This window comes from Pocillopora verrucosa, chromosome 7 (assembly GCF_036669915.1).
Source record: "Pocillopora verrucosa isolate sample1 chromosome 7, ASM3666991v2, whole genome shotgun sequence".
NCBI lineage: Eukaryota > Metazoa > Cnidaria > Anthozoa > Scleractinia > Pocilloporidae > Pocillopora > Pocillopora verrucosa.
In genome coordinates, this window is record NC_089318.1 from 7,412,758 (window position 1) to 7,479,282 (window position 66,525).

General features: G+C 37.7%; 4 protein-coding genes and 2 pseudogenes across 4 annotated transcripts; 4 read left to right on the forward strand and 2 right to left on the reverse strand.

Moving 5' to 3' along the window:
• The first annotated feature begins 8,748 nt into the window (after positions 1-8,748).
• LOC136282712 (protocadherin-like wing polarity protein stan) lies at positions 8,749-10,890 on the forward strand. The gene is made up of 2 exons (XM_066170441.1): positions 8,749-9,099; positions 10,069-10,890. The coding sequence occupies exons 1-2, from the start codon at positions 8,749-8,751 to the stop codon at positions 10,888-10,890; spliced, it is 1,173 nt and encodes a 390-aa protein (XP_066026538.1).
• Positions 10,891-19,380: 8,490 nt separating this feature from the next.
• On the forward strand, positions 19,381-20,121 carry LOC131792928 (uncharacterized; annotated as a pseudogene).
• Positions 20,122-20,242: 121 nt separating this feature from the next.
• Positions 20,243-21,217, reverse strand: LOC136282450 (uncharacterized; annotated as a pseudogene).
• A 2,164-nt stretch (positions 21,218-23,381) lies between these two features.
• Positions 23,382-29,553, forward strand: LOC131792927 (uncharacterized). Its single transcript, XM_059110334.2, has 3 exons — positions 23,382-23,699; positions 27,151-27,183; positions 28,732-29,553. The coding sequence occupies exons 1-3, from the start codon at positions 23,382-23,384 to the stop codon at positions 29,551-29,553; spliced, it is 1,173 nt and encodes a 390-aa protein (XP_058966317.2).
• A 5,986-nt stretch (positions 29,554-35,539) lies between these two features.
• Positions 35,540-39,120, reverse strand: LOC131792926 (uncharacterized). The gene is made up of 3 exons (XM_059110333.2): positions 39,036-39,120; positions 36,941-37,301; positions 35,540-36,361 (listed from the first exon to the last, which is right to left on the reverse strand). The coding sequence occupies exons 2-3, from the start codon at positions 37,289-37,291 to the stop codon at positions 35,540-35,542; spliced, it is 1,173 nt and encodes a 390-aa protein (XP_058966316.1). The 5' UTR covers positions 37,292-37,301; positions 39,036-39,120.
• A 10,269-nt stretch (positions 39,121-49,389) lies between these two features.
• LOC136282730 (uncharacterized) lies at positions 49,390-58,010 on the forward strand. Its single transcript, XM_066170509.1, has 3 exons — positions 49,390-49,400; positions 56,236-56,599; positions 57,186-58,010. The coding sequence occupies exons 2-3, from the start codon at positions 56,249-56,251 to the stop codon at positions 58,008-58,010; spliced, it is 1,176 nt and encodes a 391-aa protein (XP_066026606.1). The 5' UTR covers positions 49,390-49,400; positions 56,236-56,248.
• Positions 58,011-66,525: the final 8,515 nt, after the last annotated feature.

The following is a 66,525-nucleotide window of genomic DNA, read 5'->3' on the forward strand; positions in this document are numbered from 1 at the left end:
ACAGCATGATGAAGGCCCATGACATGAAGATGAGGCGCTTTTTGAGAAACGACACTGTGCCAACCAGGGACACTAGTTTTGTGTTTCTGTACCGTTTCCTTAAATTGTTTTTCTATTTTTTCTCTTTGCATACTAATACTGCTTAGAAAAGTCATTCCAAAAATTCAGCTCCTTTAATGTACAAATAACTTAAAAGAAACCCAGTTGAAATATCATCAAAGGTGGCGGATGCAAAAGTAAGGATAAGTGAGGTAATTTCCAATTGGACATAGCATAATATATCTGGATCGCCATGTACACTGTACTTTAGATTCTCATTTTAATCTCGGTCAATTTATTTATATCAGATATTTAACCTGTCATCGAGATATTCGACCCCGGAGAACGATGGCCCCTTTGTCAATAAGTATTACGTAATCGCTTTCGCGTCAAAAGAAGAGAACACTTTAAGGCGCTGGTTAAGATCTTGCCGAATGTCTTAAGCGCCGTTTATACCGCGATCCACCATAGTACGATCACGTACCTATTCATGATTTTTTGCCTTTTCCCTACGTGTACTCTGATTGCTACGAACTCATTTTTAAATGTCTTAGTATAATTATTAAGATATCCAACTAATTTGTAGGTTTTTAAGGTCCACCATGAGTGTTCTTCGCTATCTACGCGCGATGTTGTTGGTATCTCAGCTCACTCAGACCAATAAGGCGCAGCCAACAGTAAATTGTCAAAACTCATAATCACATTCTTGAGGGTCACATGTTTCAAAGATTGACAGTCCACAGCGCCACCCAGTGTCACGTGAAGTGCTAAGATGACTGCCTGTGGGTATCCATGAATTATTTCCCTCTGTTCAAAGAAAATAACTGTGAGCTCAACGACGCTAACAAAGACGCAGAAAAAGCCGCAATGATATGGAGGAAATTATTATGATTTGGTGAGAAGCTAGACGGTGAAGGAGAGAGATAGAATCGTTTGCTATTGATAGAATTGCCTTATTTATTTATTTTTTTGGTTACTTACATTTTTATCACAACATAGCGCGCGCGCAAGGCCTAACTATATCCTAAGGGAGCTACCATGATAAAAATCATTATTTATCATATAAACTACGATGTTATACAAGGATCTGCAGCTCTGACAAAAGCCGTAACAACACACGTGAAAGAATACGATATTTTTTCACGTGTGTTTGATAACGCCAATCAGCTGCTGACACATCACTCGCCTTTCGCGTCACTCGGCCAGGTTGATAAATGAACGGCAAAGCCCTGAACATTCTCAATACAAGGTAGTTTGTCCGCGGAACTTTCTCGGATTATGGCGGCTAAAACATTTAATAATTTCGTACCGCTGACAGGGAGTGACGTTCAAACTTTGCTAGAAGGGAAAGAAAAACAATATATGAAAAGAAAAACCCAAAGTTACGTATTCAGTGACTTTGGTAATGGCCTTTGTCGTGGCTGAGAACGGAAATCGACAACTGGAAGATTTGTCACAGGCCGATTTTGGCTGTTTACTTGAAAGACTTCTTCTGTCGGTAAGTAAAAAATTCAAGAAATGAGAATTTTGTAAATTTAAAATTCCGCCCATTGTTGTTTTTGTAATCATGATTCAAAGCATTTTTCCATCTTGAGCCTTAGCGCCAACGCACTGTACGATTGTCGATGCTTCAATTTATTTTCTTTCATTGTTGATGTCAGCTTTTCTCGTCACTAATGCGCTATTGTGTTTATATGATAAACAAAATAATACAAGGTCGCTTTTTGAGTGTTCAACTCGACATTTCATATCTACGCGCGCCCATGCATTATTCTCTAAAAATAGTGCACGTCTGTGCATTCATAACATGACTTGTGCAGTATCACTTCGGCTAAAAGTCCTGTCGAGTTTAGCGGCGAGAATTCAAAACTATCAGTTAAGACTATCTTTCCGTTCTATCCCAATTTAGAAAGACCTTTGTAGATCAAAATGAAAACAAAATATGCTGAATAAGACTGGTTTCGAGAAACAATGAGCATTTCTTTTTCCCTTCAAGCGACGAAATTAGTTTCGGAGTTGACAATACTTTATTCACAAACGCGATGGGAATTATGGCTGAAAACAGAACTGAGTATTCTGACTTCAACTGAGGCTTTGCGACGCTGGGGACTCTTCATTACAACGGAAAATATTATTTTGAAGCGTTGTTATGTACCCAAAGTTTTGTTCAACAGAAGACTTTGTTTTGAAATCGTACAATTTTCAGAATTTTTAACTCAAAGTTAAACAATATTCAGGTTGCAAATTTTGGTAAACAACAATTCAAGCAGCGTAAATCTATCACAAGTGTCTCGTAGATGCAAGAGATTTGTAAGTTTTTGCTCAGCTTTTTGAATAGTTGATATCAGTTTTGAGGGTTCATATATATCCTAAAAGTATTGTTAAATAGCGGATTTTAATTTTAAAAACCTTACAATTATTTCAGAATTTTCAAAATCTTCAACATAAACCTACGCAATTTCTGGCCTTGAATTCTAGTAAACAACGATTCAAGCACATTGAATCTACTACGCGCTCTCCTAAATGCAAGAAATTCGTTCATTTTTTGCCTCTGAGCAGAAAATGTTCAATTCTTTGACTAAAGATTTGGTCTGGAAATATTTCTTGGTCGTTTTTACCTTTTCATTTATTCATAGTTTTCGGTTAGAACATGATTACCTGGTAAATCGGACAAAGTTGTAATAAACTCTATTTTAGTAAAGTAAATGGTTTGAACCCAGGAGTATAAGAAAACCGACGCATACCGACAGACTTCTTGACGAATCATCCTACAACCCGACTTCCCACAAAGCTACGACTATCAAGACATTGACAAGACGAGCGCAACTTGTTTGCAACACACCGGACAGTTTATCTGACGAAAACAAGTACCTTGACCGTGTTTTTGACAAAAACAACTACAACACTGACTTCATTAGACGAAACACTCACAGAGTGACCGACACTACAGAAACTAACAGGGACTCCACATCTATCACTACTACAGCTGCTATACCCTACATCAAAGGCACTTCTGAGGCTATCGCGCGGATCCTACAACCTACAAAAGACAAAGACGAACCCAACAACAGACAGGGAGCGATTTATAAGATCGAATGCTCTGGAAAGCTGGTTCACTAACTTAGAACAGACGCCTCTCAACAGATGTCAACAATTACCAGCACCTTACAAACGACTCATTAACGACGTGAACAAACCGACAAACAGACCGACAAACAACAGACGGATCGAAACCGACCAATTACTGTTAACAAACTCTACACGAGTCTTCCAGCCAATCACATCACGGCTAAACAGACCAATCACGTTCAACAGACTAGACTTTATAACATCATCGACTGACAACTACTCCTCACTTGACTCTGAAGATGACTATCGCACAGATAGTCGAAACGTCAGTCACCAACAACAGTTCTTTTCACAACTACACTCACCCGGACGATCACACTACACGAACTAAACTCTATTTTATCGAGCACAACTTGTGTCTGCATGCTATGTTATATGGAAATTTTTTCAGTTCATACTTTAGCTGTGCGTGTATCGAGTTATGAATCCACTTGGGAAGTTTGAAGAGCACTCAGGCAACTCTTACGCTTCTCTCGTGCTCTTAAAACTTACATCCTGCGGGCATCTTTAACTTGAAATACTCACCTTAAGCATGTAGCAATTCTTTATTGTACGTCCCCCGGCCCCCCCCCCCCCCTCCCCCCTCAAATTCACTTATGGATATCTGCACCGCTGGACTTTACTTTAATCAAAAAATAGTTTAAGAAAAATGTTCATTTTCAATTAGGGTGAGGAAGCTACATTCCAGAGAACATCGCGGCGTTAATAGATGTTGCAGTCAGAATCCCTGCCTCAATGGGGGAGTATGTTAGGAGATTTGTGACAATCACAGCCCCAGGTTTAACTGTACCTGTTCTTACAAATACACTGGTAAGCGTTGTGGTCAGATTACACATCCAAGAAGCTGCACAGCTAACAACGGGGCCTCGCAATCAGGAAAATACGATGTTTTTGATTCAGCCAATAAACCGTTTTCTGTTTACTATGACTTGCAGTCAGAACCTGGCTTTGTATGGGCATTGATACAGTCGTTATCCTTTGCCAATGAGGCCACATATAAGGATAAGGGGTTTGGCACGGATTTCCCCGTGAATGACAATAGCAATGAACCGGACTGGAACTGTTACCGCTTTTCCTTATCACTCATGCAGTCTCTCTCAAACCACTTCAGACATCTGAGAGTAACATGCACGCGCTGTTCTGGCAGGTCATTACATATTCGGTGACTGAGGTGGAGGTTGCAAACTGTTTAAGTATATTAACATCCGTCGTATTAACTGTTCTGATTGCACCGCCTACACAAGAATGAATCTTAATGGTGCTTAGTTCGTTAACAGTTTGAAAAGCAAGGAGAAAGAATGCGACTTTGATGGATCTGTAGGAGCCGTTGACAACGCAAATAATTTTGGACGGTATCATTCCGGAGTGATAAATAGGAATCACCGCTGCTCCTCTTCGGATTCTTCTTCAACGCAATACTGGTTTGGGGTTAGACATAAATAGTTTATTCTAAGTTCCAATAATCTACTAAAGCTAGAATGAGTTGTGAGTATTAGATAAGGTTTTTGTTTTCTTTAAGGATTCTGACCTTTTCTGGTTGTGGTTGCTTTTTGTTTTGCTTTGTTTTGTTTCTTTTTTTCACAAAAGGCATTTGGTTTCTCGAAAATTGTCTGTTTTGAAATCGAAGAAATTGATTTGAATCTCGTTACCGTTCCACTTCCGTTACCGTTACCGTCAAACCGAAACAATAAAGACAGCCAATCAGAACAAAATATGATATCACGGGAACATTCAGAATTCAAAGACTAACAAGCAAACCGTTGTAATATGTGATTTTTTTTAGCTTTGCATTGCTTAGGTAGAAGATTAGCCCGAGCTTTGTATACCAAAAATGCAAAGCTAATTCAATCCTGGCTCCCTTTTGAAGCATAAAAACAAGAACAAAATTGCGCTGTGATAGTAGTTTAAAAATAATTCATGGCTAGTATACGTAAGCTAAAATACGAATATGTTCAAATACGCCCTAGGAACCTTAAAAAAAACTTATATCTGTAACATACACAATATAATATAACATAACATTAAAAAGCCTAAAAAAATTTAAATATGTTATCTTCTGGAGTTAGAACAACCAAGGGTAAAGACCAACTAGGGTCTTAGTTGCTATTCAACTAAGTTGCATAGCTTAAGACGAGGACTGAATTGCATAGTTGCATTAAGTTTGTTTGTATAGGATTTGATATCTATAGGAAGGGGCATCATCACATTTTATTTAATCGCCTGAATGCTGTTTCATCAATTTACATACCCTCAGGTATTACTTTGTTATTTTTATTTAGAGAGAAAGAGACATTTGTTGTAAAATAACTCGAAAACCGATCTCTTCTGCAGCCTTGTAGATACATCTCAGGAGTCAGCAGGATGATAGAAGTCCACTGTCATAAATTTGCACAAAGAAATCTTTACATCTTTGAAGTCGAAAACGACTCACTTTGTATCTGTTGTCAAGAGGAAGAGTTTACCATGTACCTGGTCGAAGGATTTGGAAAGTGGTTTAATGGCTTCAGTCAAAATTTTCATTTAGGAAAGCCCCTTTTGAGACTGATCTAATTACAAAAACTTCGAATTTCTCCTTCTTCTTTGGCTAATTACTATCAAGCCTAGCTTGACCGTCCAGTTTTGTGTAACATTAGTGTACAGGTTTGCTTGTGAATATTATGAAAATAAAGGAAACTTCATATAACGAAACTATAAAGGATTACTCAGTTATTAGATGATTTCGAAATTTTTACTTTGTTATTGTGAGTTTGTTTGTTTTGTTTTTGTTAAAGCTTGAAGTTATAGGAAGTTATTTTATTATTTCTTTTGTATTTTTAGGACAAAATAAGTTGCCATCCGCAACCGAGTGTAAAATGGTAGCTTATCTAAGATAATTATAATTTTTATTGGGGAAACCAGAAGGCCCCCTTAAAGCTAAAAAAAATAATGACACAATCTCTATCGTTTTCTGTTAATGAAGCGGCTACATCCCTCACCGACAAAACATTGATCTAATTCGACTATTTACGATTATTTCTGGCTTCTAAATCAAGCATACTTACTTGATAAGTTAGAGAGAAGCAAGGAAAACTAAAAATTTAACGACGTAACATTTGTGAAGGTTTTTCATTGCAAAATGATCTCATTACACTAATTTCCATAACAAATTACGATGTTTGATTTACAGTACTCGTGTTTATTTTGAATTTCTGCCATATACAGATTCTTTTTCATGAAGTTTTTCAAACGAGTAAGTACTGTTTATTATCGGTTTGGCACGGACGATCATTTTACGGCCTGGGTGCGTGTCTTTCGTCTGGGGTGGATGACTGCAGAAAAAACAAAAAGACATCAACAATAATGCCTGGAGAAACAGTAAAATTGCTTCGGGTTGTATTCTATTTCAGCGTTATTATTATTATTACTTCTAGTTTTGATCCCTAGTAGACTCCTCAATGGTGAAGTCTGACCTTAATCTCTCCTTCTCTAGTTGACGCTTTTAAACTGTGAATGGATGGCATGCGTTCTTGGATAATTCATATCATTCGGCTCTTATTCAAAATTTACATAATGTGAAGAAGTATCAATGATAACAAGTGTCTAATATTATCATCTATGTTCCTTATTTGCACATCTTTCTAGAGAAGGGTCAGCGTTTGAGAAAGATTTTGTGATATTTTATCATTTTTTCATGCAAATTTTTAAATTCATGAGTGAAACTTTGCACATCGTTGGGCCATTGAAACTTCGAATGAAATATCACTGGCAAAGTGTGTTGATCAAAACAAGTTGGACAAATAACAACCGGGTCAATTATTCGTTCTTGCCTGAAAATATAGATAAGTTGTGTGTGTAACGAACGTAAAACTTTCCATCACTTATCAATTACAACGTGGAAAAATAGCCTCGGGGGCCCATTTCCACATGCAAGCTTACGTTCAGGGCGTTAACTCATCTTAGGTTTTTCTAAGCAGCAGTTAACTGATGCAACAATCATGTTAGTGTAGTCACCTCGGGTTAACTCGAACAGGCACCTCAATGACTTCAACAGCTTTCCCTCGTTCATCTCTGATTCATGGCCAAGAGATAATTGTGTAGGTGATTATGACAATTATAGATAATTAGGGAGCTATGTGCCTTATTTTGCTACCATTCGTTGGTTACATGTGATGTGTAAGTATGACTGCTTGTATATATAATCATTATTCCCTCGGTTCAAATCAAGCAACTGAGAGCTCAATGATGCCAATCAAGATATGAAGCCATTGGCGATGAAATTTAGAGAAGGAAGAAATTACCATAATCAGGTGAGGAGCTACACTGTGCCAAAGATGTGGTAAACTTAAGTTGTTTAGTCTATTTTATTTAATTTACTGGGCAGACGAATATCCTGAAGTGATCTAATCTGTCAAAAGTGGAATTCTTATCATGAAAATCAAATAAAACAGGCTACAGTAAATTTCTGCCCTTGCTTTCAAGCTCTTTTATGTGGGTAGCTTTTCTTCTTAACTCGTCAAAATATCGGTTCTTTTAGCAAAATGAGGCCAAAATTGACGCCCTTTTACTATTAGTTTTAAAAATTAAAAAGTTTCGGAACATTATACATTAATAGTCACCGCGACAGAAGGGCTGCCATGTTCGAAAGTCGAACTTGACGGGGGGTCTTCATATTTTGAAAAACATTGCGATTCTTATTGAAAACATCTTTTAAAGCTGCACTTATGAACCTAAATAATTCACTTAAGTTTTTCTAGTTTTTCGGTTTATTGACTACAATATTTAATTTTTTCCACTTCGGTGAATAATTACTAACTGGCTCTACAGACAGAACTTATGTGTTTTTACAGTCTACGGATACAACACAAGATCAGAGTTTGTTAGCTGACTGGTCTGTATTCTATTTCTTTTCTTAAAGCTGGAAAAGAAACCAGCCATACGGTTGCGAAATTTATAGGTGTAGCGAAACTCGAGATATCATCATTCATCGATGGAAGGAAAGCTTACTTTAAGAGCTTTCATTAATATTGTATATCCCATACTCCTATGGTAAAAAAATAAAATGCGACCCTTTTTAAATATTCAATTGTGAATAATACATTCCAAATCGTTCTTAGAGTTGACTTTGTAGAGCACAGAGATTCATAAGTGCATCGCTGAAAGAGGATCTTTTCACAACTGATGGTGGGTAGAGTTTCCTTTCTTGGTTTTGTAACGCAAAACATTTTGAGACGTCTCCTTTTGTAGAGCATTCCTAACACAAACCGTCGAGGAGCAATTTCGTTTGGGCTTGAATGTTTGCCTAGTCTTCTTTTCAAAATTCCGCAAATATGTGATTCTGTAGTGAAGATCGACTTTACAGCGAGACGGATACACTCTTTTCAGTCTTTCAAAACGTTTACTGACTCAGAAGAAGGTCTCAATATGGTAATGGCTCTTTCGGCTAACGACTAAAATTTTGGCAATTTACTGCTAACTATTATTTTCTTTCCGTCGCAATTAAGCAAGAGACCCAAATATCTATATGTTTCGTTCCAAATTACCCCATGCTTATCAGAAATAATCATGTATCTTTTTTTTCTTCACATTAGTAGTGCTATTGCTATGGGCATCGTACAATATCTCCAAGTCGTGCTGTTTGTATTCAATTTGACCCTCTCTACTGAGGCACAGAAAAAAGTAACTTCTCAAAACTTCAAGTTTGCTATCGATGACGATGTCATCCATAACCAAATTCTTGAGGGTCACGTGTTTGAAAGATTGACAGTCCCAAACGCCATCCAGTGTCACTTGAAGTGCAAAGATGACTGCCTGTGTGTATCCATGAACTATTTCCCTCTTTCCAAAGAAAACAATTGTGAGCTTAACGATGCTAACAAAGACATGGAGCCAGCGGCGATGAAATGGAGGCAAGGGGGAAATTATTATGATTTGGTGAGAAGCTACACGGTGAAGGTGAGATAAGATTATTTATCTAATCCTTATTCATTTATTTATGAACTTTCTTAAATAAAGTAAATATCCCAAGATGTTCAAGTTCGTAAATTAAATAAATATTTCCACATGATCAAGTTTTGCGGTACTCCTTAAAAAACAGTTGTGTTATATGTCAGTCCGGGCCAAAGCCATTTTGGTGCATACTGATCATTCTGCGATATGATTGATCTAGACAAAACTAAAACAAACTGATTTGGCAATTCAATTTTTCAATTCAATTCAATTCAATTTTATTTGTTAGCAATACAATATTATCACAGTCCTAGGTGACCCGCAATTAGCAAGCTATTCTAGGCGGGCCACCCTTCTAAAACAAGTGCTGTCTCTGCTAAGGATCACATACCGATACAATTAAACAAAGATAATCATTAATAAAAATACAATTGTTAAATAAAATAAAATAAAATTAAGTCCGTTGAATAATTAAATAATCAATTGCAAAGTTATCAAGATATATAATACAATTGAAACAAGACTTAAACGAAGAGTTACTTTATCAAGAGATATTTACAAATTTCTGAGCAGCGTATATCAACATTCATCTCCTCATTTTCCAAAAGTTTTAACAGGCGATTTTTTGGCTAAGAGATCTAGAGGATTGGGTTCATTCTCTTCCTCGCAAATTTTTCTCTTAAAGGCCGTGTTGTAATGCGAAGGGAACCGCAGAACAGAAGTGACTACAAATTTCATAAAGACATCATTGACTTTACCATTGTTGTATTACTGCATTTCAAATCTAATTTTGATGGATATTTCATCTCCTTTCTGGTGCCCCGCTATGTGTTGTAGGCACTCGTACTTTGCTCGCACTGTTTGTTATCGATTCGATCCGTTTCCGATGAGATTTGTCGACGGTTGCTAAAGTGCACGTGCTAACCCAATTCGATGAGCATGGTAAGCTAAAAAATCCTTCGAATGTTGCTGTAGGGTGGAGACAAATACACACCAGAGAAGCATCATTGCATCGACAGATGCTGCCGCACCAATCCTTGTCTCAATGGAGGTGTATGTCAAGAGATTTGTGACGCTCACAGCACCAGGTTTAACTGTGCCTGTCCTAACACATACTCTGGTCAGCGGTGTGAGAAGATGAAACATCCGAGAAGCTGCAAAGACGTAGTTAAGAACGGTGCCTCGACATCAGGAAAATACGACATCTATAATTCAGACAATGAACGGTTTTCTGTTTACTGTGACTTGCAGTCTGAACCTGGCTTTGTATGGACGTTAATACAATCGTTATCCTTGTCCAAGAGAAATGCCTTCTATTATGCAGAGTTTGGCAAAAACTTTGAGATTGATATTAGAGAGGGGGAAGTGAATTGGAGCGAGTTCCGACTATCCTTATCACAGATGCAGTCTCTTGCTATTTACTCCACACATCTGAGAGCAACTTGTAACTTTTCTACGGATGGTCTGCAGTATACGGACTACGCACGCGCTAAGCTGGCAGGTCATAACATTTTTGGTACCTGGGACACCTGCCAGATGTACGAATATGTTAATATCCGGGGAAACTCTTGTTCTTATTGCACCGCCCTGACAAAACAGCAGGAAAATGTGTCCTGGCACATAAGGAGTTACAATAGCATAGAAGAGGGATGTGAATTTGATGGAAAACCAGGTGGAGTCCCCGATGAAAAAAATTTCGGAAAATTTCACAACAAGTATATAAATACGGATCACCGCTGCTCGTTCTCTCCTGCTTCTACAACGCAGCATTGGTTTGGAGCTAAATGTGACGTGTGACTTTTTGCGAGTGCATTTCCTTTCTCAGAAAAGGAAACACAGCCAACTGAATGCAAGAAAACATCGGAGCAAGGCTAAGAACTAACAATAACATCATGTGTTTCCAAGTTTGGTCCAATTAGGAGTTGAACTTGAACTAAACGTTTAAGAGAGTGTCTCTGTAAGAGCGGTCCGGTCGATTTTGCTTGAGATACGGATTTCGCTCGTTTCTCGTGTGTTGTAAGACATTCATGTACCTGTACTAAAACCACAATCAGTTTGATCGGATCTCTTTATTTTTCAGAGTTTTATGGAAATTAAATTTCACTCGAGCGAAGGCTTGTCGTGTTACTTTTCAAGACTTTAATTTCATACAACTTTGGAGGACAATTTACAAAAAACTACGGAACTCAGCAAAAAACAAATACCACAGCCGTGTATATTAACTCTATCTTATCTATCGAGGCGACTTTCGTAAACATTACGTGTCAATCAAGGAAACAGGAAGACTTGAATGACACCATATTGGTTCGCCTAAATCACACACGCCAAAACCGATCAAATTCAAGGTAAATTTTTGAAAAAGTGAGGCGTTCTTAACTGATCCAACCAACATAGCTAGGAAGTAGGTGCCATAGAAAAGATAACTACAGAAAAAAACTTTGCGGCCTGACCTTTTCGAGAACTTTATAACTCCGTGAACTTACCTAATTTTCGACAATCTCCAAGTTTGGCCGCCATTTTGAGGGACTTGTCAACATGAAGCGTAACCGATATAAATCATGCAGGTAGATCTAAAACCGTCCGAAATACGTACGAAAGCAATTCAAATGAACTTTACTTTCAATTCAAGCAGCAAAATTTGAAATTGTTCGTTAAACTTACCATCCCCGTGCGACCATTTATTCCAACAATTCAAACACTACAACTTTCTGAATTCCCCTCGTCGATTCCACCGCAAGAAATAACCTGTGCCACCCAAGCTTCGACTCGAATGTGAAGTACGAATCAAATAACATTTGAAATTGTTCGTTAAACTTGCCATCCCCGTGCGACCATTTATTCCAACAATTCAAACACTACAACTTTCTGAATTCCCCTCGTCGATTCCACCACAAGAAATAACCTGTGCCACCCAAGCTTCGACTCGAATGTGAAGTACGAATCAAATAACATAACTGCTTCATCTTTGCGACAATATCACACTGGTATTTTGATTTTCCGATCGACAAGAACGGTGATCAAGAATCGGTCGGTTTGTTTACGCCCATACATGACGTACCTACCTACGTTATAAACGTGACCGCTGACCAGCTGCTGAATGAAAACAGTACGGTTCAGTGGCGAGGGGCGGGGTGAGGGGTGGGTGCGGGCAGATTATCAGAAGATTCGAACATATGCATTAAAGTATCATGATAAACATTAGGATTCTCCGTCTTAATGCGAAGGCATGCTTCGTGTTGCAGACAACTTTTATTTTACTTAGTATTCTTTTTTATTTCAAATTCGTTTCGTTCCAAATAGGACTACCATCAGTTCATAGATTTAAAAGCAAATCTTTACCAGGTAAATAAATGTGTTAAGATAATCGAGATAACCATTGAACCTATTGTATCTCACCGGAAATAACGTGTCTTGTCTTTGCCCAACTCTGAGAGCGTGGAGCGGCAAAGACGCGAGATACGAGTTTCGCGTCTCGCGGCTTCTCCATGCTCACAGGATACGCGTGACCTCACTATCTTTAAGAAAAATAAGAGACTGCTCGAAGTCTGTATTCCGTTCAACCATTTCATAAGAGTGACGCGAGTCTTTCAATTGAGTGAGAAAGTCACAAACCCATTCTTTACCTCACGAGCGTAACCACTGACCACTCACGAATTACATTAGGCTTCTCCTTTGAAGCGGAAATTAAAATCGTATCGAATATACAAAGTTATAGTGAGTTCCTTTAGATCTCTCGAACTTGTATCGCGTTGGAAACAATTACAAGTACAGGAAGAAGTCGTTCATTGGCGAGACGTTCATTATGTCTCAGGACTCCTCTTTGAATAGCAAAGATGGAAAAAACTTTGGTTCCTCGTGTGGCTTAAGTGGTTTGGTACGACTGTCTGAATGCAATGACGAAGTAAAACATCATTTGATAAGCTGCCACCTGTCTAAAGAGGTTTTTAAGTGAAAATGAGTTAATCTTGGCAAAGATTGGCCTATTTCACCTCGCTCAGGAGGATAGACAAAAAAATGTGGATTTGCTATAGGCATCACCACACCCTGGGGAAGTTTTGGAGAAGTGCAAAGGTAACATGTCAGTATCCTGATCATGATGGTGTCAGGAAGCGTATCCAAGGCAGAGATGTAATTACCTTGCATATGTCTTAGGACATTCAAAAGCTGTTTGGAGTTATTATTCCAGTTGAATCAGGTAGTCTTCAGTAATATTTTCTGTTATCTATTTTTGTCACGTGACATATCTGCTCGAAAAGAGAAGAAATTCTTCATTAGATGAAGGGTACTTAAGTACACATCACGTTGGAAAAAAATAGATCTTTGTGTAAGTGCTTTTAATTACAGATGGAAATAAGTACAATGTTGCTCGGTTGATAATCAACAATGTTTTTGTAGAAGATCAAATCAAGTATAGTGTTCATTCTGTGCAATGGGGCATAAATAAAAGGTTCTGGTGTAAAAGACACCTCATTTTATACCACTGATGATAAGCAAAAAGGTTATATGGGTACCCGGTTAAAAATATATTGATAACTCTACTTATCAATAAAGGGCAAAATTACTGAGCGCAGATTGGTTGAGAGAGAGGGCATTTTTACTTAATCGAGGGCATTTTAAGTAATCAAGAGAGGGCATGATTACCTGTTAATGATTGGCTAATCCGTTGCATAGCAACCGTTCGTTATCTTGAAATTTGTTAAAAATAGACTGCGCGCGTGATTTTCCTTCGTATAAATTTTGCCCTTTATTGATAAACAAGTAATCCCATGAGACCTCGTACTATTAAGGATTAATTGCACTTGAGTTTTCAAAATTTTCCAAATTGCCCTCGTCGCTTCGCGACTCGGGCAATTTTGGAAAATTTTGAAAACTCTCGTGCAATTAATCCTTAATAGTACTTGGCCTCATGTGATTACATATACTAATTAATACCAGCTCTAAGTTAAAGGAGAAAGTTATGAGAATAAAATAAAATTTGTTTGTACCACGAAGCATGCCTTCACTGTTTAGACTGATAGTCCTAGAGCTTTTTGAGCATGTATTCGAATATCTCATGACCATAAGCCCGCCACCCACCCCACCCCGCGCTATGCTGTTTTCACTTAGCGGCTGGTCCGCGGTCACGTTTATGAGGTAAACAAACCGATCGATTCCTGATCACCGTTCTTGACGATCGGAAAATCAAAATACCAGTGGGATATTGCCGCGAAGATGAAGCAGTTATGTTACTTGATTCGTACTTTACATTCGAGTCGCAGCTTAGGTGGCACAGGTTATTTCTTGCGGTGGAATCGACGAGGGGAATTCGAACACTAGTTGTAGTGTTTGAATTGTTGAAAGAAATGGTCGCATGGGGATTGTAAGTTAAACAAACAATTTCAAATGTTATTTGATTCGTACCTCACATTCAAGTCGAAGCTTGGGTGGCACAGGCTATTTCTTGCGGTGGAATCGACGAGGGGAATTCAGAAAGTTGTAGTGTTTGAATTGTTGGAATAAATGGTCGCACGGGGATGGTAAGTTTAACGAACAATTTCAAATTTTGCTGCTTGAATTGAAAGTAAAGTCCATTTGAATTGCTTTCGTATGTATTTCGGACGGTTTTAGATCTACCTGCATGATTTATATCGGTTACGCTTCATGTTGACAAGTCCCTCAAAATGGCGGCCAAACTTGGAGATTGTCGAAAATTAGGTAAGTTCACGGAGTTATAAAGTTCTCGTAAAGGTCGGGCCGCAAAGTTTTTTTCTGTAGTTATCTTTTCTATGGCACCTACGTCCTAGCTATGTTGGTTGGATCAGTTAAGAACGCCTCACTTTTTCAAAAATTTACCTTGAATTTGATCGGTTTTGGCGTGTGTGATTTAGGCGAACCGATATGGTGTCATTCAAGTCTTCCTGTTTCCTTGATTGACACGTGATGTTTACGAAAGTCGCCTCGATAGATAAGATAGAGTTAATATACACGGCTGTGGTATTTGTTTTTTGCTGAGTTCCGTAGTTTTTTGTAAATTGTCCTCCAAAGTTGTATGAAATTAAAGTCTTGAAAAGTGTCACGACAAGCCTTCGCTCGAGTGAAATTTAATTTCCATAAAACTCTGAAAAATAAAGAGATCCGATCAAACTGATTGTGGTTTTAGTACAGGTACATGAATGTCTTACAACACACGAGAAACGAGCGAAATCCGTATCTCAAGCAAAATCGACCGGACCGCTCTTACAGAGACACTCTCTTAATATTTCAGTTAGTTACACTGAGTCTATATCACAGAAGAATGCAGACGTGCACAAGAGCGACGTCATAAGCAACCTTAGGTACACAGCGTCCACATTTTAATAGTTGAAGTAAGTAGGTGGCCTCTCTACAAACACTTTTTACCTGCACTTTCTTCTTTTCATGGAATGTCCAATAGATAGTAAACTTATATCTTAAAAGTCAAAGGTCGATAAAATTGGCCCTTTTCATATTCGTCTTTTAAAACGCATTCAGGGCTCACCATTAGTTGATTTATGCAAATTATTTTCAAGCCAGTGACTAATCGTAAGTTGAAATGTTTGTGTTTAGATTCGGAGATGTTTAAATAACTTCGTACGCTATTAATCTAATTATGACATGTTTTCTCGTCGTAGGGCGACATTTTCTTGACTCGGTCAATCAACCGTTTTCTCTTTACTGATAATTGAAAATTAGCTTCGGCTTCGTTAGTTTGATCATTAGTAAAACCAAGCTTTAAGTTTAGGTTTCTTGATTTCGCTTTAAAAATTCCGTACAGTGAGGAGAAATGGTATTTACTTAGTGGCAGGGAGATGTTAGTAATTTCTCCTAAGTGATAAATATGTACAGCTTTGCTTGATTTTAATATTAGGGACTCGATACATAACTGCGAGAAGCTCTCAACAGCCTCACTTTCACAAGGACTAAGGTACTTAAGTGCTTCGTTAGGATCACTGCTTACATTAAAACATTACACATTTGTTCATGAAACAATTTTTGAAATGTTCAAAATGTAGGAGATGAAGTAAGTATAGTAGTTGGAGCAGGTGTTTGTCAAGAGAAGCACCAGGTATTGTTATATATAATGTGAGACATCATCTTATTATATTATCATATTAGTTGTGAACGATTGTTGCTCATCGTAATGTTACGAACTTGTGTTCGTCTTTTTCAAAGTCGCATTCCAAACTTTTACTTTAAGCTTGTGGATTTACAGCGACATTACACTGTTGGACGCGCTGTCAATACATTATTAAATACAAATCCAAGTGACCATGAAGGTATATTGTAGTTATAAAGTTTATTATTTGAAATCTACGTTTCCGAAGTTTGAAACGTTCAATGATAAAATTGACAATTTTGAAAGCTTTTAAAGTTATGCCATTTTCCCCTAAAAAATGGTATTCGAATTGCGTAGCCAAAGTACCATTTGACCAAAAACCACTGACGTCACTTTGGTGACATTAAATCGAATTCAGTATGGCGAATAGTATGAAAGATACGCGACAACGAGGGCGATATTGTGTCGCTGGTGCCCCGGCTCTGACCAGCAAAACTGTCAGAATAGATCGTTCCGGCACCGGGCATAGAATATTTCAGTTCCCGAACGATCCCGACTGTAAGAGGAAAATGGGTGAAATTTGTCCGCAGAGAAAGACACGATCTTAACGATCCAACTTGGCCGTAAACGTCGCTTTGTTGGGCAAATTTTTAATAATTATGCTATGAGCGAAACTTGACCATATTAAACAGCATGATGGAGGCTGAAGGGATGAAGATGAAGCGCTTTTTGAGAAACGACACTGTGCCAACCAGGGACATTAGTTTTGTGCGTGGTGTAAACTAAATTTTAGTGTTTCTGCACCGTATCCTTAAATTGTTTTCTATTTTTCTCTTTGCATACTAATACTTTTTTTAAAAAGTCATTGTAAACATTCAGCTCCTTTAATGTACGAATAACTTAAAAGAAACCCAATTGAAATATCATCAAAGGCGGCAGATACAAAAGTAAGGAGGGTTGAGTGAGGTAATTTCCAATTGGACTGCTTCTCAGTTTTTGAACCTTTGCTTTTGTGGATCCCTTTACAAAGAGCTCAGCCAAAAATATAGAGCTGGAGCCGGATCGACCATCATTCATAATTCATGTTAATTTTTTAACTACATCTTTTAACTGTAACAAAGTCAATTCCTCTATGGAAACGAAGGAAACTGTGGTTTATTTCATTCCTTTTAATAGGGATACAAGGAGTTTTGACACCCAGCTGTAAGTATCTATTTTTCTGAATGAAAGACAGTTGAAAGATTAAAAGGTATTAGCGATCTCCTTTGTCTGTCGCTGGTGTCTAACGCTACTTGTTGTTAAATTACTTGATTTGTTTGTGATCACTCTTCCAAAGATAATTAAAAGACACATTGCGACGTATATCCTCCCACGAATGTAAAAAAAAAAAAAAAGAAAGAAAAAAGAAAAAAAAAAAGGTGAAACTCCTTTTTTTAGCTATTAAGAAACTTCTGTGAAGGACTAAAAGAAAAAAAGGGCTATTCAACTGAATCACACTCAACTCCTCCTTGGAAACGTATGAAAATATGGTGGTCAATTTTTTACTCTTCTAATTGTGGAGACAACAAGTTTTGACACCCAGCTGTAAGTATTGATTTTTCTTGATGAAAAACAAATCATGGCGAGCTCTTTTCATTGTTTCTGGTCTCTTCCTGTTTAATTGCTTTTAGTGATATTGAAGAGCAAGGAAAAAATTGGAAAAGTCAGAGGAGGCATCCTGGCACATATGGAGTTACAATAGCATTGAGAGGGGATTTAAATTTGATAGAAGACCAGGAGGACTCATCAACAAGGAAGACAATTTCGGAGAGTATAGCTGCAACGATATAAATCAGGATCACAGTTGCTTGTTCTCAACTGCTTCCACAACCCAGCACTGGTTTGGAGCTAAATATGACGTGTAACTTTTTGTGGATTCATTTTCTTCTTAAAAAAGGAAACTCAGCCAACAAAATACGACTCTGAGAAACCATTGGAACAAGGCTAAGAACAAACATTGACATCATATGTATGCTTTCAAGTGTGGTCCACCTTAGGGGTTGAACTTGAACTAAACGTTTAACATTTCAGATAGTTACACTGACTCTTGATCAAAAGAGGGCAACCTTAAATACTCAGCATCCATATTTTAATAGTTGAATTTTGCGTTTTTAGGCGGTCTTTCCACAAACACTTTTACTTTGACTTTCACTATTCATGCGTTCCATAGATAATACGCTTACAATTCAAAAGTCAAAAGCTCGATAAAATCGTCTTTTTCACATTCTTCGTTTAAAAGTCGTTTACTTCCAATATTTGAAATTTTTTGTTCATTGAGAAAAAATCTAAGTATAAATGAAATAAAAACTTCATATCATGGAAAACGCGATTCATCCAAAAACTTTTTTGTTCGCTGCGCTCACTGGTTTTTTTTTAATGGTTTATCGTAACCGGTGAATAAAAATCGTTCGTACGCACTTTCCAAGGAATCATCTCTATGTATCTGAGATAGTTATCGTTTTCAAAGTTTAATTCAACGTGCTAGTAATCATTGGAACGAAACCTTTTGACTTAGACTCGCATTTCATTTTTGCATTTTAGCGGTGACAATGTAATAATGACCATGAATTTCTATAGTAATTGTAGTCTTGAAAGCAACTGAGACAATCAGTCGTTTGTATTGCTTGGATCAAATCAACTCGGGGACATGTGTTCTATGGTAGAGCACTTTTAATGAAGACTTTCGTTGATATGTATTGACTGAAGTTGGTGCAAGTTAAGATTGACGGTCATTCAGTGATATTTAACGCCATTTTTCCGTTATGTAGTTGGAAAGACAAAACACTGTGGATCTTGTCACATATCCTTTTACAACATTGCTCACTGATCGTCCTCCTGGGATTTCTTCAAGTGTAATTTGTTCCTGTTTTGTGTTGGTAAAAACACCCCGTGATAGAAGAAGGTGTTGTATGACATACACTCTCGGGAAATAGACAAGAGGAGAGATTCAAACTGCCGTCTTAGTTAAACCAATGTCGAAATTCTGCACAAACCCTAATAAAATCTTTTGTAATTTTGTAAATTATATGAGTAACATCTACAATCATACACCAGTTTGCTGTTAATGTAACCAAAAGACTAATTAACTCGGGGGTGAACATGCACAATCGTAATCCTATTCTGACTCGTATTGTTCTCTATTGAACAAGAGCTGCCAGATTTCGGTCTAAAAACACGGTAACTCCATATTCTGAATGGCTACATTGTACATGAATAAAGGGGGTAAGTTTCTGAGGAAACTGTGGTGCTGCGTCGGTGGGGTGGAGTGGACCAAGGGACATGGCAACTGCTTGTGTCAAGAAATTTTAGTACCTGAACCCTTTTAGTGCAAAAAAGGAAGCATTTCTAAAGGCAAAATCAGGAAAAAAATTGCAAACAATCTGAACGGCCTCAAGCTTCCCCGATTCAAAGTCAGTAAGCGTGCTGTTAGATAAAGATACATACTGCTGAGGGAAAATTTAAAACAAAGATGAAAGACGAAGTGAAGGCAAGTGTGAATGTCATTTGAGTGAGTTGGAAAAGGCTCTGGAATAAATAGTCGCAGCTGCAGCTGAAGACACCGTAGAAAACGATAATAAGACAACTGAAAACAAAAAAGCAGCGGAAATGAGAAACAGAGGCTATAGAAAACCTGAGAAGAACTCAGAAAAGGCAGCGGAATGAAGAGGAGGAGGAAGTGAAACCAAAGCAAAAAAAGTTGTAGAAGTGGAGGTGACACAATTGCATATTTGCGTGAAAAAAATGATCGCGTTCAGAAGTGGAAAGAAGGAGAATTGCAGCTGCAAAAGCAACGAGTTGAAGTTGAGTGTAAACAGGAAGATCAACCAAGAAAACATCATCAGGATATGCTAAAGGTATTAGTGGAACAAACTAAGCAGCAACTTGAGCAGATGCAAAGTTTTCAGCAGATGTTTACCTCAGAAAAACAAGATTAACTCGGCTTAAATTTGCATAAAGATATTCATAATATCTTTGATTTTGCTGTGAATGCTTGTTTCGGCATTTAAATCATTTATCAGGCAAGTTTATATTTGACGTTGTTGTTTGTTTTTATACCTAAAATCTTACATTGTATAACAAGCTTTTAGACTCTTTGTTGTACAACTCTATTTGTGGTGCTATTCTGGCACCTCTGTAAGGGACCTGGAGGTGGACACGTAGGAGATAGGCGGGGTCACCATACGCGGCCATTGGTTCTCTTGTTGTAGAGAAGCCATGCCGCCCCAGATCGTGAGGAACCCTCTTAAAGAGGAAAAAAAATGAGTGTTTTAGTTAGCTGAGGTTGGGGTGTATAGTTTCAAATCTCAACCTCAAGAAAAAAAAAAAAAAAAAAAAGGAAGGGCAACGAATCAGATTAAATCAATTACATACTGGGCCGTACATGTTGGTTATCATACCATTAGATAAGACAACAGAGTGGCACTTGAGACTATGCACTCGTTATGTCTATTATAAACGACCCCCTGATTTTCATCGGGTCGACAAATGGGCTTTATTGTTCCGTCTATAAAACCAAAGCAATTGAGTAATGCACTTCCTTTAAATTTATCGCACGGGCATAGTTTTCAAGAAGTGGAGGGTTCAGCAGTGTATTGTTCCACTGAGTCATTCTGTGATTGTGATGTTGATAGAATGTATCAATCACGAGGTTGGAAATCATACTCAGCTCCGGAACCGGCCGACCAAATCGTGGAATTAAATCGCTGTATCTGCATGGGTAAGCAAATCTTCTCAATCTTATACAAAGCGCTTCTGCCCCATCACGAATGGTTCCTTGGTGACAATTGAAAGACTGAGGGAGCTGCAAGGCCTCTAAAAGGAGGGGAAGCTCATTCCTATGAAATCGAAACTCAGCCAAACACTCGCTGTCGTCCATCTCATTTAAGTCGAATGCTCCATAACAATCGTAAGGGAAATCTGGGTTTTTTTCGAGATGTTTTCATCGTAAAGAAGAAGAAATTCGTCCTTGGAAATATCATCGTCATCAGCACTTTCGAGGAGAAGTTTTAGTATATCTCTAAAGGATGCCATATTTTCACTTATAAACCAAAAGCCTGTTATGGAACAGACTGCGTCTTCCAAGAGTGTTCTTAATGTTATTTTTCGCGCCTTACGACGGCGACCTCTCCCCATTCCCCCCAGTTCACGACCTCGCCGTTGCCGTCGTCGGATCTTATGGTTCCTTATAAAAAAAAAAGCACGAAGGCGACGAAAACGAGGACGAAATGCAACATAAGATCTAGTGAGCAAAACAATAGCGAAACACGTGCGTTTTAAAACTTTGTACATTTCCGTCCCATACAGAACAAAAGGGACCTTAAGCAGTCAGGACGGCAACACCGAGGAAGACTTCGATTAAAAAATGAATTTCTGCCTTTAATTAGAATTTCAAAAATGGCTGCAAGAGTTTACCGCCTCATACGGCACCACACCTCAACTTCAGCATAACAAAAACGGTTAACGCATCGAGCTATTGGTGAGAAACTTAGAGGAAAATAAATAAGGTTTTCTTCAGGAACGTTTTACCACACGTCGCCGTGGTGACATCTTAAACTCCCGAATAGCCTTTCGCCATGCAGTCGCATGATTCTGCCACATTTTCCAAGAACATTACTTCTAATGTTGGACTTGAGTAAACAAAATATAAAGAATGAAAGAAGTCGCTTTTTCGATGAATTGTAAGACTCGAATAAATACAGGAATCGATTTTACTGTAGAATCTTTTTTGTGGTGGTCCTACCGGTCAAACGACGAAATACGTATTGACTCATTGAGTCTGATGGGGTCGGACGAGAAAAAATATAATTTGAATGAAAACGAACTCGATATCGAAGAAAGATTGCTTTGGTTATGGATACTCTGCGAAGAATAAATTTGTAACGGAGAAAAACGATCACGATTATCACACAGTTTAGCTTTTTTCATTAAGCATGCAATCCAGCTGTGTGATGGTTTGACGGCAGTTTTAGTTTCAGTTATGTCTTTCTGAACTCACGCCACTACTGCTGTCTTAGTTATTGTTGTCTGTATCAATTAGTGTTCTTGCAGTACGTTTAAGCTCAGGAGGTCACTGGTAGTTTGAATTGTTTCTACAATTTAATGTTGGACAGTTCTCATTTCTACTTATTTAGAAAACGGTGGATGGCAACAAACAACCTTTGTTCCACGGACATTGTTTTTATGGCTTGCTGTGGTGGTCCTCGTGTGTGGTTAATTACTTCAGAAAACAAACATTGTTAATATGAGCCGAAAGAAAACTTATGTTGAGAGGGACACTGTGTTGACTTTTCCAGAAAAGTCGGGGTCTTTTGACATAAAAAAGTTAAAAGATCCCGACATTTAAAAAGGGTAATCAGATTTTGATCACCGCTGTAAATGTGACGGATTTCAGTTATTTGATGCAAATTTTTAGTTGTGAAGCACTCTGTGTCAACAGTATTGCAATATCTTATCCATTGGTTATTTCGGGTGTCTTCTAGGTAACGTCGTAAACAGAGCCAATGATCTTAATTGATTCATTATCGTGTTTTTCTATTATTTTTTAAGTATAAAGGTGCATCGATATTACCGGACATACATATAGTTTCAACAACATCTGTTCGCCCGCAAACCTTTCTCGAAGGATTTTACTGAAGCCGAATCGAATCGACATTTTGAGGTAAGTGAAGAGAGATGGTACTCAGTTAAAACCAAAAGTTTGTTACTGAACTACTGAAGGGAGACAACATGTAATTTGTTTCTACTCCGTTGATCGAATAAAACTAAACTGATGCGGCATGACCTATTCGATAAGTTTAAAGTTACTTTTTTCTACTATCGACACAGCAAAATATATCTAGTGCGCCATGCACACTGTAGCTCAGATTCTCATTTCAACCTCGGCTAATTTTCAATATAAGTTATTTAATCTGTCACCGAGATATTCGATCCTGGAGAAAGATGGCCCCATTCTCAATAAGCATTACGTAATCACGTTCGCGTCAAAAGAAGAGACAACTTTTAAGGCGCTTGTTAAGATCTTGATCGTAACCTGAGGTCGAGTCGCGTTTACACCATAGTACGATCACGTACCTATTCACGATTTTTTGCCTTTTTTTCTTAGTAGACTCCGCCTGCTACTAACTAAATTTTAAATGCCTCGGTATAATTATGGAATGAAGATATCCATCTCATTTGTACGTTTAGTAGATCCACCATGAGTGTTCTTCGCCATCTACATGCGATGTTGTTGGTATCTCAGCTCACTCACACCAAAGGGGCGCAGCCAACAATAAATTGTCAAAACTTCAAGTTTGTTATCGATGAGGATGTCGTCTATAATCACATTCTTGAGGGTCACGTGTTTCAAAGATTGACAGTCCACAGCGCCACTCAGTGTCACATGAAGTGCAAAGATGACTGCCTGTGTGTATCCATGAATTATTTCCCTCTGTCCAAAGAAAATAACTGTGAACTCAACAACGCTAACAAAGACATGGAGCCAGCGGCGATGAAATGGAGTCAAGGAGGAAATTATTATCAGCGGTCAGCGGTCATCATGGCGGGAAGAAGCAAAATTTTTAGTTCGCCTATACTTTGGTTTCTTTTTGGCTTTTCTCTGTACATATTGGCATGTTCAAGTGGCAAAGATGCACACATCGGATTAGATATGCGCCTCGTCAAAGTAAACAAGCAAAGCTGGGATAATCATTGGTTTTTGAAACCGATATCATCCATTTTGTTTCGACTCAATATCCGCCATATTGGATTCGTGTGGAAAGCTCGAGTCAGATTCAGGAATTCGAGAGTCAACTACTACAGCAACTCCGATGCAAGCTTCAACTTTGAATATTTACAACTATGTGGCGACATATGTCCTAACCCGGGGCCTGCTTCCCCTCTGTTTGATGCACTTCACGTGGTGAGAGACAATGGAAAGCAAGGAGTATCCATCGGTCACTCGAACGTGCGAGGCCTCCGTAAGAACCTCCCCGAAGTGAAAATACTTTTACAGCATACCAACCTGGATATCCTAACCATTTCTGAAACGCATCTGACACAAGATATAAGCGATAACGAAGTAAACATCGATGGATACCGAATTCTGAGAAGAGATAGGTCACACAAAGTAGGAGGCGGAGTCGCTATTTACTTTAACATTAGCCTAGATTGTGTACGTATATCCAAATATGACAACGACGGCATTGAAGCTCTCTGGATTGAATTGAAAGCTCACTCGCAAAGATTACTTGTGGGTTGTGTATATAGACCTCCTGACGTTACATCTTTCTTTGATGAATTCAACCAAGTATTGAGTACAATTTGGATGTCTCGCAGGAATGTTGTGATCGCTGGTGACTTCAATTCAGATCAGCTTGCTACTAATGGAAATGGTGCGAAATTCAAACGCATCTTACAATCTTATAACTTTTGTAACATCATAAAAGCACCCACAAGAACCTCAGCACATTCTAACACTTTGATCGATCTGATTTTGACTATCAATACCTCAAAGGTCTCAAAGTCTGATGTGATTGAGTATTGCATAGCTGATCACAAATTCATCTACGTTATCTACAAGCTGAAGATCAGGAATCCAAAGCCTTTTATTAAATATGTCCACAACTTCAAGAACGTGTTGGAAAACCCGAAAGACTTCAAACATGACCTGGAAAGTGCTCCCTGGTGGGTCTGTTCCACCTTTGAGGACTTGGATGACATCACTTGGGCTTGGAATTGCATGTATAATGTTATTGCAAGCAGTCACATTCCCTTACGTAAAGCCAAGGTTAGAAAAAATTCACTACCTTGGATGAACAGTGAGATCCGGAAAGAGATGAATAAGAGATATAAACTTCTGAAAGCCTGTGATGGCACACCCGCTACTAATAAACTCTGGGTTGATTACAAATCCTCTAGGAACAAAGTATCTAAGATGCTACGACGTGCTGAAGCTCAATATTGGAAAAAGAAATTTACAGAGACCAAGGACTCAAAATCTTTCTGGAAAACTGTGAACGAGGCCACTGGAAAACCTAAGAATAAACATATTGGCCCCCTCAGAGATGCTGAAAATAAGGAAATCACAAATGACTACGAGAAAGCTGAACTGATTAACTCTTACTTCATAAATATTGGCAAGGAACTAGCTGAAAAATTCCCCGAAGCTGATGAACCCCATCAATTCATGTACAGAGTTACCCCCACTGTGCAGGTCTTGGAGGTCAACATCAACAAACTCAAAACTGATATCAAGACAATTAAAATTAACAAAGCATCTGGTCCTGATGGCATCTCTTCTCGTAGCTTAGCTATTGCAGGAACATCCGCCCTAGAGGGCATTGTAACTGTTTTCAAGAGCAGCATGGCTCAGTCCAGCTTCCCTAACACATGGAAGATTGCAAAAGTTAATGCAATCTTTAAAAAAGGAAACCCAGCAGATGCTTCAAATTATAGGCCAATATCACTTTTAAGTATCCCCAGCAAGCTGCTCGAAAGCCAGATCTGCAACATAATTGATACCCATCTGAACAGCTGTGGCATAAAAAGCTGTAAACAGTGGGGGTTTAGCAAGGGACTATCGACTGAAGGAATGCTTACCTCTATGACTGAAGGATGGAAGACAGCAATTGACAATGGTCTGACAGTTGGAGCAGTCTTTATTGACTTCCAGAAAGCTTTTGACACTGTCCCCCATTATATTTTATCGCATAAACTACACGCCATTGGAATATCAGGATCTCTTCATGAATGGCTAATGAGCTATCTTACTGATAGATGTCAATTTGCTGAAGTTAATAATTGCAGGTCGGTCACTGACTATGTGCGATATGGAGTCCCTCAAGGCTCGCTTCTTGGCCCCCGGCTCTACACCATATATGTTAATGATCTCCCTGACCACATCGACTCGGGAGATCTATACATGTATGCAGATGACACTACAGTTTACTGTATTGGACCAAATGTTGACCAGGTTATGTTGTCACTAAATAAATCATTGGAGCAAGTTCTCCTGTGGAGCATTAAGAATCAGCTAACCATCCACCCAATTAAAACTGAAGCAATGATACTAAGTAAAACCTCTTTTGTTGGGCCTATACCTCCCCTCCACTTTAACACTGGCCATATCGACCTGGTTAATTACACCACTTGTCTTGGAGTTAAAATTGACAATAAGCTGACATGGTCTGTGCACATTGACTCAGTGAAGAAATCTTTTACGCAGAAGGTTGGAGCGTTGAAGAGAATGAGAATCCTTCCGAAGAAGGTTCTCGAGGAAATATACTTTAAAACAATTATCCCCAGTGTAACGTATGGAATTTCGGTATGGGGAAATTGTTCTCCTTCCGCACTGAACTCTCTAAACCATATTCATGCAAGAGCAGCTCGTATTGTGAATAACCTCGACTCAACGATGGCAGATGACACATGTCTCATGAAATCCGACTGGCTGCCCATCTCTTACTTCTATAAAAAATCTGTACTGTTTCTCTTGCACAAAGTATATTTTGGAACAACGACCCAGTCGATATGTGAACTGTTTTCTAAAAGAGTTTCTTCTAGATCTTCTCGTGTTCCTAACCAATTTAATGTCATTAGATTTAGATCAGAGACCGGCAGGAACTCCCTACGATACAGAGGTCCTGTTATTTGGAATTTTGTAAATAGATTAGTTAAAGTACCTGAAAGTTTTTATTCTTTTAAACAAATTTTACGTAAACATGTTAAGACTATTGACAATTTTTCATTTGAGAAAGAGGCAACAGTAGTTGCCAACAGAAAGGACCATTTCATTTACTTTTAGATTTATATGTTAGTCTTAGTGAACACCATTTTATTTGTATATAGTAGTTCTAAGTTATTATTGCAATTTTTATATATATGTAATTCTTAATATTTAGTATAGTAGGTCCACATCAGCCCTTTGGCTGCCTTTCACACAACCTACTTATCAAATAAAGAATGTATGTATGTATGTATGTATGTATTATGATTTAGTGAGAAGCTACACGGTGAAGGTGAGAGATAGAATCGTTAGTTGTTGATAGAATTGCCTTTTTTATTATTTTTTTTACTTACATATTTATCACAACATAGCGCACGTGCAAGGCCTACCTATATCTTAAGGAAGCTACTGTAATAAGAATCCATGTTATATACCTAGACTTTTCCTCAACAAAACGAGACTGTGATAGGTTTATTCTTGGTCACGTGCCCCTGATCAAATTCAAATGTATTCCGACCGGGATACAATTGAGCAGTTGTTGCCCACGCGCCGAATACAACAGCATGTTTTTGCCATATGATTGTTTAAGGGAAAGTCTAAATATATAACAAAGTACTTAATGTATATTTAGTGCACGTCCGTGCATCCATAACATGAAGTGTGCAGTTTCACTTCGGCTAAAAGTCCCGTCTTGTTTAGCCGCGAGAATTCAATACTATCACTGAAGATTGTTTTTCCGTTTTATCCCAACTGAGATAGACCTTTGTATCTCAAAATGAAAACAAAAAATGCTGAATAAAACTCGTTTCGAGAAACACAATGAGCGTGTAGCTCTTCGAGCGACGTAATTGGTTTCGGAGTTGACAACACTTTATTCACAAACGCGATGAGAATTATGGCTGAAAACAGAACTAAGTCTTCTGACTTCAACTGAGGCTTTGCCACGCCGAGAACTCTTCATTAGAACGGAAAATATTATTTTAAAGCGTTGATATGTACCAAAGTTTTGTTCAATCGAAGATTTTGTTCTCGAAATCGAACGATTTTCAGAATTTGTGGTTCAGAGCTAAGCAATTTTCGGGTAGTAAGTTCAAGTAAACAGCGGCATTTCAAGCAGCGTAAATCAATCACAGGTGTCTCGTAAATGCGAGAAATTTATAGGCTATTGCTTCGTTTTTTGAACGGTTGATACCAGTTTTAAGTGTTGATATATCCTAAAATTATTGTTCATTAGCAGATTTTTATTTTAAAACCGTATAATTTCTGAATTCTCAAAATCTCCAACACAAATATACGCAATTTTCTGGCCTTGAATTCTGGTAAACAACGATTCAAGCATGTTGAATCTACTACACGCCCTCATGCATGCAAGAAATTCGTTCGTTTTTGCTTTGGAGCAGAAAATTTACAATTCTTTGAATAAAGATTTGGTCTCGAAATATTTCTTGGTCGTTTTTACCCTGTCATTTATTCATAGTTTTCGGGTAGAACGCGATTACCTAGTAAATCGGAAAAAGTTGTAATAAACCCTTTTTTTTCCGAGTACAACTTGTGTCTGCATGCTATGTTATAATGAAATTTGTTCACGCTTTAGCTGTGCGTGTATCGAGTTTTTGATGCACTTGGGAAGTGTGAAGAGCACTCAGGCAACTCTTACGCTTCTCTCGTGCTCTTAAAACTTAGTTCCCGCGTGCATCCCTAACTTGATATACGCACGATTTTTTGTACGTCCCTCAAACCCCCCCCCCCCCCCCCCTAAATTTCTTTCTTAACACCTGCATCGCCGGACTTTACTTTAATCAAGGAATAGTTTAAGGAAAAAAGGTTCATTTTCAATTAGGGTGGAGGAAGCTACATTCCAGGGATACATCGCTGCGTTAATAGATGCTGCAGCCAGAATCCCTGCCTCAACGGGGGAGTATGTCAGGAGATTTGTGACAATCACAGCCCCAGGTTTAATTGCACCTGTTCTTACAAATACACTGGTAAGCGTTGTGGTCAGACTACACATCCAAGAAACTGCAAAGACATCGCTAATAACGGAGCCTTACAATCAGGAAAATACGATATTTTTGATTCAGCCGATAAACCGTTCTCTGTTTACTGTGACTTGCACTCAGAATCTGGCTTTGTATGGGCACTCATACAGTCGTTCTCCATTGCCAATAAGGCCACATATAAGGATAAGGGGTTTGGCACGGATTTTCCTGTGAATGACAATAACAATGAACCGGAATGGAACTCTTACCGCCTTTCCTTATCACATATGCAGTCTCTCTCAAATCACTCCACACATCTGAGAGTAACATGCAACTTACCTGCAGATGGCCTGCAGTATACGGACTACGCACGCGCAGTTCTGGCAGGTCATGACATATTCGGTGACTGGGGTGGAGATTGCATACTGTTTGAGTATATTAACATCCGTGGAATTAACTGTTCTGGTTGCACCGCCTACACGAGAATGGATCTTAATGGTGCTTGGTTCGTGAACAGTTTCAAAAGCAAGGAAAACGGATGCGATTTTGATGGGTCACCAGGAGCAGTTGACAACGAAAATAATTTTGGACGGTATCGTTCCGGAGCAATAAATACGAATCACCGCTGCTCCTCTTCGGATCCTTCTACAACGCAATACTGGTTTTGGGTTAAACATGAATAATTTATTCTAAGTTCCAATAATCTGCTAAAACTAGAATGAGAGAGACTTTCATCTACTATTTCGCCATTATTGATGCGTAACATGTCAATTTTGCGTGCGTTTGAACTGGATACCAAATAATTCTGGGCATTTTAATCGGCCACCCACACATGTACAATGTAATTTAGTGTTAACTACTGAGCTGTTCATTGGTGGGAATATGGTGACGATATTCCCACCAATGGCGTAGCTTCACTTGCATATAAACCCACACACAACCCACAATTCCTCCAATCGCTCTGACGAAGAGCTAATGCTCGAAACGTCAGCTTTTTTACCCTTTATGGTGGCTAATTTACGTTTTCAACTCAATTGTTAACTCTGCAGCACCACAGTTTCCTCAGAAACTTACCCCCTTTATTCATGTACAATGTAGCCATTCAGAATATGGAGTTACCGTGTTTTTGGACCGAAATCTGGCAGCTCTTGTTCAATAGAGAACAATACGAGTCAGAATAGGATTATGATTTTGCATGTTCACCCCCGAGTTAATTAGTCTTTTGGTTACATTAACAGCAAACTGGTGTATGACTGTAGATGTCACTCATAGAATTTACAAAATTACAAAAGATTTTATTAGGGTTTGTGCAGAATTTCGACATTGGTTTAACTAAGACGGCAGTTTGAATCTCTCCTCTTGTCTATTTCCCGAGAGTGTATGTCATACATATATGTTATTTGCCGGCTGGGAGGTCCGTATGGTGAAAAACTGTGACCGAGGTCTTGAAAATACTGCCCGAGGCCGTAGGCCGAGGGCAGAATTTTCAAGACCGAGGTCACAGTTTTTCACCATACGGACCGACCCTTAGCCGGTAAATAACATATTTATTGTTTTTAAACTTGACGAAATTCTTTCCGAAAGAACCCGAATAATATTTATAGCCGTAAATACGGCAAGATCTTCCATAAACTGAACAATTTTTGAGTGAGTAAATGGTAGTTAAAATAGAGGTGATGCAAATTTAAGAGAGATGCCTCAGCGAAACATTTTCATTTCCGTAACGATAAAGGTGATTTAAAAGGCTTCCAAACAAACTTTGAAACATTATTTTTACAAGTATCTGTCACAATCTGACACCTGTCAATTAGAGAGCGCGCAAGAAAAAAAAAAGCGTAGGAACATTTGAAAACCAACAGAACTAGTTTGGCAAGGACTGTCACGACAATATTTTCTTCAAAATCAGTCAATGATCTAACGGAAAGTATTATTCACTCTCATCGACCATTCATTCATGTACGAAGATTTACCTCTGTTCATTAAGTAAACGGCGAGGAAAGTAATTGTGAGTAAATTCAATTTTTTTATTTTGAAGTTGTGAGAGTTTGCTCGTTTGTTTCCTGTAATGGCGTGTTTAACTCTGATCTTTCCTTCACAAAAACTAAATTCGAACGGCACACTCCAACGAGACACAAGGGAATTTAATGCGGCCTTTTCTCAAAAAATTCCTTCAATTTCTGTTGTGCAATTTAAGGTACAAATGTCCAAATTGAACGGAATTGGAAAGACTCACCGGGAGCGTATATTTGTTGTAGAACTTAAATTAAAACTTCGCTCGCTTCTTTTTTACTATGAACAAATTGCTCGGGAAAATTCAGATTTTAAATGAATGAAAGTTCCATCGTTCAGTTTAACTGTAACCAAATACCTCACGTTTCAACTTTCTGGGTACTTTTTGTGAACGATTAAAATTAATTGCAGACGGTTATTAGGCCGCTTGTCAACCAACGTAATGACAATATTGTTTATACAAATTCATTCTGAAACCAATATTTTTCTGTCAACCAAAGTGATTTGATAGAGATAAAAAAGAGGATTCATAAGTTATTTATCGGCTTGAGGTAGTGACCGACGTGTTTGCTTAAAAATACTGCCCAGCTGGAAAACGAGGTATATTTATGAAAAATGACAACGAAAGTACTCGGCGACTCACGAAAGCGTTACCGTGGCCCGTGGGCAGAGATAGGAAAATACTGACCGGGTAAAGAACCAATCAGATTGCAAGATTCGTTACCGTGCCCTCTAAAAAAACAATAAAACACCTTCTTCTATCACGGGGTGTTTTTACCAACACACAAAACAGGAACAAATTACACTTGAAGAAAGCCCAGGAGGGCGATCAGTGAGCAATGTCGTAAAAGGATATGTGACAAGATCCACAGTGTTTTGTCTTTCCAACTACATAACGGAAAAAATGGCGTTAAATATCAATGCCGTTAATCTTAACTTGCACCAACTTCAGTCAATACATATCAAAGAAAGTCTTCATTAAAAGTGCTCTACCAGAGAACACATGTCCCCGAGTTGATTTGATCCAAGCAATACAAACGACTAAGGTCTCAGTTGCTTTTAAGACTACAATTACTATAGAAATTCATGGTCATTATTACATTGTCACCGCTAAAATGCAAAAATGAAATGCGAGTCTAAGTTAAAAGGTTTCATTCCAATGATTACTAGCACGTTGAATTAAGCTTTGAAAACGAGAACTATCTCAGATACATAGAGATGATTCCTTGGAAAGTGCGTACGAACGATTTTTATTCACCGGTTGCGATAAACCATAAAAAAAACCAGTGAGCGCAGCGAACAAAAAAGTTTTTTGATGAATCGCGTTTTCCATGAAATGAAGTTTTTATTTCATTTATACTTAGATTTTTTCTCAATGAACAAAAAATTTCAAAGATTGGAAGTAAACGACTTTTAAACGAAGAATGTGAAAAAGACGATTTTATCGAGCTTTTGACTTTTAAATTGTAAGCGTATTATCTATGGAACGCATGAATAGTGAAAGTCAAAGTAAAAGTGTTTGTGGAAAGACCGCCTAAAAAAACGCAAAATTCAACTATTAAAATATGGATTCTGAGTATTTAAGGTTGCCCTCTTTTGATAAAGAGTCAGTGTAACTATCTGAAATGTTAAACGTTTAGTTCAAGTTCAACCCCTAAGGTGGACCGCAATTGAAATCATACATATGTTGTCAATGTTTGTTCTTAGCCTTGCTCCAATGGTTTCTCAGAGTCGTATTTTGTTGGCTGAGTTTCCTTTTTTAAGAAGAAAATGAATCCACAAAAAGTTACACGTCATATTTAGCTCCAAACCAGTGCTGGGTTGTGGAAGCAGTTGAGAACAAGCAACTGTGATCCTGATTTATATCGTTGCAGCTATACTCTCCGAAATTGTCTTCCTTGTTGATGAGTCCTCCTGGTCTTCTATCAAATTTAAATCCCCTCTCAATGCTATTGTAACTCCATATGTGCCAGGATGCCTCCTCTGACATTTCCAATTTTTCCTTGCTCTTCAATATCACTAAAAGCAATTAAACTGGAAGAGACCAGAAACAATGAAAAGAGCTCGCCATGATTTGTTTTTCATCAAGAAAAATCAATACTTACAGCTGGGTGTCAAAACTTGTTGTCTCCACAATTAGAAGAGTTAAAAATTGACCACCGTATTTTCAAACGTTTCCAAGGAGGAGTTGAGTGTGATTCAGTTGAATAGCCCTTTTTTTCTTTTAGTCCTTCACAGAAGTGTCTTAATAGCTAAAAAAAGGAGTTTCACCTTTTTTTTTTCTTTTTTCTTTTTTCTTTCTTTTTTTTTTTTTACATTTGTGGGAGGATGTACGTCGCAATGTGTCTTTTAATTATCTTTGGAAGAGTGATCACAAACAAATCAAGTAATTTAACAACAAGTAGCGGTAGACACCAGCGACAGACAAAGGAGATCGCTAATACCTTTTAATCTTTCAACTGTCTTTCATTCAGAAAAATAGATACTTACAGCTGGGTGTCAAAACTCCTTGTCTCCCTATTGAAAGGAATGAAATAAACCACAGTTTCCTTCGTTTCCATAGAGGAATTGACTTTGTTACAGGTAAAAGATGTAGTTAAAAAATTAACATGAATTATGAATGATGGTCGATCCGGCTCCAGCTCTATATTTTTGGCTGAGCTCTTTGTAAAGGGATCCACAAAAGCAAAGGTTCAAAAACTGAGAAACAGTCCAATTGGAAATTACCTCACTCAACCCTCCTTACTTTTGTATCTGCCGCCTTTGATGATATTTCAATTGAGTTTCTTTTAAGTTATTCGTACATTAAAGGAGCTGACTGTTTACAATGACTTTTTAAAAAAAGTATTAGCATGCAAAGAGAAAAATAGAAAACAATTTAAGGATACGGTGCAGAAACACTAAAATTTAGTTTACACCACGCACAAAACTAATGTCCCTGGTTGGCACAGTGTCGTTTCTCAAAAAGCGCTTCATCTTCATCCCTTGAGCCTCCATCATGCTGTTTAATATAGTCAAGTTTCGCTCATAGCATAATTCTTCAAAATTTGCCAAACAAAGCGACGTTTACGGCCAAATTGGATCGTTAAGATCGTTTCTTTGTCTGCGGACAAATTTCACCCATTTTCCTCTTACAGTCGGGATCGTTCGGGAACTGAAACATTCTATGCCCGGTGCCGGAACGATCTATTCTGACAGTTTTGCTGGTCAGAGCCGGGGCACCAGCGACACAATATCGCCCTCGTTGTCGCGTATCTTTCATACTATTCGCCATACTGAATTCGATTTAATGTCACCAAAGTGACGTCAGTGGTTTTTGGTCAAATGGTACTTTGGCTACGCAATTCGAATACCATTTTTTAGGGGAAAATGGCATAACTTTAAAAGCTTTCAAAATTGTCAATTTTATCATTGAACGTTTCAAACTTCGGAAACGTAGATTTCAAATAATAAACTTTATAACTACAATATACCTTCATGGTCACTTGGATTTGTATTTAATAATGTATTGACAGCGCGTCCAACAGTGTAATGTCGCTGTAAATCCACAAGCTTAAAGTAAAAGTTTGGAATTCGACTTTGAAAAAGACGAACACAAGTTCGTAACATTACGATGAGCAACAATCGTTCACAACTAATATGATAATATAATAAGATGATGTCTCACATTATGTACAACAATACCTGGTGCTTCTCTTGACAAACACCTGCTCCAACTACTATACTTACTTCATCTCCTACATTTTTAACATTTCAAAAATTGTTTTATGAACAAATTTGCAATGTTATAAAGTAAGCAGTGATCCTAACGAAGCACTTAAGTACCTTAGTCCTTGTGAAAGTGAGGCTGTCGAGGGCTTCTCGCAGTTATGTATCGAGTCCCTAATATGAAAATCAAGCAAAGCTGTACATATTTATCACTTAGGAGAAATTACTAACATCTCCCTGCCACTAAGTAAATACCATTTCTCCTCACTGTACGGAATTTTTAAAGCGAAATCAAGAAACCTAAACTTAAAGCTTGGTTTTACTAATGATCAAACTAACGAAGCCGAAGCTAATTTTCAATTATCAGTAAATAGAAAACGGTTGATTGACCGAGTCAAGAAAATGTCACCTTACGACGACAAAACATGTCATAATTAGATTAATAGCATACGGAGGTATTTAAACATCTCTGAATCTAAACACAAGCATTTCAACTTACGCTTAGTAACTTGCTTGAAAAGAATTTGCATAAATCAACTGATGGTGAGCCCTGAATGCGTTTTCATGCACGAATATGAAAAAAGCCAATTTTATCGACCTTTGACTTTTAGGATGTAGGTGTACTATCTATTGAACATTACATGAAAAGATGAAAGTGCAAGTAAAAAGTGTTTGTAGAGAGGCCACCTACTTACTTCAACTATTGAAATATAGACGCTGGGTACCTAAGGTTGCTTATGACGTCGCTCTTGTGCACGTCTGCATTCTATTGTAATAAAGAGTCGGTGTAACTATCTGAAATATTAAACGTTTAGTTAAAGTTCAACTCCTAATTGGACCAAACTTGGAGGCACATGATGTCATTGTTAGTTCTTAGCCTTGCTCCGATGTTTTCTTGCATTCAGTTGGCTGTGTTTCCTTTTCTGAGAAAGGAAATGCATTCGCAAAAAGTTACACGTCACATTTAGCTCCAAACCAATGCTGCGTTGTAGAAGCAGGAGAAAACGAGCAGCGGTGATCCGGATTTATATACTTGTTGTGAAATTTTCCGAAATTTTTTTCATCGGGGACTCCACCTGGTTTTCCATTAAATTCACATCCGAATTGTGTGCTATTGTAACTCCTTATGTGCCAGGACACATCTTCCTGCTGTTTTGTGAGGGCGGTGCAATTAGAACAATTGATTCCTCGGATATTGACATATTCGTACATCTGGCAGGTGTTCCAGGTACCAAAAATGTCATGACCTGCCAGCTTAGCGCGTGCGTAGTCCGTATACTGCAGACCATCCGTAGAAAAGTTACAAGTTGCTCTCAGATGTGTGGAGTGATTAGCAAGATACTGCATCTGTGATAAGGATAGTCGGAACTCGTTCCAATTAACTTCCCCCACTTTAATATCAATCTCAAAGTTTTTGCCAAACCCAGTATAATTGAAGGCATTTCTCTTGGACAAGGATAACGATTGTATTAACGTCCATACAAAGTCAGGTTCAGACTGCAAGTCACAGTAAACAGAAAACCGTTCATTGCTTGAATCGTAGATGTCGTATTTTCCTGATGTCGAGGCACCGTTCTTAGCTATGTCTTTGCAGCTTCTCAGATGTTTCATCTTCTCACACCGCTGACCAGAGTATGTGTTAGGACAGGTACAGTTAAACCTGGTGCTATGAGTGTCACAAATCTCCTGACATACTCCTCCATTGAGACAAGGATTGGTGCGGCAGCATCTGTTGATGCAATGATGCTTCTCTGGTGCGTATTTGCCTCCACCCTACAGCAACATTCAAAAGATGTTTTAGCTCAGCATGCTCATAGAATTGGGTTGGCATATACTTTTTAGCACCCATCGAAAAATCTCACCGGAATCTGATCGAATCGATAACAAACAGTGCGAGCAAAGTACGTGTGCGTACAACACAACGGGGTGCCAGAATGGAGATGAAATTTCCATTGCAAAGTAGATTTGAAATGCAGTAATACAGCGATGGGTAAGCCGATGATGTCTTTATGAAATTTGTAGTCATGTCTGTCCTGCCGTTCCCTTCGCATTACGACATGGCCGTTAAGAAAATAGTTTGTGAGAAAGGGAACGGATCCAATCCTTTCTCAGCCAAATCAGTTTGTTTTGGTTTTGTCTAGACCAATCATATCGCAGACAAAACGGCATGCACAAAATTGTCTTTGGCTCGGACTGACATATAACACATCTTTTTTTTAAGGAGTACTGCAAAACTTGATCGTGTGGAAATACTTATTTTATTTACGAACTTGAACATCTTGGGATATTTACTTTGTTTACGGAAGTTGATAAATAAACGAGTAAGGAATTAAATAAATAATCTTATCTCACCTTCACCGTGTAGCTTCTCACCAAATCATAATAATTTCCCCCTTGCCTCCATTTCATCGCCGCTGGCTCCATGTCTTTGTTAGCGTCGTTGAGCTCACAATTGTTTTCTTTGGACAGAGAGAAATAATTCATGGATACACACAAGCAGTCATCTTTGCACTTCAAGTAACACTCAATGGCGTTTGGAACTGTCAATCTTTCAAACACGTGACCCTCCAGAATTTGGTTATGGATGACATCGCGATCGATAGCAAACTTAAAGTTTTGACAAGTAACTTTTTCCTGTGCCTCAGTGGAGAGGGTCAAACTGAATACAAACAGCACGACTTGGAGATATTGTACGATGCCCATAGCAATAGCACTATTGATGTGAAGAAAAAAATATACATGATTATTTAATCTGGGGTAATCTGGAACGAAATAAATAGATATTTGGGTTTCTTGCTTAAAAGCGACCAACATTGATGGATTTTTCAAAATTAACTATGAAATTATTTTCCTTAAAGCATGAACCGTAACATTTATCTTAATTGCAACGGAAAGAAAATAATCGTTAGCAGTAAAATTGCCAAAATTTTAGTCGTTAGCCGTAAGAGCCATTACCATATGGAGACCTTCTGAGTCAGTAAACGTTTTGAAAGACTGAAAAGAATTTATTCGTCTCGCTGGGAAGTCGATCTTCACTACAGAATCACTAATTTGCGGACCGGGCAAACATTCAAGCCCAAACGAAATTGCTCCTCGACGGTTTCTGTTAGGAATACTCTTCAAAAGGAGCAGCAAACGTTCCCTGCAGTTTAGCCTAAGCTGAACACAGTTTATAAAGAATTGATTGTCAGCTCAAATGCTAAGCTGATTTCTCTTCATTGCTCAGGTTGAAATGGAGGGAGATATATTTGCCAATGGAACTGATATAAAAAAATACAAAAGTATGTCGGTTCCAGTTGGTTGAATACAAAGCTAAATGTCGAAGTATATCAAATCTCAGTGAAACAGCCGCTGCGATGAGCCAAAATTTTAATCGTTAGCCGTAAGAGCCATTACCATGGTGAGACCTTCTTCTAAGTCAGTAAACGTTTTAGAAGACAGGAAAGAGTGTAGTTGTCTCGCTGTACAGAATCACCAATTTGCCGGAATCCGAAAATATGTTAGACAAAAACTTAAGCACAAAAGAAATTGCTCCTGAACAGTTTATGTTAGGAATGCTCCACAAAATAAGCTGTAAAAATGCACGGCAGTTTAGCTTAAGCTAAACACTCAGTTTAAATACCAAGCTGATTTCTCTTCACTGCGTAGGTTGCAATAAAGGGAGATATTCTGGACTATTCAGTCTTGATTTCATTTTAAGATTGGCAAATGGAATTGATATGAAAAATAAACGAACCAGTTTCAATTGCTCTACTGCAGTAATTGCCGATTAAAAGTATGTCGGTTACAATTAGTTGAATGCAAAGCTAAGGCCGAAGTATGTCAAATCTCAGTTAAACAGCCGCTGCGATGAACGTTATCAAAAAGTGTTTCATGATAGCATGTTTCTGTTTGACGTTCATGTATTAAAAAAAATCGCCTAAGTTTGAGGAGTTTTTCTTGAAATGTAAAACTTTCAAGACTTTCGTGTGTGACGGTTAATTAAGAAAAAGCGTTTGAAATTAAGGAGAGATGTCAGAAGGTTTTGTGTTACAAAACCACAAAAAGAGAAACTCTACCTACCATCAATTGTTGAAAGATCCTTTTTAAACAATGCACTTGATGAGTATGTATCCTCGACGGAATATTCTCAAAGAATGATTTGCAATGTATTTTTCCTACATTAATATTTAAAGCGGATCGCAATTTACTGTTTACCACAATATTTGAAACATTGATGAACGTATTAATGTAAGCTTTCTTTCCATCGGCGAATGAAAATATGTCAAGTCTTGCCACACCTGCTAATGGCTCAAACTTATGGCTGGTTTCTTTTCTAGTTTTAAGAAAAAGTATCAAGTACACACCAGTCGGCTACAAATCAAACAAACCTAACAAACTCTTATAATATCCGTAGACTTAAAAAAGCACTTAAACTTGAGTAAGCAAAATAACCATTTATACTCACTGGAAAGTTCTCTCTGTAGGGGCAGTTAATAATTATTTACCAAAGTAGAGGTGGATATTGATGGAGATTATCTCTATCATTTTCACCGACACTCACCCCAGGTAAACAATTATTTTAGTATATGCCTGACAGAAAAAAAACAAAGTTATTTATTTCAGTCAATAAACTGAAGAGGAGTTTGAAATTAAACTCTCGACGTGATATTTGTCTCTACGGCTGAGTGGAGCTGATTTATCACTTCCTAGCTAGCCATTCAACGTGTACGAAAAGCACTATTTACCCGTGTGGGGAAAACTAAAATGAATTACTTACGTCATGACTACAGCCTTATAGGATGTTTTAAAAGAGAATCGCAATGTTTTTCAAAATATTATGAGCTCTCGTCGTGTTCCATTGGGGAACATTTAGCAACCCTTTGTTTCGGTGACTATTGATGTTAAATGTTTCCAAAATTGTAATTTTTGAGCTAAATTTTGAATTGGTCGATTTCAGCTCCGTTTTTCGAAGAAAAATAAATTTTGAGCCTTATTCGGAGAAATGAAGAGCGTATTCTTTTTTTACAAGTAACGAAGAAGAACTACGTACATAAACGTGCTGGAAATTAAAAGCCTAGAATTTACTATAGCCTGTTTTATTTGGTTTTAATGATAAAATAGATAATGTTTTTTATAGAGTAGGTCACTTCAGGATACTATTCGAATAACTAAATGTGTTATTAATAAACTTTGGTCCAGACTAAACAAATCAAGGTAACTGTACAAAACATGGTGTTCTTCGAAGAAATATCCCTATGCAAGCCACCTTTACAAAGACCAAGCAAAAGTTTACATAAATGCAAAGCTAGATATTCGTAATATTATGAAAATATGTTCATCTTGTATGGGTTTTTGTTTTTATGGCATTTGAAGTTCTTCAAATGCAGACTGTACTGTTGTGCCTTTTATTATTGAAATGCCAGCTGCCGTGTTCCCACAGAAATCAAAACAAACTGCGCCTCGTAAATTTTCAAATAACCAAGATTCATGCAGCAATTGCCTAGAGACACACAGGTGAAAATGAGGTTTTGAAAGACTCACCGGGGAAAAACAAGGCTAAAAACCTTTTCGAAGAAATGCTTGCTAATAATTGTTCAAATTTTGCTGTTGGTCGGCCTCATTCTTTTTCTCTGGTTTTTAGCGTCTACTTTTTGCCTTCTGAGGTATAATCATGATGCAGTAAATAACTTTTAATCGATACAAGGCAAATGCACCCTAAATTAAATAAGAGAAAATATATTCATTAATAGGTAGCCATTCCATGCAGTATTCGTCTTGGGAATAATACTTCCGTTCGAGAGACTGTCTATTCATTGTATTGTAAGTGAATTTGACGTTTCCTACGGCCTGGACAAGGAGCCTCCTTCTCCATCCCATAATGTTCTCTTGTTATTTATCAAAACTTTTCCTCTCAATTTTTAAATTTTTACGGATAAATGGAAATGTCGTGGATTTGCCAAAACCTAGAACATCATCCGAACTTCATAAGCTATTATCACTTTTCATTTCAGCTTTTGAAACATGTATGGGTAGCACATGCCTCGTAATGAAAAATTTACATATTTATCTCTAGCATCCGTTAATATTAAAAACACGCAAATATGACCAAGAAGACTATCTCTTGAAATCAAATGGAACGTGGTGTCTTCAGGGGAAGTTAATGGTAACCAAACCAACTTTATTGTCTGGTCTGAGAAAATTAAATATTTATGTTCATAAGAGGAGTGGAAAAAGAATCTCCTGATAAACCCCTCCATTGAGACAAGGATTAGAGAGGCAGCATCCATTAACATAGCAATCCTCTTTCGCGCTGAATTTATCTCCACCCTACAGGAACATAACAGGTTGCTCACATAACTTTTTTAGAAACTGTTTTGAAGGAGTACTGGAACACTTGAACAGCCTGGGATACTTACTTCATTTACGAAAGTTCATAAATAAATGAATAAGGAATTAAATGAACAATGTTATCTCACCTTCACCGTGTAGCTTCTCACCAAATCATAATAATTTCACCCTTACCTCCATTTCATTGCCACTGGCTCCATGTCTTCGTCAGCGACGTTAAGCTTACAATTATTTTCTATGGAGTGAGGGAAACAGTCTATGGATACACACAGGCAGTCATCTCTGCACTTCACGTGACACTGGGTGGCGCTGTGGGCTGTCAATCATTGAAACACGTGACCCTCAAGAATGTGGTAAGGGACGACATCGTCATCGATTGCAGACTTGAAGATTTGAGAATTTACTGCTTTTTAAGGCACAGTGGAGAAGGTAATTTAATACAAACAGCATGACTTGGAGATATTGTAAGATGCCCATAGCAATGGCACTATATTAATGTGAAGAAAAAAAGATACATGATTATTTCATCAGATAAGCATTGGGTAATTTGAAACGAAATGAGTAGATGTTTGGGTCTCTTACCTTAAAGCGACCTCCATTCATAAAATTTCTTGAGATGGAACATTTGCTCATTTGGGGAAAATACATTGATGCATTTTTTTAAATTATCAAGGAAGTTGTTTTCCTTAAAGCACTAACCGTAACATTTTTTTCCAATTGCAACGGAAAGAGAAAAATTGCCAAATTTTAGTCATTGGCCGTAAGAGCCATCACCATGTTGGGACCTTCTGAGTCAGTAAACGTTTTGGAAGACAGTGAGGAGTGTGTTCGTCTCGCTGTGAAGTCGCTCTTCTCTACAGAATCACTTATTTGCGGAATTTCGAAAAGAAGATTGGGAAAACATTCAAGCCCAAACGAAATTGCTCCTCGACAGTTTCTGTTAGGAATGCTCTACAGAAGGAGCCCGGCGTAACTGACGTACCCTGTAGTTTAGCCCAAGCTGAACACAGTTTACAAATAATTGATTGTTAGCTCAAATTTAAAGCTGATTTCTCTTCATTGCCCAGGTTTCAATGGAGGGAGATATATCGGCAAGTGGAACTGATATAAAACGTAAACGAATCGGGTAATTGCTGATTAAAAGTATATCAGTTACTGTTACTTAAATGCAAAGCTAAATATCGAAGTATATCAAATCTCAGTGAAACAGCCACTGCGATGAACTTTATCAAAAACTGACGTTCATGTATCAACTTTGAGGAGTGTTACTTGAAACGTAAAACTTTCAAGAGTTTCCTTTGTGTCCTTAATAACAAAAGTAGCGTTTTGAAAATAAGGGAGATCTCAGAACGTTATGTGTTACAAAACCAAAACAAGAGAAACTCTACCCAGCATCAATTGTTAGAGATCCTCCTTCAGCAACCGCACTTATGAGTCTCTGCACTCTACAAAATCAACTCAAAGAATGATTTGGAATGTGTTATTCACACTTTAATATTTAAAGAGGGTCGCATTTTATTATTTACCGTAGGAGTATAGGATGGAGAATGTTAATGAAAGCTCTTAACGTGTTTCATTAGCATTTTATTAGATAGCGTGCAAAAGGATATCCTGCGTGTATCCGGCCCGTGTCTGAATATGCTTGCCAAGTTTTCCACAATGGTCTACCTGAGTATCTCTCTGAAGAGCTAGAGAATATTCAGCGCCGTGCAATAATTTTCCCAGTCTTAAGATACCAAGAAGCTCTTAAAGAGTGCAATATTGCCACCCTCTACCAACGGCGCCAATTGCTGACGGAGCGCCTTTTCAGTGAGATCAAAGACAACACCTGCCACGAATTACATGGCCTTTTGCCGTCATGTTATCTTACTACCGTAACCTTAAGGAGAAAGCGCGCTTTTAACGTACTTTTTTGCAGAACAAATAGACTGAAGAATAGTTTTATCATGTACAACGCGGCTATTTCCTAATGGCTTTATCATGTGTGATGCGAATTTTAATATACACATATAGTATTTTTTAGGCTTTGTTTATTTTATTTTTTATTCTTTTTGTATTTAGTATTAAGTAAACATTTTTACAGTCCGTAATAATTTTTATCCATGTTTTGAAAGTCACTGTGACGATTCTGTGTACAAAATCAAACGCAAATATCTGCGGTGTGAATGAAAATCGATAGCCTGTGGGCCGTAGTAGCACCGATAGGTTAGACTTCTTTACAATCAGGTGTTTCGAATATATTCCAGTCAAGGTTAAATTGACTTATCAATAAAGGGCAAAATTACTGAGCGCTGATTGGTTGAGAGAGAGGGCATTTTTTTCTTAATCGAGGGCATTTTTAGTAATCAAGAGAGGGCATGATTACCTGTTAATGATTGGCTAATCCGTTGCATAGCAACCGTTCGTTATCTTGAAATTTTGATTTTCCTTCGTATAAATTTTGCCCTTTATTGATAAACAAGTAATCCCATGAGACCTCGTACTATTAAGGATTAATTGCACTTGAGTTCCAAAATTTTGAAAACTCTCGTGCAATTAATCCTTAATAGTACTTGGCCTCATGTGATTACCTATACTTATCAAGATTGTCGCAGTTATTTAAGTTCTACATTAGCGTGATTATTGCATCAGTCAACTGCTGCTCGGAAGATGAGTCAACGCCCAGGACCTTCTAAGCTTGCATGTGGATATGGGCACCGAAGGCTATTTTTCTTTTATCAGCGCCACGTTGTAATTGATAAGAGATGGAAAGTTTTACGTTCGTTACTCGCTCACCTTATCCATGTTTTCAAACTGGAACGAATAATTGGTCTGGTTAGGTTATTATTTTTCCAACTTGTTTTAATCAACCCAGTTTGCTATTGATATTTCACTAAGAGTTTCAATCGCCCAACGACGCATAAAGTTTCACTCATAAATTTAGAAAAATGCATGAAAAAATGGTAAGATATCACAAAGTCGTTCTCAAACTCTGACTCTTTTCCAAAAAGATGTGCTAATAAAGAACAAAGATGATAATATGGGACACTTGTCATCATTGATACTTCTTTAAATTATGTTAAGTTGTCATTATTTAAAACAGGAACCGAATGATATGAATTATCCAAGACCGCACGTCATCCATTCACAGTTTAAATACGTCAACTAGAGTATGAGAGACTTAGGTCAGACTTCACATTTGGAGAGTCTATTAGTCATCAAAACTGGAAGTAATAATAACATCGAAATAGAATATAACCCGAAGCAATTTTACTATTTCTCCAGGCATTATTGTTGATGTTAAGTTACTGTTTTTTTTCTTCCTGTAGTCATTCACCCCACACGAACACTCACAGCTAGGCCTTGAAATGATCGTCCGTGAAGTTGTTTGTGCATCAAAATACGGCACAACTCGTAAAAATACTCAGCTACAAACCAAAACGTCTAATAAGATATATTCATCCTAAAAAATACTAAAGAAATAATAAAATAACTTCCTATAACTTCAAGCTTTGGCAAAAACAAAACGAACAGACCCACAATAGGAGAGTAAAAATTTCTAACTCATTTATTAACTGAGGAGGGTTGTCCAATACACCCAAACCGCTGCGAATCGTCAAACCGGAAATCGATTCGCGGCTAAGTGGTGTAGTGATACCGGAGTTCTGAGAAACCATCTCTCAAAACATGGAAACGCATACCGGAAGTCAATTTGTAAGAGACTTAGAAAATATTCCGCAAGTGTCTGCGATAGGGGGTTAAAGATGTTGTCGAATCGACTCGAATCGAACGACCCGTCATACCAGATGTCGATTTGCAAGACACTTGGAAACGCATACCGGAAGTCAATTTGTAAGAGAATTAGAAAATATTCCGCAAGTGTCTGTGAAGGGGGGGTTGTCGATGTTGTCAAATCGACACGATTCAACTTGATTCGAACGACTCGTCACCACAAATGACGACCCGTCATACTGGATGTAATTTGCATCCGGTATGACGGATTGTCATTTGCTGTGACGAGTCGTTCGATTTGAGTCGAATCGTGTCGAATCGTCAACATTTGCTACACTGTATAGTTTATAATATTCTGACGATAGACTTCCGGTCGTCTCAAGCCGGTTGGCGAGAAAGAGAGAGCATTTTTATGATTAAACTTCTTTTCAAATCCTTCGACCAGGTAATTTCTCGGAATTTTTATCGAAGAAATTGCTTTTGAACCTCGTTACAGCCGCTTCCCATAAGATGTTTGGTAGTATGACGTTGATAAAACGATTTTTCAATTAGTGTTGTCAAACCGAAACAATAAAGATAGCCAGTCAGAAAAAAATACGATATCACAAGAACCATTAAGAATTCAAAGACTAACAAGCAAACCGTTGTAATCTGTGATTGTTTTAGCTATGTATTGCTTAGGTAGGAGATTAGCCCAAGTTTTCTATACCAAAAATGCAAAGCTAATGCAATCCTGGCTCCCTTTTGAAAACAGGAAGAAAATTGCGCTGTAGTAGTAGTTAAGTAATGATTCATGGCTTGTATGCGTAAGCTATTATACGAATATGTTCAAATACGCCTTACGAACTTTTATATAAACTTATATCGGTAACATACACATGCAACTGATATAACATGATCCTAAATAAAATAAAAAAGTATAAAAAATTGAAATATATTATCTTCAGGTGTTAGAACAATCAAGGGTAAACACCAACTGTTACATAGCTTAAGACGAAGACTAAATTGTATAGTTGCACTAAGTTTACTTGAATAGGACTTCACGGACGATCATCTTAACGCCTAGCTGCCTGTCTTCGTTTGAGGTGAATAACTACTATGTTCCTTATGTGCACATCTTTGTAGAAAAAGGTTAGAGTTTGAGAACGACTGTGATATTTTTACAATTTTTTTATGCAATATTTTAATTTATGAGCGAAACTTTACACATCGTTGAGCGATTGAAACTGTGAATAAAATATCAGTGGCAAACTGCGTTGATTAAAACAAGTTGGTCAAAAAACAACTGGTTCAATTATTCGTTCTCGCTTGAAAATATCGATAAGTTGAGTGAGTAACGTAAGTAAAACTTTCTATCACTTATCAATTACAACGTGGCGCTGATTAAGGAAAATTTTCACACGCAGGCTTACGTTCTGGGTGTTGGCTCATCTCAGGTTTTTCCAAGCAGCAGTTAACTGATGCAACAATCATATCAGTTTAGAACTAAATAATTGATTTGTCTACTTCCTTCTTTTTTGTTCGTCTTGGTCGTTCATGTTTTCAAATTTTCCCAAAGATCTGCTTTAGCGTTCCTGTCGCTATCATTTTTTTGTCCATTTACCTGATGTAAACAAAATATAAAATGCACGCATTCAAAACTGAATTATACCCCAGAAATCAGAAAGTAGCCGCTAAATACAAGAGAACAAGAACGAGGCCGTCCAACAACAAAATTGGAAAAAATTATTCGCAAGCATCTCCTCGAAAAGGTTTCAGCTCTGTCTGTCCTCGGTGAGTTACGATTATTTCTGGCTTCTAAATCAAGCATATTTACGTCACAAGTTAGAAAGAAGCAACGAAAACGAAAAATTTAACCTCGTAACATTTGTGAACATTGAAGATTTTCAATGCAAAATGATTCCATTACATTAACTTTCACAAAAAATTAAGGTGTTTGATTGATAATATCCGTGTTTATGTTGAATTTCTGCCACATATAGATTCTTTTTCATGACGTTTTTTCAAATGGGTAAGTATTAGTTATTATCTGTTGGCAAAAACAACTTCACGGACGATCATTTTAAGACCTGGCTGTGTGTCTTCGTTTGTGTTAAATGACTACAGAAAAATAGTAAAACAACTTAACATCAACAACGATGTCTGGAGAAACAGTAAAATTGCTTCGGGTGATATTTTCTTTCAGTGTTGTTACTATTATTTCCAGTTTTGATCCCTAGTAGACTCCTCAATGGTGAAGTCTGACCTTAATCTCTCCTTCTCTAGTTGACGCTTTTAAACTGTGAATGGATGGCATGCGGTTTTGAATAATTCGTATCATCCGGCTCCTGTTCAAAATATACACAATGTGAAGGAGTATCAATGATAACAAGTGTCCAATATTATCATCTATGTTCCTTATTTGCACATCTTTCTAGAGAAGGGTCAGCGTTTGAGAAAGATTTTGTGATATTTTACCATTTTTTCATTTCAGGTTTTTCCAAGCAGCAGTTGACTGATACAGCAATCATGTAAGTGTATTCACCTCGGGTTAACTCGAACTGGCACCTTAATGACTTCAACAGCCTTCCCTTCATGGTTCAACTCTGATTCATGGCCAAGAAATAATTGTGTAGATAATTATGACAATTACAGATAATTAGGGAACTATGCGCCTTATTTTGCTACAATTCGTTTGTTACATGTGATGTGTAAGTATGACTGCTTGTATATATAATCATATTTCTCTCAGTCCAAATAAAGCAACTGAGAGCTCAATAATGCCAATCAAGATATGAAGCCATTAGCGATGAGATTTAAAAAAGGAAAGAAATTGCCATAATCAGGTGAGGAGCTACACTGTGCCAAAGTTGTAGTAAACTTAAATTGTTTAGTCTATTTCATTCAATTTACTAGGCAGACAAATTTCCTGAAGTGATCTACTCCGTCAAAAGTGAAATTCCTATCATGAAAACCAAATAAAACAGTCTAAAGTAAATTCCTTGTAAGGTAACTGTCCTGTAAATTAAAAAGTTTCGGAACATTACTCATTATCATGATAAAGTTCGGATATAGCGCCTGCTGAAATTGGTTAAAAGAGCGTGCTCAAGGAGAGTATAGAGCATGGAGCTGAGCTGAAGCTGTCACGCCATCTGCCAAATTGTACTATATCCGACCTTTCCAGGGCTTCTCTCTAGCTTTTTTTCGATAATTGAAAATGAAATTTCGGAACAAGCGAGACGGCAAGTAGCAACGGAGGAACCAAACCAAGGTTTGTAAACATGCCAGGCGCCATGATTTACTTTACTGAAACTTGAACAGAGTCGAAAATCCTCAAAGAGAAAACAAAATGGACAGACCGAGTTCGAAAGGGTTTCACGCTCAGTTAGGTTGCAAGCTCATATGCGGTAACAAAAAACAAACACAGCTCACACTCGTATAGTACAAAAAGTTTTGTCTTCCAAAACAAAACAGAGCAAATCAGGAATGGTGAAAATATGACCAAACTGGCCTAACTGTTAAAATTCATACGACTCATGACGGTGTCAGAGCGACTGCGATCATCATGGCGATCTCCGGTCATCGCAATGAAGCAAGCCTCAGAAACTACATCGGCCGCCCTTCGAGTGAAAAAATAAGAGCTTGCTCTGATATCCTTTCTGATGCGTCGAGTGGAGGGCCACGCCAGTCACTGCAGCCTAGTTTTACGGTGTTGTCATCACGAGAGATTTTCATGTTCCGGCGAATTCGGCTGTCGTTCATTCCTAAAACTTTTGCCTTATACACTTTGTTTTCTACTTGTCATGTGAAAAAACTTGTTTGTTTTTATGAGCCACAATTCGGCAGAAGTTCACTGAACATTTCACTTTCAGATTCTGTAGAAGAGACTAAAAATCTTCAGGCAAAAGTTTTAAATTCGACCTGCCGAGCTATTTAAGCTTGTACACTAACGCAGAATGTGAACTTTGATGGTTTTTTAACTTTGATGATTTGACATTTTTGACAGCTTTAGTCTTGTACAGCCAATCAGATTATTTGAACCATTCTAACAGCGATTCTGATTGGCTTATTGCTGCGTGCTTTATGAGAGTATAGAGGATTGACGACACTGATGTTCACTTTCGTGCTCTAGCCGCTTCCTGCGTGCTTCATAACAGTCCAGGCTTCTCTATTTGTTTAAATAGTCACCGCCACAGAAGGGCTCCTATGTTTGACAGTCGAACTTGACGGGGGGTCTTACTGCTTTGAAAAACATCACGATTCTTATTTAAAACATTCTATAAAGCTGCACTTATGAACGTAAATAATTCATTTTAGTTGTTCAAGTTTTTCGGTTTAATGATTGCAGTAAATAAATTTGTCGGTGAAATTAATAGAGATAATGTCTACCACTATTCACCTCAATTCCAGTGAATAATTACTAACTGACTCTACAGACAGAACTTATGTGTTTTTCCAGTCTACGAATAGAAAATAAGATCAAAGTTTGTTATCCGACTGGTTTGTACTCTATTCCTTTTCTTAAAGCTGGAAAAAAAACCAGCCATACGGTTGTGAAATTTATAGGTGTGGCGAAACTTGAGATATTTTCATTCATCGGTGGAAAGAAAGCTTACTTTAAGAGCTTTCATTAATATTTTACATCCTATGATCCTATGGTAAATAATAAAATACGACCCTTTTTAAATATTAAAGTGTGAATAATACATTCCAATTCGTCCTTAGAGTTGAATTTGTAGAGTACAGAGACTCATAAGTGCATCGCTGAAGGAGGATCTTTTAACAATTGATGGTGGGTAGAGTTTCCCTTTTTTCGGTTTTGTAACACAAAACGTTTTGAGATCTCTCTTATTTTCAAAACGCTTTTGAAACTTTTTTGTTTAAAGAAACATTCCTCAACGATGGGCGATTTGATACATGATGTTTTTGATAAAGTTCTGTGTGGTTGCAATTCGCCTGTCAGTATTTGATAAAATTCATCGCAGCAGCTGTTTCACTGAGATTTGATATACTTCGACGTTTAGCTTTGCATTCAACTAAAAGCAACCGAAATCAGCAATTACTGGTTCGTGTATTTTTTATATCAGTTCTATTTGCCAATATATCTCCCTCCATTGCAACCTGGGCAATGAAGAGAAATCAGCTTAGCATACGCAGCGTGGCTTTATCTCTACTAAGGCAGTCTTCATGCCACCATAACTTAAAAACTCGATGATATGTCACAATAACCCTTCGGTGTTTTGTCACTTTTATTCAATTTACTTCGCATACGAAATATATGTCAATAGCGCGTTCAAATGTTTGATAAATATTTAAAAGTGACCTACTCTCTCAAAAACTTTCTAACTTGAAAACCTGGCCATTATCGGATGCAGTAAAATCCCTGACCTTTTCTTACAAACGCATTTACGTCGTCGCTCCTCTTTACAAATAGAAAAACACGAACTTCTCAAGTTTCTCCACTTATGAGCATAAATGTTTAATTTTCTCAGACCAGACAGTAAAGTTGATTTGGTTACTATTAACTTCCTCTGAAGAAACAACGTTCCATTTGATTTCAAGAAATAGTCTTTTTGCGCGTTTTTAATATTAACGGATGCTGAGGATAAATATGTAAATTTTTAATTTCGAGGCCTGTGCTTCCCATACATGTTTCAAAAACTGAAATGAAAACTGAAAATAGCTTATGAAGTTCGGACGATGTTCTAGGTTTTTTGCAAATTCACGAAATTTCCATTTATCCGTAAAAATTTAAAAATTGAGAGGAAAAGTTTGGATAAATACCAAGAGAACAGCATGGGATGGAGAAGGAGGCACCTTGTCCAGAAGGTGAGAAATGCCAAATTCACTTACAATACAATGAATAGAACAGTCTCTCGGACGGAGGTATAATTCCCAAGACGTATCGATTAAAAATTATTTATTGAATTATACCTCAGAAGGCAAAAAGTAGACGCTAAAAACCAGAGAAAAAGAATGAGGCCGTCCAACAGCAAAATTTGAACTATTATTAGCAAGCATTTCTTCGAAAAGGCTTTTAGCCTTGTTTGTCCTTGGCGAGTCTCTTAAAAATTCATGTTCACCTGTATGTCTTTAGGCAGTTGGTGTATGAATCTTGTTATTTGAAAATTTATCTCAACGTCTTTTAAGTTACGAGGCGCAGTTTGTTTTGATTTCTGCGGTAACACGGCAGCTGACATTTCAATAATATAGGCACAACAGGACAGTTTAGTCTGGACCAAAGTTTATTAATAACACATTTAGTTATTCGAATAGTATCCTGAAGTGACCTACTCTATAAAAAGCAGTATCTATTTTATTATTAAAACCATATAAAACAGGCTATAGTAAATTCTAGACTTTTAATTTCCAACGCGTTTATGTACGTAGCTCTTCTTCGTTACTTGTAAAAAAAAGAATACGCATTTCATTTTTCCGAAATAGGTTCAAAATAGTTTTTTTTCGAAAAAACGGAGCTGAAATCGACCAATTCAAAATTTGGTTCAAAAATTACAATTTTCGAAACATTTAACATCAATAGTCACCGAAACAAAGGACTGCTAATGTTCCCCAATGGAACACGAAGAGAGCTCATAATATTTTGAAAAACGTTGCGATTCTCTTTTAAAACATCCTATAAGGCTGTAATCTCGAACGTAAGTTATTCATTTTAGTTTTTCCCACACCGGTAGATAGGGCTTTTCGTCACGTTGATTGGTTAGCTAGGAAGTGATTAGCGAGTAATACTCAGCTCCACTCAGCCGTAGAGACAAATCTCACGTCGAGAATTTAATTTCAGACTCCTCTTCAGTTTATTGACCGAAATAAATAACTTTTTTTTTTTTTTTTCTGTCAGGCATATACTAAAATACTTGTTTACCCGGAGCGAGTGTTGGTGAAAATGATAGAGATAATCTCCATCGATATCCATCTCTACTTTGGTAAATAATTATTAACTGCCCCTACGCAGAGAACTTTCCAGTGAATACAAATGGTTATTTGTGGGTTTTTGAGTCTACGGATATTACAAGAGTTTGTTAGATTTGTTTGATCTGTAGGCGACTGGTGTGCACTTGATAATTCTTCTTAAAACTAGAAAAGAAACCAGCCATAAGTTTGAGCAATTGGCAGGTGTGGCAAAACTTGAGATATTTTCATTCGCTGATGGAAAGAAAGCTTACTTTAATACCTTCATCAATGTTTCAAATATTGTGGTAAACAACAAAATGCGATCCGCTTTAAATATCAATGTGGCAAAAATACATTGCAAATCATTCTTAGAGAATGTTCTGTCGAAGATAGATACTCATCAAGTGCATCGTTGAAAAAGGATCGTTTAACAATTGATTGTAGGTAGAGTTTCTCTTTTTGCGGTTTTGTAAATCTAAACCTTCTGACATCTCTCTTGAATTTCAAACGCTTTCTTTTAATAAACAGTCACACACGAAAGTCTTGAAAGTTTTACGTTTCAAGAGACACTCCTTAAACTTAGGCGATTTTATTTAATACATGAACGTCATGAAACACTTTTTGATAACGTTCATCGCAGCCGTTGTTTCACTGAGATTTGATATAATTCGACCTTAGCTTTGCGTTCAACCAATTGTAACCGACATACTTTTAATCGGCAATTACTGCAGTAGAGGAATTGAAACTGGTTCGTTTATTTTTTATATCACTTCCATTTGCCAATCTTAAAATGAAGTCAAGACTGAATTGTCTAACATATTTTCGGATTACGGCAAATTGGAAAATTGGTGATGCTGTTCAGCGAGACGAATACACTCCTTTCTGTCTTCTAAAACGTTTCCTGACTCAGAAGAAGGTCTCAACATGGTAATGGCTCTTGAGGCTAACGGTTAAAATTTTGGCAGTTTCGCTACTTTTCTTTCTCTTTTTGCAGTTTTGTAAATCTAAACCTTCTGACATCTCTCTTTAATTTCAAACGCTTTCTTTTAATTAACAGTCACACACGAAAGTCTTGAAAGTTTTACGTTTCAAGAAACACTCCTTAAACTTAGGCGATTTTATTTAATACATGAACGTCAGACACTTTCCATGGCAATTCCCTACTTAATTAAAAATAAATTATCAAAGTGCCTATTACGCGAATTTTGCTTCGCAGAAACATTTAGCTTATCATATGTACAAACCAATTCCGTGAAAAGAAAAATGTCAAAAAAAACTTAAAACTAGGTTTTTTCTGGCCTTAAAGTGCTCTTACTTTGTCTCCAAAGTGACCCATGGACTGGTAACCAATTAGTGAGTGATGATGTAGAAAACTGTCAAAATTACAAATCTCTCACATCTCTTGTAACAGTCAGCGCTGAAATACTCTTGAAATAATGTCCGATAGCGATGTATACCTAACTTCAGCAAGCTCTATCGAGAGTTTTGATGCATCTTACTCGAGTGGTAAAGAAGACATGGAAGTTAGTTGCGAGTTTTATCATTGTTTATTTTCAAAACGCTTTTTTGTAAAGGACACACACGAAACTTTTGAAAGTTTTACGTTTCAAGAAACACTCCTCTAACTTGGGCGATTTCATACATGAACGTCAGTTTTTGAACGTCAGCGGCTGTTTCACTGAGATTTGACGAGCTTTGGCCCCGAAAAAAATCGCAGCATGCATCTTACGGAGGCGCTATATTTCTGCCATCAGTGTAGAGTACAATACGTTCTGTCCCGCCAGCAGGTCTCAAGCGTGCGAACAAAGGCTGTTCGTTCAACGCCAGGTAACTAAACAACATGTTCGCATATCTTCAGTTGGTCTCTGTGCCGGACTAATTAGACAGGGAGAATTCCAGCAGATGGATTTGCGAGGTCTCAAAATATAATCCTGTTGTTGATGCGGTAAATCAAATCGCTCTCGACCGTATACTTTAGGCGGGAAATGCCTCCAGTCGAAATATCATGGGAAATTGCAAAGATTCTTGTCTGTCAAGAATAGCCGAGCTTGACAACGACATTCGGGAACTAGTAAAGGATAATAATTATATAAGTTAACGGTGGATGCCTCAAATTTCAGTCAAAAGAAAGAGTGCAGACAAAGAGCGGTCTCCTGATATAAATTAATGTGAATTCAATTTTTCATGCCCTCTTGGGTAGTGTATACCTGAGGGTTACTTTTAATCTCTTCCATACCCTCTTGGGTAGTGTATATTTGAGGGTTATTTTTAATCTCTTCTATACCCTCTTGGGTGGTGTATACCTAAGGGTTATTTTTAATCTCTTCTATACCTCTTGGGTGGTGTATACCTGAGGGTTGTTTTTAATCTGTTCTATACCCTCTTGGGTAGTGTATACCTGAGGGTTGTTTTTAATCTGTTCTATACCCTACTGGGTAGTGTATACTTGAGGGTTATTTTTAATCTCTTCTATAATCTCTTGGGTAGTGTGTACCTGAGGGTTATTTTTAATCAGTTTTATACCTCTTGGGTAGTGTATACCTGAGGGTTGTTTTTAATCTGTTCTATAACCTACTGGGTAGTGTATACCTGAGGGTTGTTTTTAATCTGTTCTATACCCTACTGGGTAGTGTATACCTGAGGGTTATTTTTAATCTCTTCTATACCCTCTTGGGTGGTGTATACCTGAGGGTTATTTTTAATCTCTTCTATACCCTCTTGGGTGGTGTGTACCTGAGGGTTATTTTTAATCTGTTCTATACCTCTTGGGTAGTGTATACTTGATGGTTGTTTTTAATCTGTTCTATACCCTCTTGGGTAGTGTATACCTGAGGGTTGTTTTTTATCTCTTCTATACCCTCTTGGGTAATGTATACCTGAGGGTTATTTTTAATCTCCTGCATACTCTCTTAGGTAGTGTATACCTGAGGGTTGTTTTTAATCTGTTGTATACCCTCTTGGGTAGTGTATACCCGAGGGTTATTTTTAATCTCTTCTATACCCTCTTGTGTATTGTATACCTGAGGGTTATTTTCAATCTCTCTTATACCTTCCTGGGTAGTGTATACCTGAGGGTTACTTTTAATCTCTCCTATACCCTCTTGGGTAGTATATACCTGAGGTTTATTTGTAATGTCTTCTAAACCCTCTTGGATAGTGTATACCTGAGGGTTATTTTTAATCTCTTCTACACCCTCTTGAGTCTTAACCCTCCTTACACGGCAGACGCGTAAGACGATATTCGTACGTGTGAATTTGTTCACAATGACCTTAAATGCGATAACAGTGTTTCAGACCAGCTTCTCTCCTATTATAGTCGATTTTGGCAAGGGTGATGTCTTCGGTAAAGCTAAAAATGCCATCCAAAACCTTCGTACAAAAAAGGTCATTATAAGAATAGTTGCACTGCGTCGAAGCTTGTAGACTGAACGGGGAGACCATCATTTGAAAGCGATGTGTATTCTCTGGATTATCTAATCAACGCAGTTTCTGGACTTTAAAAGTTCAAAACCATGACCTGTGTAAAGAAGGGTTTGTCGGAGTTAGCCTTAGATTGGCCCAGGTCTTCGATCATGGGGGTGAAATCAGCTTTACCGATGCCGTTTTTTTAGGCTATTTTTGAGTTTTTTCTTTTTCACGTGTTTTTAAGTGTTCCTGTTATATGTTTATGTAACATTTAGTCAGGACTATTTGTGGACCTTGTGTTAACGATTTACTGTTGACTTCTTTAAGACATTTATTGTCTCTACAGAGAAAATAAACTTAGGGTACCGCCCCTTAGGTTTTTTGAATTAGACCCGTTAAGTTTGTATGAGGCATTTCTCTGGACTCTTTGTTTCTGGAAAATGAGGGACAAAGTAGAGTTCTATCTTGAAAATGATAAAAAATGTAATCATCGGAAGTGGCGGTTTTTTCCATTTCATTCGAGGGGAGCTTTATTAACTTTTTTATAGCGATTATCGGATGTCCTGGAATGTTCATCGAACACCTCATGCCACCAAGAGGCGTCAAACTTTGGCTTGACTTACTTATGCAAATTAGCTGGCTGCACATTCAATGTGCAGCCAGCTAATTTGCATAAATTTTTTTCCGACGCAAAGCTCGTCTTTTAATCAGCAATTACTGGTTCGTGTATTTATTTATATCAGTTCCATTTGCCAATATATCTCCCTCCATTGCAACCTAGACAATGTAGAGAAATCAGCTTAGCATTTGAGCTGACAATCAATTCTCTATAAACTATGTTCAGCTTAGGCTAAACTGCAGGGAACGTTTACGGCTCCTTTTTTAGAGCATTCCTAACACAAACCGTCGAGGAGCAATTTCGTTTGGGCTTGAATGTTTGCCAAGTCTTCTTTTCATAATTCCGCAAATAGGTGATTCTGTAGTGAAGATCGACTTCACAGCGAGACCAATACACTCTTTTCAGTCTTTCGAAACGTTTACTGACTCAGAAGAAGGTCTCAATATGGTAATGGCTCTTACGGCTAACGACTAAAATTTTGGCAAATTTACTGCTAACGATTCTTTTCTTTCCGTTGCAATTAAGATAAATGTTACAGTTCATGCTTTAAGAAAAACAATTTCGTAGTTAATTTAAAAAAATGCATCAATGTAGGTCGCTTTTAAGCAAGAGGCCCAAATATCTATGTATTTCGTTCCAGATTACCCCATGCTCGTCAGATGATAATCATGCATCTTTTTTTTCTTCACATTAGTAGTGCTATTGCTATGGGCATCGTACAATATCTCCAAGTCGTGCTGTTTGTATTCAATCTGACCCTCTCCACTGAGGCACAGAAAAAAGTAACTTGTCAAAACTTCAAGTTTGCTATCGATGACGATGTCATCCATAACCAAATTCTTGAGGGTCACTTGTGTAAAAGATTGACAGTCCCAAACGCCATCCAGTGTCACTTGAAGTGCAAAGATGACTGCCTGTGTGTATCCATGAATTATTTCCCTCTGTCCAAAGAAAACAATTGTGAGCTCAACGAAGCTAACAAAGACATGGAGCCAGCGGCGATGAAATGTAGGCAAGGGGGAAATTATTATGATTTGATGAGAAGCTACACGGTGAAGGTGAGATAAGATTATTTATCTAATGTTTTACTCATTGATTTATGAACTTTCGTAAACAAAGTAAATATCCCAAGATGTTCAAGTTCGTAAATAAAATAAATATTTCCACATGATCAAGTTTTGCGGTACTCCTTAAAAAAAAAGGTCTGTTACATGTCAGTCTGGGCTAAAGACAATTTTGTGCATATCGTTTTGTCTGCGATATGATTGGTCTAGACAAAACCAAAACAAATTAAACTGATTTGGCTAAGAGAGGATTGGGTTCATTGTCTTTCTCGCAAACTTTTTTCTTAACGGCCATGTTGTAATGCGAAGGGAACGGCAGAACAGAAGCGACTACAAATTTCATAAAGACATCACTGACTTAACCATTGCTGTATTACTGCATTTCAAATCTAATTTTGAGGGACATTTCATCTCCATTCTGGCACCCCGCTATGTGTTGCACGCATACGTACTTTGCTCGCACTGTTTGTTATCAATTCGATCCGATTCCGGTGAGATTTGTCGATGGTTGCTAAAAAGTACATGCCAACCCAATTCGATGAGCATGGTGAGCTAAAAAATTATTTTAATCTTGCTGTAGGGTGGAGACAGATACGCACCAGAGAAGCATCATTGCATCAACAGATGCTGCCGCACCAATCCTTGTCTCAATGGAGGGGTATGTCAGGAGATTTGTGACACTCACAGCACCAGGTTTAACTGTACCTGTCCTAACACATACTCTGGTCAGCGGTGTGAGAAGAAGATGAAACATCCGAGAAGCTGCAAAGACATAGCTAAGAACGGTGCCTCGACATCAGGAAAATACGACATCTCAAATTCAGACAATGAACGGTTTTCTGTTTACTGTGACTTGCAGTCTGAACCTGGCTTTGTATGGACGTTGATACAATCGTTTTCCTTTTCCAAGAAAAATGCCTTCAATTATGCAGGGTTTGGTAAAAATCTTGAGATTGATATTGAAGAGGAGGAAGTAAATTGGAACGAGTTCCGATTATCCTTATTACAGATGCAGTATCTTGCTAATCACTCCACGCATCTGAGAGCAACTTGTAACTTTTCTACGGATGGTCTGCAGTATACGGACTACGCACGCGCTAAGCTGGCAGGTCATGACATTTTTGGTACCTGGAACACCTGCCAGATGTACGAATATGTCAATATCCGAGGAATCAATTGTTCTAATTGCACCGCCCGCACAAAACAGCAGGAAGATAAGTCCTGGCACATAAAGAGTTACAATAGCGTAAAATTAGGATGTGAATTTGATGGAAAACCAGGTGGAGTCTCCGGTGAAAAAAATTTCGGAAAATTTGACGAAAATGTCATAAATCCGGATCACCGCTGCTCGTTTTCTCCTGCTTCTACAACGCAGCATTGGTTTGGAGCTAAATGTGACGTGTAACTTTTTGCGAATTTATTTCCTTTCACAGAAGAACTTGAACTAAACGTTTAATATTTCAGATAGTTACACTGACCCTTTATCATATAGGAATGCAGACATGCACAAGAGTGACGTCATAAGCAACCTTAGACCTTAGATACACAGCGTCCATATTTCAATAATTGAAGGAATTAGGCGGTCTCTGAGCAAACACTCTTTACCTGCACTTTCATCTTTTCATGTAATGTTCAATAGATAATACACTTACATCTTAAAAGTGAAAGGTCGATAAAATTGGCCTTTTTTTATATTCGTCTTTGAAAACACATTCACAGCTCACCATTAGTTGATTTATGCAAATTATTTTCAAGCAAGTGAGTAACCGTAATTTGAAATGCTTGTGTTTAGATTCAGAGAAGTTTAAATACCTCCGTACGCTATTAATTTAATAATGACATGTTTTGTCGTCGTAGGGCGACATTTTCTTGACCCGGTCAATCAACCGTTTTCTCTTAACTTTTACTTTACTTTTCTTTTTTTTGAAAATTAGCTTCGGCTTCGTTAGTTTGATCATTTGTAAAACCAAGCTTTAAGTTTAGGTTTCTTGATTTCGCTTTAAAAATCCGTACAGTGAGGAGAAATGGTATTTACTTAGTGGCAGTGATATTAGTAATTTCTCCTTGGTGATAAATATGTACAGCTTTGCTTGATTTTGATATTAGGGACTCGATACATAACTGTGAAAATCCCTCAACAGCCTCTCTTTGACAAGGACTAAGGTACTTAAGTGCTTCGTTAGGATCACTGCTTACTTAATAACATTGCACATTTGTTCTTAGAACAATTTTTGAAATGTTTAAAATGTAGGAGATGAAGTAGGTATAGTTGTCGGAGCAGGTGTTTGTCAAGAGAAGCACCAGTGAAGTGTAAACGTCATTCAGGATTGTTGTACATAATGTGAGACATCATCTTATTTTCCCCTCAAAAAACGTATTCGAATTGCGCGGCCAAAGTACCATTTGACAAAAAAACCGCTGACGTCACTTTAGAACATAAAATCGAATTCAGTCGAATTCGGCAACGAGGGCGATATTGAGCTGGTGCCCCGGCTCTGACCAGCAAAGCTATCACAATAGATCGTTCCGGCACCGGGCATAGAATGTTTCAGTTCCCGAACGATCCACATTGTGAGAAGAAAATGGGTGAAATTTGTCTGCAGACAAAGACACGATCGTAACGATCCAACTTGGCCGTAAACGTCGCTTTGTTGGGCAAATTTTGAAGAATTATGCTATGAGCGAAACTTGTCCATATTAAACAGCATGATGGAGACCCAAGGGATGAATATGAAGTGCTTTTTGAGAAACGACACTGTGCCAACCAGGGACACTAGTTTTGTGCGTGGTGTAAATTAAGTTTGAGTATTTCTGTACCGTTTCCTTAAATTGTTTTCTATTTTTTCTCTTTGCGTATTGATACTGCTTAAAAAAGTCATTCCAAACATTCAGCTTCTTTAATATACAAATAACCTAAAAGAAACCCAGTTGAAATATCATTAAAGGTGGCGGATACAAAATTAAGGAGGTTGAGTGACGTAATTTCCAATGGAACTGTTTGTCAGTTTTTGAACCTTTGCATTTGTGGACTCCTTTATAGAGAGTTCAGCCGAAAATAAAGAGCTGGAGCCGGATCGACCATCATTCATAATTCGTGTTTAACTGCCTCTTTTAACTGTAACAAAGTCAATTCCTCTATGGAAACGAAGGAAAATTTTCAATAGCAAGAGAATGAGTTTTGTCACTTAGCTGTAAGTATTTATATTTCTGAATGAAAGACAATTTAAAGATTAAAAGGCTATTGGCGATCTCCTTTGTCTGTCTCTGGTCTCTACTGCTTCTTGTTGTGAAATTACTTGTTTTTTTTGTGATCACTCTTCTAAAGATAATTAAAAGACACATTGCGACGTATATCCTTCCACGAATTTAAAAAAAGAAAAATAAGAAAAAAAAAAGTTAAACTCCTTTTTTTTTTAGCTATTAAGACACTTCTGAGGAGTACTAAAAGAAAAAAGGGGCTATTCAACTGAATCACACTCAACTCCTCCTTGGAAACATACGGAAATACCGTGGTCAATTTTTTTCCTTCTAATTGTGGAGACAATAAGCTTTGACATCCAACCGTAAGTATCGATCTTTCTCGATGAAAAACACCTTATGGCGAGCTCTTTTCATTGTTTCTGGTCTCTTCTAGTTTAATTGTTTTGAGTGATATAAAGGTGGAAGTATTTGCCTCATATTGAAGAGCAAAGCAAAAATTGGAAAAGTCAGAGGAGGCATCCTGGCACATCAGGGTTTGTGGTAGCATTGAGAGGGGATGTGAATTTGATGGAGGAGCAGGAGGACTCATCAACAAGGAAGACAATTTCGGGGAGTATGGCTGCAACGATAGCAATCAGGATCACCACTGCTCGTCTTCGCCTGCTTCCACAACCCAGCACAGGTGTTGAGCTAAATATGATTTATAACTTTTTGTGGATTCATTTTCTTCTTTAGAAAAGGAAACTCAGCCGACAAAATACCATTCTGAGAAACCATTAGAGCAAGGCTAAGAACAAACAATGACATATGTATGCTTTCAAATGTGGTCCTCCTCAGAAGTTGAATTTGAACTAAACGTTAAATATTTCAGATGGTTACACTGACTCTTTATCAAAGAGGAATGTAGACAAACACAAGAGCTACGTCGTAGGCAACCTTTTAAAAATACTCAGCATCCATATCTTAATATTTGAATTTTGCGTTTTTAGGCGGTCTCTCTACAAACGCCTTTTACCTTGACTTTCGCTATTCAAGTCATGTTCCATAGATAACACTATTACATTTTAAAAGCCAAAAGCTGGATAAAATCGTCTTCTTTCACACTCGTCGTTGAAAAGTCGTCTACTTTCAATCTTTGAAATTTTTTGTTCAATGAGAAAAAATCTAAGTATGAATGAAATAAAAACTTCATATCATGGAAAGTGCGATGCAGCAAAATACTTATTCATTCGCTGCGCTCACTTGTTCATTTTTTTTGTGGTGTATCGCAACCCGTGAATAAAACTCGTTCGTACGCACTTTCCATGGAATAATCTCTATGTATTCGAGATAGTTGGGGGTGAACATGCAAAATCATAATCCTATTCTGACTCGTATTGTTCTCTATTGGACAAGAGCTGCCAGATTTCGGTTCAAAAACACGGTAACTCCATACTCTGAATGGCTACATTGTACATGCGTGGGTGGCCGATTAAAATGCCCAGAATTATCTGGAATCCAGTTCAAACGCACGCAACATTGACGTGTTAGTCATCAATAATGGCGAAATGGTGGATGAAAGCCTCTGAATTGGCTGAAAACCTCAATTAATGTGGGGCCCGACAGATTGACGTAAACCGATCCGCAAATAGGGACTTTAGGGAAGACGGTGAGCGGAAGTTTAAAATATTTGCTGGCGCATTTCCGGTAGCAGGTGCGCGAAGTTTCCCACCGTAGCTGTGTTGTCTGCGACGTCAAAACGAAGTGTTTGTCTTTTGTCTAAACAACGTAAGTACATTTTTTTTACTTTAAGGTCATTTCAAATGAACTTATCGTATATTTTCAATATATAATGAACTGTCAACATTTTTCCTGACCGAAGTTTCTTTCTCCCTCTAAACAGCTTCAAAACTTCGTGACTCAAATAGGCTGAAATGGAGACGAGTTCAAATAAGAAAGTCCAGTAAGTTGTTCTCAGTTCATATTCGTAATGAGTATTAAAACTAAACCAGGAATTTATTCTAAATGATTTACCCGAGTTTTTTTAAGGAAAAAAATCGCTGAAGCTAAACATTATTGTCGTTTTTCAGATTCAAAGTCAGTCAGCTTGCTGTTAGAGAAAGAAACATACTGCTGAGCGAGAAATTTAAAACAAAGATGAAAGAAGAAGAGAAGGCAAGTGGAATTGAATGTCATTTGAGTAGGTTGGAAAAGGCTCTGGAAGAAATAGCCGCAGCTGCAGCTGAAGACACCGTAGCAAACGAAAAGAAGAAAACTGACAAGGCAAATGCAGCGGAAATGAGAAACAGAGGCTGTAGAAAACCTGAGCGGAACACGGGAAAGGCAGCGGGTTTTTTCATGCATATTATTTATTTGTAATCACATGATTTTTGTCGTGCAATTTGGATTAAATAAGCACTTGCAAATTTTTTCAAAGACCACAATTTTGTTGGTCTTGGAAAAAATTTACAACTACTTATTTATTCCGAATTGCAGATTGCAAGCACTTGGAAACCTTTCAGCTAAATTCTTTCCAACATCTATGAAAAATAGATTGAGTCTCTCAGCCTTGTTGTTGTCATTAACAAGTTCTTCATCATTTGCCCCTTTTAGGGTTCCGATTTTGCAGGGCCGGCGTTTGCCAGTGGCATCACACACAGTCTTCCAGAAAGACTTAGAGTCTTTGAACTTGGCAAATCTTTCCTTCCGATAAAAGGCCTCTGCTTTATGCATTAGCTTTGTTACCTCATTTCTTGCATGTCTATACTTAGCCCAGGTGTCTGCAGTCAGAGAGGAACCATCACAGGCTCTCAGTAGTTTGTATTTGTTTTTGATAGCTTTATGTATTTCTGAATTTATCCAAGGCAAGGAGAACTTCCTAATTTTGACATCACGGGGAGAGACATAATCATCAAGGATATCCCTGTACATACTTTCCCACGCCCAGGCGATGTCATCAAACACAGAGCAAACCCACCAGGGGACGTTTTTTAGTTCATGCTTAAAATCAACCTTTTTTCAGTTAACTTCTTGTAACTGTACACTTTCTTAAAAATAGGTCGTTCGCTTTGTTTCTTTAACATAAAAACAGCAAAAAAAAACTTGTGATCGGCAATACTATAATCAAGAACACCAGATGTAAAAATTTTAGGAAAATTATTGGTCAAAACCAAATCAAGACTGGTACTTGAGGATTCAGCAATTCTCGTGGGGCGGGTTATTAAATTTCGGAAGTTGAAGGCCTGACAAATACGTTTTAGCATAGAACTATTACAATTGGGAGAGAGCTGACCAGCGTTAAAGTCACCAGTTATCACAACATTTTTCTTTGTAAGCCACTTTTTTTTCCATAACACTGCGAAATTTATCAAAGAAATCAGTAAGGTCAGGAGGTCTGTACACACAACCAACAGGCAGTCGCTGGGAGAATGCACATACTTCAATCCAGACAGCTTCAAGATTAGAACATCATACTTAATGAACCGCACACAATTTAAATCATCTTTAACATAAATAGCAACTCCTCCAACAGCTTTTCCACAGCGGTCTCTTCGTAACAGTTGATATCCAGCAATACAAATCTCGGGTCAGAGGTGACCTAAGATATAGACTGCGGTGGGCTTAATTAAGTTCATTAACGATAAGTACTGTACAGCCTTTAGGAGTCGCACCCTATTGAGAATATCACTCTTTGTTTAATAGAGTAGTTGAATTTGTAGGATTATAGTGTTTTCCTGTCGGTTAGATTATACCGTAACAATATAAAAAAAACCGTACTCCGCACCCCGCACAACCCCATACTCCCCGAAATTCTTTTGGTAGTTGACTCCACCTGGTCTTTCATCAAATTCACATCCTCTTACTCTCCTATTGTAACCCCGTCGTGCCAAGACTTATGGGGATCGCTGTATCGTTAAAGAATTTATTTCCTCGGATGTTGACATATTCATTCATACACCTGACATTTACACCATTCGATAGTCGTTACAATGTCCACTCCATTTCATCGTTACTTTGAGTCATAGCAAAATTGGCCTTCTTGCCCAAGGAGAACGATTGTATTAATGCCGATACAAAGCCAGGTTCTGACTGCAAGTCACATTGAGCATTGCATGGAAAATTCCGTACTTTCCCGATGTCGAGGCACCGTTCTTAGCTATGTCTTTGCATCTTCTTCTCACACCGCTGACCAGAGTATATGACAGGTACATTGAAACCTGGTGCTTTGAGTATCCCAAATCTCCCGACATACACTTTTTCATAAAAGGCTCATAAAATTGCGTGCGCCCAGCGACAAATTGAGTTGACGAAAAAACGAGTAAATGAATGAAGTCTGAGATGTGACTTAAATAGTCAGCTCATGCTAGATATGCATATTCCGTTATTGGCTTGTGAACTGCCTACAAACAGCGTTTTAGTGTTATTTCCATTTCGTTCACCTAAAAACAATAGTTCATTTCAAGACATGCTCTAATTACTTTATAAAATGCCAAATTGCGTGACTCAGGCTTTATTACAGGGCGGTGTCCACTGAAAAAAGTGATGTAGATTGAGACGTTTTAAGAGAAATTTTTCCAAAACGTCTGACTGTTTTAATCCGAGCTAAAAGAACATTTTTTTGAATTACAATAATTATCATAAACTACAGATCTCGAACGTTCCTATTCATGCATTAATAATGAGAAAGTAATTATCAGCGCATAAAAGTTTCGCTTTACTCAGGCAAGGAGTTTTCCGACAAGGTCGCTGGTCTACAAAAGTCTTGTGACAATTTGGTGTCGTGACTGCATTGCAACGGCGTAATCATTCCACGGCTGACATTTCGCGAAAGGTTAGAGGATCTATGTCATAAGTTACTGTTAGGTAAAAAAGATATGAAAATATAATTTCATATTCCAAGTAGCATAGCCGCATACGAAATTCATGCTTATCATTTCTCAATTCAAATTTTTTCTTACCTCAGGCAGACTCGAGTTGGAGACTTGCGCTTTCTCACGAGTGAAAGAAAAGGGAAAAGAGAGATTTATAGGCAAGCAGTGAATTGTCGAACAAGCTCGAAAAAACAAACTAAAAACAAAAAAACAACCAAAAAAACAAACAAAAAAAAAAATGATGTATAAGCTTTAAAATAAACTTTGAAGGAAACTATAAACGCTCTGTTATTCAGAACCGATTTATTCTTACCCATACTCAAAACGAACACAAAAATCTTGCTGTTTGATCTCAGTGCTGCTTTACTTCTCTTAATTTTCATTTCAAAATCTTTAAGCCGTGGAAAGGCTAATAAAAAATTAATCACACGTTCTCCTTTAAAGACTCAGAAAAAAAAGAAAATGAAAATTATTCGTGCCATTAAACAACCTGAAAGTGTACCCCTACATTTTCTGATCCAAATATCAGCCTATATTTGTTGTACAATGGGCAAAAAAAGACACATAACCTTTCAAAACAGGCTCGTATTTACAGTTCACTCACATCTAAGCAAACTTTTTTTCCGTATCCTGAATTAACTTTTCGGTCGTAGGAGAACGCTTGCAACTCAGCAATAAACATTAATCAAATAAAATGTTTCGAATATAAAGTTCCACTTCATTTTGAGAAAGATATTTGCCTTCAAAGTTACTGAAGGTCGATTAGTTTGAAAACGTCTCGTAACAATTCTGAAACCTTATGATAAAGTACACATGTCTACTGAAAGAAACAACATCTTCGTTTAGCCACATTTTTATTCTTAAAAACACTTTGAATAAACGGTCAGAATTATAAAATCCCAGGAGGGAGTCGGAACTCTATTAAACTTGAATTTAAAACCACGGGGAAGGTCAAAAAACTCGTGAACTTTGTGTTCTTATATCAACCCGTAAAGAAAATAGATTATGTTTTTCAGGAAGGCAAGATCTTCCCCTAGCGTTGTAGCCGTTATCGGAATAGAGGGGTATGAGATCGAGGTCCTTTCAGAGGTATAAATAGTTAGTCTTTAATAATTGACAAACTTTGACAAACACGCACAAGATAATCATAGAATTCACAGCAGTCTTTTGTTTCTTTGGGCCAAACGTTAGAAGAGTGATGCTTATAGGAGCGTAAAGAACAATATTACTTCTTACAGTTAAGAGATTTAAATTTAAATTTTAAAGTCAAGAAATTTTATCTGTGAGCCCCTTTATCAGCGTTCAGCCAAAATTAAAAAGCAGGAGCCGGATGGACCATCATTGATAATTCATGTAAAATTTTCACCTGCCTTTTTCAAGCTATTTAACAGTAGCAAAATTAATTCCTTTGTGGAAACGTACGAAATTGTGGTCTTTTTCATTCCTTTCAATAGTGAGACAAAGAGTTTTGACACCCAGCTGTAAGTATCTATTTTTCTGAATAACAGACAATTTAAAGATTAAAAGGGTGTTGGCGATCTCTTTTGTTCGTCTCCGATCTCAGACGCGTCTTGTTACGAAATTACTTGTTTTGTTTGTGATCACTACCATTACGACGGTAAGAAAGAAGATGAAACTCTTTCCTTGTTTTTCAGCTATTAAGACACTTCTGTGGAGAGTTAAAAGAAAAGAAAAAAGACGGCTATTCAACTGAATCGCACTCAACTCCTCTTTGGAAACGTACGAAAATATTGTGCAGAAAATGTTTTCCTTTTAATTGTGGGACAATAACTTTTGGCACCTAGCTGTAAGTATCTTTATTTTGGTTGATGGCGACCTCTATTCTTTGTTTCTGCTCTCTTCCGTTTC

Coding starts and splice junctions, on each gene's coding strand:
- LOC136282730 (XM_066170509.1), top strand. CDS start 56,249: ATGGGCATCGTACAATATCTCCAAGTCGTGCTGTTTGTATTCAATCTG. Junction 56,600..57,185: donor TGAGAAGCTACACGGTGAAG/GTGAGATAAGAT, acceptor ATCTTGCTGTAG/GGTGGAGACAGATACGCACC.
- LOC131792927 (XM_059110334.2), top strand. CDS start 23,382: ATGAGTGTTCTTCGCCATCTACATGCGATGTTGTTGGTATCTCAGCTC. Junction 23,700..27,150: donor AATGGAGTCAAGGAGGAAAT/TATTATCAGCGG, acceptor TATGTATGTATG/TATTATGATTTAGTGAGAAG. Junction 27,184..28,731: donor TGAGAAGCTACACGGTGAAG/GTGAGAGATAGA, acceptor ATTTTCAATTAG/GGTGGAGGAAGCTACATTCC.
- LOC136282712 (XM_066170441.1), top strand. CDS start 8,749: ATGGGCATCGTACAATATCTCCAAGTCGTGCTGTTTGTATTCAATTTG. Junction 9,100..10,068: donor TGAGAAGCTACACGGTGAAG/GTGAGATAAGAT, acceptor ATGTTGCTGTAG/GGTGGAGACAAATACACACC.
- LOC131792926 (XM_059110333.2), bottom strand. CDS start 37,291: ATGGGCATCGTACAATATCTCCAAGTCGTGCTGTTTGTATTCAGTTTG. Junction 36,362..36,940: donor TGAGAAGCTACACGGTGAAG/GTGAGATAAGAT, acceptor ATGTTGCTGTAG/GGTGGAGGCAAATACGCACC.